At 41.5% G+C, this 57781-nt stretch overlaps 4 protein-coding genes and 1 pseudogene across 11 annotated transcripts; 3 read left to right on the forward strand and 2 right to left on the reverse strand.

The window, feature by feature from the left end:
* The first annotated feature begins 229 nt into the window (after positions 1-229).
* Positions 230-24017, forward strand: snx13 (sorting nexin 13). Of its 4 annotated transcripts, none has more exons than XM_086280197.1 (25): positions 230-388; positions 8821-8933; positions 9055-9157; positions 9290-9379; positions 12847-12968; positions 13109-13227; positions 13334-13438; positions 13531-13619; positions 13841-13924; positions 14038-14176; positions 14324-14412; positions 14553-14652; positions 16783-16976; positions 17174-17278; positions 17373-17543; positions 17633-17702; positions 18174-18352; positions 18679-18786; positions 18882-18992; positions 19215-19376; positions 19477-19548; positions 19825-19970; positions 20084-20152; positions 20235-20347; positions 21444-24017. In XM_086280197.1, exons 1-25 carry the CDS (start codon positions 377-379, stop codon positions 21677-21679), a joined length of 2901 nt encoding a protein of 966 aa, XP_086136323.1. In that variant the 5' UTR covers positions 230-376; the 3' UTR covers positions 21680-24017. The 4 variants fall into 4 exon arrangements, with proteins under 4 accessions (XP_086136323.1, XP_086136324.1, XP_086136321.1 ...); XM_086280198.1 differs by having other exon boundaries at positions 18210-18352; XM_086280195.1 differs by lacking the exon at positions 230-388 and adding an exon at positions 594-730.
* A 2526-nt stretch (positions 24018-26543) lies between these two features.
* LOC147304160 (distal membrane-arm assembly complex protein 1-like) lies at positions 26544-27313 on the reverse strand. Its single transcript, XM_086280028.1, has 2 exons — positions 26882-27313; positions 26544-26807 (listed from the first exon to the last, which is right to left on the reverse strand). The coding sequence occupies exons 1-2, from the start codon at positions 27090-27092 to the stop codon at positions 26743-26745; spliced, it is 276 nt and encodes a 91-aa protein (XP_086136154.1). The 5' UTR covers positions 27093-27313; the 3' UTR covers positions 26544-26742.
* A 1055-nt stretch (positions 27314-28368) lies between these two features.
* LOC147304161 (biotinidase-like) lies at positions 28369-34441 on the forward strand (annotated as a pseudogene). Its single transcript, XR_015126815.1, has 6 exons — positions 28369-30158; positions 30868-31017; positions 31124-31275; positions 32783-32960; positions 33056-33640; positions 33733-34441. The product of XR_015126815.1 is annotated as a biotinidase-like (transcript).
* A 1416-nt stretch (positions 34442-35857) lies between these two features.
* Positions 35858-41138, forward strand: LOC147304162 (biotinidase-like). Of its 4 annotated transcripts, none has more exons than XM_086281294.1 (7): positions 35858-36241; positions 37238-37416; positions 37847-37996; positions 38765-38916; positions 39201-39378; positions 39477-40025; positions 40113-41138. In XM_086281294.1, the coding sequence occupies exons 2-7, from the start codon at positions 37363-37365 to the stop codon at positions 40383-40385; spliced, it is 1356 nt and encodes a 451-aa protein (XP_086137420.1). In that variant the 5' UTR covers positions 35858-36241; positions 37238-37362; the 3' UTR covers positions 40386-41138. The 4 variants fall into 4 exon arrangements, with proteins under 4 accessions (XP_086137420.1, XP_086137423.1, XP_086137419.1 ...); XM_086281297.1 differs by having other exon boundaries at positions 37271-37416; XM_086281295.1 differs by lacking the exon at positions 35858-36241 and adding an exon at positions 37054-37156.
* Positions 40044-53732, reverse strand: LOC147304163 (serine/threonine-protein phosphatase 6 regulatory ankyrin repeat subunit A-like). Its single transcript, XM_086281287.1, has 29 exons — positions 52882-53732; positions 51114-51197; positions 50327-50405; positions 48861-48931; positions 48166-48366; positions 47996-48083; positions 47745-47887; positions 47529-47636; positions 47342-47446; positions 46769-46847; positions 46484-46598; positions 46222-46304; positions 46077-46140; positions 45810-45878; positions 45513-45653; positions 45272-45383; positions 45146-45172; positions 44625-44699; positions 44132-44333; positions 43960-44047; positions 43711-43828; positions 43379-43598; positions 43182-43269; positions 43011-43094; positions 42746-42894; positions 42561-42643; positions 42009-42091; positions 41825-41916; positions 40044-41736 (listed from the first exon to the last, which is right to left on the reverse strand). The coding sequence occupies exons 1-29, from the start codon at positions 53035-53037 to the stop codon at positions 41438-41440; spliced, it is 3306 nt and encodes a 1101-aa protein (XP_086137413.1). The 5' UTR covers positions 53038-53732; the 3' UTR covers positions 40044-41437.
* Between the last annotated feature and the right edge of the window lie 4049 nt (positions 53733-57781).

A 57781-nucleotide genomic window follows, 5' to 3' on the forward strand; every position in this document is an offset into this window, starting at 1 on the left:
ACCGCATTTCATAATAAGAACATAAAACAGTCAACAGTCAATCATAGGGCTGGTAGTGTGATGGTCTGCTGATGGCTTGGCTGAAAAGGACTTACAGTTTGGGTACAGTCTGTCAGAAATTTGTGAACTAATAATTTATTTAGGTCAGCCAATCGTGATTATCGCTGCATGTGGCGTCATCGCCTCCCAGCCAATGGCGTGACCACGTCCAGAAACGGGGCACCCACGACGTAAACCTTGCAAACATGGCGACGCTCCGAAGACAGTACGGAGATTGGAAATACGACCGATTTTAACCAAGAAAATCACCTCCTCTTCGCATGTTACAATGTGGTGGGGTTAGCCAGAGCCGCCGCAACTTACAGCCTTTTAGACGATGTTTGCAGAGGTAAGTTATCTCCCGTGAAAAAGTCTCGCGCGTGTTGGTACAGTAGTTTGTGGCTGACATAGCTAGTTAGCTTGGAGCAGCTAGCGCCTAGCCCCGCAGGTAAACACGGGAGCCGGGAGAGAGGACTGTTCGCTGCCGCTGTGTTTTCACAAAGCATGTCAGCTATAAGTGGCAGTCAGCGCGGGATTACACCGTTAACGCTAAGTTAATACGACGGGCTTAGGATATCCGCACTGTCAACACTGCGCTGGAATTAGCTCGACACAGGCAATGTCGGTAGTCTGCGTTTATATTATGAATGAAGATACTCACAAACGAATTTCTACATTACAACGAATACAGGTGAGCTGGGCGTTAGATTGGCTGACGGCTAGAGAGACTAACTAAGGAAAGTTACATTTTTGTATCGGCGCAGCTGCGGTCCACTGTTGATCAATCTGCATTGGATGCAAACATTTATGTCGATAATAAACGTGTTGCGCTGTTACACCTAGATGCAGACAGTGTGAATGGTGTGGGAAATCAATTTTCAGGCATTAATGACTGATGTCAAGTTGAGATGTAGTGGATAAGCTTGTCAGTCATACCGGCTTCTTCCCTCCTTTCATACACATCTAAACGGCCTAACGCAGGCTTGTCTTGAAATATTAATAAAGGCCATTGTTGTTGATCAGTGGTTGCAGAGATTTTTTTTTTTACATCTCACGGGATGCCCCCCAGTTTAGCGACCTGAAAGGACAGCTAAAAGAGCAGACTGCCCACCTCATCTGAGCTGCAGGTGAGGTGGGCAGTCACGTGTTACACTTAGTTGGCTTAGTTGCTATTTGGAAATGTTAGTCTCTGGTAACCTTAGTAAGAAATCAATGAAAGATATCCCTTTGTTTTATGTAGTCCTTTGTAGTTCAGTTGCTTCTGTGAGTGAGTGGCCTGTCTACACAACTTGATCAATTCACCTTTGTATATTGAGTTTGATGGGAGTGCACGTGTGCTCGTCCACAGCCACACAGCGTTATCTCTGTGCTTTTTAGCACTTGCTAAACCTCGTTAAGCTCCCTTAATCAAAGCTTGGTAGATATTAAGTCCAGCATGCTGTCACATCAGGCCTGCTAGTGTATCTCCTCTTCCTTCTACGTGCTGTTCAAGTTGTTTCCCTGCCAAAGAGGCTCACAGCTCTCATGAATTAAGCTCTGTTCAGACCTGTCTTTTCATCCAGATATATGTACAGTGTGTCTAGGTCATGCCGAGACACGACGCAGCTCACATGATTCATCAGATTTGGAGTTGTTAACAGTCATGATTACTGCAGCGCCTCGATAAGGCTTAAGTTCAGTTCCCACCGCATGCTCATTGGTTGTGTGTTACAGTTTCAGTTCTAGTTGGGTTACTGCCAACCTGATGATCGCTACTAGCTGAATACATAATGAGTATAAATAACCAGTTATTGCCTTCCTGGAGCTGCTTCTCACTGGAAGGTGAAAAGTAGCAGCTGGGGACACTGTTTGTGACAGAGGAGGGGTGTGGCTTACTTTACCCTCCCCAGGGTAATAACAGTATCAAACCACAACTCAGGGGAACTAGACAAAACAAGCTGGACCATTTGCTCATTCAGTTTTCAGGGTCATTAGTATGCTGTTATTAATTTGTAATAAAGTTCAAATCCTGGAGAGAAGTGAACTACAACATTTCTTGTCCTCTCTGGAAATTAACATCATTACTACTTCTGCCTTTTTGATCCTAAGGTTAATATAGCAGCTCTTTGCATTTCAGTGGTCCTGGTGGATTAGGCCAGCACGATCAGTCAGACCCATTTACTTTCTCTCTCTCTCAGGCATGATCTCCCACAGGAGAGCTTTAACGGGCCTAGTTAACCTTTCACCTAATGACTACACTACCCAGGGTTTGCAGCTAAGCACTTGAGGACTTACATTGATCACAAAAATAGAAATATCCACCCTTGAGTAGTTCTTCATGCGTGTGTGTGCACGTCCATGGTGGAAAGTTAGGGAAAAAATATTCTCAGACACACTGATAAGAGGCTACGTGTGAATATCTGAATGTGCCTGGAGTCAAGGGCATCCAGAGCGTTCTTCAAAACACACTGCCTCTGTGTGTTTTACTCCTTTTAAATTCTAGATTGTCTTCTACTTCTTTGTAAGTAAATTTGTAAGAAATATTAAAACACAAATATATAGATTCATTTCAAAATATTAAATTGGTTATATTAAAGTTTAGAAAATAAAAATATGTCTTTGTTTGAAGCCTAGTAAAGTCCACAATTATATTTTTGTATTTGATCCTTGGCCAGCATATTCACACAGGTAATGATTTTTATCCCTGAGCATCCTTTCAGGATGATGAAGCAGGTTTTGACAGATGTTTTTAAACATGTCTTCTGAAATTCTCTTTGAAGCCATGCTGTAACATCCAGCCACTAACAATTTGAAATGCATGAGAGCGGTACTTCAGTGCCCATCTGCATCTGTGATCTCGCCCAGTGCCTTTAATACTGTCACTTTTGTGTTAATGAGTGTCTGTTTAGTGTGTATTGCATAAGGAATTGCCTAGATATTCAGATGTGAGGATCCCTGATGGGCTTGGGTGTTAATCACTGGAACAGATGGTTCATGTTTTAAGCCCTGTGTAAGCTGTAATGACTCACAGTTATCATCTCTTCTACAGAGCCAAGCCTCCACAGTCTCATCACACAGTCCTACTGATAGCGTGCACATTCACTGCTGCTTACTAGCACCACTGACGTCAAACATATACTTGCATTTCCCTTTTGAACTACATTCAGTCTCTTTCTCAGGAGTCACAGAATTTTAAAGGGTGTAATTGATCAGACTGTATATGCTTCAGTACGTCTAAAAACACTCTTTCTCATAAGTGTACACATTACTTACCTTTTGTGTTATTTATTAAAAAACATGTTTAAGATGATTAATAAGATGATTTGCCTAACTAACTGCTGGATGCTGCAGTAAGCACAGCATAGCTTGTGGTTTGCTCTGGTGAGTATTATGTCCCTGTTTTGGTCCTATTTTAGTATAGACAAAGCACAACACTTTACACTCTGCACCAGCTGGAAGGAAAACACAAATAAATATTATATGTATCTAGGAGCTGAAATGCAAATGAAATGCTTCTAGCTAGCTTCAGTTACGTCTTATGTTGGCTCCGTGTTGACAAGCTGCTGTAGTTTAGTGAAGCCACTTGATAGGGAGGCACCTTCACCAAATACAAAGTCAGTGGAAAGTTGGTTGCCCCTCCACCGTGGGCTAAATTTAGTTGCACTCTGCCTTTATTCAGATGTTAGTCACAAGCATTAGCTTTGCTAACTTTGGACCCGGATCTTGTTTAGCAAAAATCTTTAACAAAATCCATAAGTTACTACTACACCATCACACTGTTAGCGTGTGTGATGGTGATGTATTATAATTGTTCTTTACTACCATCAGGCTGAGGATGTAGATTATGGTAGTAAATATGACTTTGTTGGTTTGGCAAAAAGTTTTCAAACTCTCCTGAAAATGTACCTGCTTGGTTCCCTGTGATGTAAGTGTGGGAGGAAATTGAACAACAGTTCAGACTGTTTCTTTGTTTGCACGGCGGTTTAATTTGGATATCCTTTAAATGATAAAAGGATTCTGGCTGACATGTTATAGTTCTCTTGGTTGTGTTAGATATCAGGACACGTGGATCTGTTTTTGATGGTCACATTTTGTGGCAACCTTTCTGAAAAGCATTCCTCTGTGTTGCTACACTCCTAGTTAAATTGTAATAATGGTTCTCTCTGCTGGCCAGCCCTATTTCTCCTCCCAACCCTGCAATCAGTGACTTTGTTCTCGCCCTTTATGACTTAAGGAAGAGGGTTAGTCTAGCCAGTTTGAACACATTCTGCAGCCTGGACTTCAGTTTATTCATATAAGTTTGAGACATTTTATTATAGTCAATGTTCGCAGTAGTTGATTTCTTTACATCCATATAGATCAAAATTGTGCTTTTTATAATAGAGGCAAGAAATTGAGGAAAAGGTTGGAAATTGTCCTTCCTGTGTTTGTGTAGTCAGTTAAGGTGTTTCAACAATAAGAAAAACTGCAATGTCTTATGCAACCGAGATAGTGAAATTATGTCACCCTTGGTACAAGACAGGGTGAAATATAGGGTGGAGAACTGCATGTACCCAACAGGGTTATTACACTGCATATAAATGTCCTCTAATACTTCCTGCCTCTCCCATAACCACATTTGTAAACAAAGTGACAGGCAGGTATGCAGCATTTATTCCAAGGCACTCTCAAAGATCCTGCTGTTCTGTTAATGTGACCCATATGTCTTGGCCTGCACACTGTCAGTGCCTGTCTAGTTGACTCTGATGAGTAAGCAACATCAGGGTCAGAAGGTCCTCAGTGACAGCCATCAGCCTCAGGTTTTAATTTATCCTATTTACTGTGAAACTAGCCTCAGCTGATGTGGTGAGGAGGGACGTCACAAGTTCACCTCAAGTCAGATTTACTTATGTAACACTATTCGTGCGCATATGCGGTCCAAAGTGCTTCAGAGTAAGACTTTAAAAATGCTTTGCTTTAAGATCTGAACCAGTACTAGTGAAGTTATTGTTTCAAATTGCCCGTTATCAGCTTTTTCAAACCTGATCCAACTGAGAGGCTGTGTTTGTTCTAGTTTTATCTGCTCCAGTTCTGGACCAGGACAAACAATTATGGCCAGTTTTAATAAAGACGTTCATGCTGACAAGGTCAAGTCAGCAAGCAAACCCATCTGAACAATAGCAACCAGTATTAGACTGCTTAAATTCATAATCTATAAATTCAGAGATATTGTATGAAGCAAGTGGGCATTGCATTCTAAAATGTACATATTTCACATTTTTTTAACATGAAAAACATTCATAAACATATTGGGCTCTGTAGTAGACAAAAAAGAGAGTTGTACATTGTACTCCTCACTGAGCATTCCTGCGTCTAGGAACTTTGCTTTGAATGAAAAGAAGCTTCATAGTTGTCTTTAAACCTATCATGACTCAGATGTTAGGATACCTGTCCCTTTCTTCTTCTTCTTCAGGCCTGTCCCTGTGGGGACACCACAGCAGATAATCTGCTTCCATCTCACCCTATCCTCAGCATCCTTTTTAGTCACACCAAACCTTTGCATGTCCTCCTTTACTGCATGCAGGAATCTTCTTCTTTTCCTCCCGCTTGGCAGCTCTGTATAAAATTTTAGCATGTTCAACTCTGCCACCTGCAGTTCGGTCTCCTGTCTTTTTTTTCAGTGCAGCCATCTCCAAGTCGTACATCATAGCAGGTTTTTATGACATCGCTGATGTCATAAAATTCACTGGCTCTTTCCTTTTTCTTTTTAATTTATTAATTTAATTTATTAACTTATTTTTAATTAGAGTTCTGCCATACAAACAAAAATGTCAGGCTGAAGTTTAAAATATCCTCCTGTTTCCTCTAATTACCTCGTAAGTACACCTTGCAATAATGTGTGTACACTTACCTGTGTGCTCTGGGGCTGCATGTGCGACATCAAACTATAGCGAGACAGATTAAATTTATTATGAATGATATTGAGTAATGCATCAGTGGGGAAAAAATACCTCTCTATTGCCTATAGCTCTGACCATTGTTGGTCCTTAACGTCATAATCTGTCAATGCATCACAGCAGCTCCTCCACAGTAGCTTGAAGCTTGATTTATAGTCTTGAACTCCTCCATCGAGCCAATATTGCAGTGGGCAATGTGCTGGTGTTTGTGTATTCTTCTGCTATTACAATTGTCACAAACGTAATGAATATTGTGCGGTTTGTTTTGTTGTCGTTGTTTTAAAACTGAAATGCATAAAACCGGTGACACCAGTGCTAATTAAGTTAATAAACAGATTGGTGCCTCACGGTCTTCATGGGCGGTGGCTGTAGCTCAGGTGGTAGAGCAGGTCTTCTGCTAATCGGAAGGTTGGTGTTCATGCAGCCTGCATTTGTTTGCATGGCACAATATGCTTGGGCAAGATACTAACCCCAAGTTGCTCTCCAATGTGTCTGTCAGAGAATGAATGTGCGTGAATGAAAGCACTTACATAGAAAGAGCATAGAAAAAAGTGATTGTGTGAATTGGTAAATGAGTCAATTAGTAAAGTGCTATGATGAGTAGAATAGTGTAATATAAGAACCAGTCCATTTACCGTAGATATAGCATATTTTTACTCCTAAATTATAATGGTAACAAAATGTGTAACTGGATATTATTGAAAGACCTAACATAGCTTTCATATGTGTACTTTTCACATCAGGCTACAGTGTAGAGTGTACATTTAAGCCAGTACTGTAAATTGAGGTTCATTAATTCAAACATGTTCACTCCTCTTTTATCATCATTTATCTAGATCACCGATTCTGTTCATAGTTGTTATGGCGTAGTCAAGTGGCGGAGGATTTCCACTTGGGTGGTCTCAGAATCTCGTCTCTGCTTTTCGCAAATGATGTGATTCTGTTGGCTTTATCAAGTGGTGGCCTCCAGCTCGCACTGGAGCAATTTACAGCTGAGTGTGAAGCACCGGGAATGAGAATCGGCACCTCCAAGTCTGAGGCCCTGGGGCAGACCTAGAACACGCTGGAGAGATTATGTCTCTCGGGTGGCCCCCGAGCACTTTGGTGTTCCCCCAGATAAACTGAAGGTCTAGGCTTCTGTGCTTGGACTGCTGCCCCCAGAACCAGGCCTTGGATGAACTGAAGAAGATGGATGTTTGGATAGCTAAGTTATCTTTTAGCGTTAAGCAAGAAAACTGTGCATTTGCATGTCTGTGGAGCCACAGATTACTCTTCATTATTCTTTTCATTTGTCCATATGCCTTAATAGTATTTGGCACTAATTAGTAGGGCTGTGTGATATGACCAAAACTCATATCCCGATATAAGACATCTGTCGTCCGATAACAATATAAATCACAAAGTTTTAACATTTTTTGTAAATTCTGTGAATCTCGGGCAGCTCGTCTTGCGTGAAGTGTTTCCAGCTGGGCGTCGTGTACCTGGAGTCGAGTGTTTTAACCGATGCATTAAAGGATGCATTTTTAGACATAAGTTGTTTGTGAGTATTTATTACACAGCGTAAAAGCCTGTTCTAACGTTTGAATCTAAGGTTTATTTTTCAGCACCTGACGGCTCTTTTTTGCTTCTCATCTGTAAATACTCTGCCTACTCTTTCACGTGATTCAGTTTATTTTGAAAAGTCTCATCAAGATCTTGAGCTTTATTGTGAAAGGTTTATGTGGAACATAAACAAGCAGACACGCGATGGTTTTACCGTCGTTGTTGCTAACGACAACACATAAAAACAGGCGCGTGTCTGTCCGTAGTGTGGTTATATGAAATATGAGCGAAAGAGAGAACTTTAAGAAATTAATATAGCCACTACAGTGACAATCAAAACAATGAAAAACATTGCGGTAAACAGTTTATTTTGCGACACCACGAAACAAACGATAGCATAAAATGAAACGATAGATGTTTTTATATCGTCATCCGATATATATCGTTATATCGAACAGCCCTACTAATTAGTCTAGCTCTGTATCTACACAGTAAACTGACTGGCCTCTGTTTATGGATGTGACACTGTTGGCAGCTAGTCTAATGTGTGTCATCCGACTGGTGGCAGTCGACTGTAACAGTGAGAACAATGTCTCAGTGTCCAAAGGAAGCTCTGTGTGCTCCTCTCTGGCTCCGTCACAGGATTTGTTTATCTAAGGAACTCTAACATGAACGTAAGGCAGCCGAAGATCATCACCACTGATCGTGATGCCTGTCAGTGACTCTATCTGATGGCTTCACAGTGAGAACATTTTTGAAGGCTTTTTTTTCCTTGAACATTTAAGGATCCTTGTATAAGCAGCTGTAACTCATAACAACACATTCACAGCTATTTTCTAAGGTGCCGCGGCCTGGTTTAATATGTGCAGCAGACCCCTCCTGAGGTTTCATACCTGCTATCATGACCTTAAGCATACACTTAGGGGACATAACTTATCAGTATAGCTTGTGTTTTCATTTGTTTTGTTTTTTAAAAAGCTTCTTCTGTACCTGTTAATATGATAAGGCTAAAAAAGGAGATACTCAAGTAACTATGGGCTAAAGTTGGAGCTGGAAAAGGGTTGAAACGAGCTCTGTTTCCTGTACTGACAACAACAGGAACACCATAGGATGTGATTGTACAGGATTATACACACACACAGTTTCTGTCTGACACTCTTTTATGTAATGTCTTCCTGCGCAGACATCTCCCTCCCCTCTGCTCTGTGGAGGACCATTAATGGTCATTATATGTGTTTATAGAATATTATCATCAGTCTAGCTGAGTATGGGGTGAATTGAATTGTGTATTGAGTATGTGTTTTTTTTGTCTTGTGTGTTTCAGGCCAGTCTGTCCATCTGGGGATGGGGGGGTCTTGGAGTTGTGCTGTTCCTCGTCACTTTTGGACCCTTTGCCATATTCTACCTGGCCTTTTATATCTTCTGCTTCATTGGAGGGTGAGCAGTGAGACGTTTGAAGCCAATCTAACCTCTTTAAGCTTCACAGTTAACCACAACACATCAGGAGCTTGGCTCATAAGTTTTTTGCTGATTTCTAAATTACATTTCTGTTTTGCAGGGGCTTTGCGGTCACTTTGCTTTATGGAAAGATTAACTCGGAGAAACACCTGGAAAAGTGCGAGCACTCGTACTTACCACCCACACAAATTGGTATACTGAAGGTAAAATACACGCACTTCGACCTCGCCTGTGCAAACAGATGACCCGGCCTGCCAGATGTCACGGAGGTCACTAAAGTTTTCTCTGATTACTTTACTCCTGTCTCACTGTGGGTTATGTTTTGTCTCTTTCAGACGTTGGATGAGATGAAGCTGGAGATGAAGCCTATAAAAATTGACAGAAGACTCACAGGCTCGAGTTTCATAGATGAACCACTACAGCAGGTGTGTGTTTATGTGCCTGTCTTTGTGATAGGTCTTGTGATTCCCTGTACATGTGTTTCATAGGTAGGGAAGCATAGATGACCAGTTTTATCGTATGGCATACAACACATGGCCAAAGCTCTGTGTCAGTACTAATTGTATTCATTTCTTTATAAGCACACCTTGCCCCTTTCATCATGTCACTACCACAGCAAGTGCATGTTTACATTTTATAAGATGATTAGCTAATAATTTGCAAGAAATTGGTTGAGTTTTGATAAGTATTATTTTCTAAATTCAAAATTTTATATTACTTGTAATGCCTTGATAGCACTGCCTTTAAAGGAGCTGGGTCTAACTTCAGAAAATGACACTCATGATCATTAAAGCTTCTTTTCCACTAGCATCTACTCAACACTGCTGGACTTTGCTCTACTCAGTTTTGGTTATTTTCTATTAAATTTGAGTACCACCTCAATGTAGGTAGAGTTGTTACAGCAAGGTGGCCCAAACATCCTGCGATGTCATTTGATAATTACACAAAAACGGAATACATGAAGATGTTATACGTGCTGCTCGGTGTATGGCTTTTTGTCAGACTTCCTAAAATTAGAGAGCCAAGGAGGTGGCATGCATGTCCATATTCCTCAGTGCCAGGTTTGATTCTTGTGAAGGAGTCATGATTCATGCAGTGACGCCACTCCATTCAGTCTGTTGATGTCACATTTTTGGCTCAGCTCATTACATTAATGTCTCCAGCCCACTAAAAAAAGGGCCTATTATTACCTGAGTGAGACTAAGTGTCAAAAATCATTATAAGGAATTACATACAAATTAGCCCAAAGGCAGTTACAGGAAACTGAAAGAATTATGGTAGAACACTTTTTTTTACTTGTTTAACATTCAGACATTTACAATAAAAAGTTTTAGCTAATGTGGGTTTAAGAGAGGTTTAATCAGTGCCCACCCAGCTAAGAGTGGGCAGTGCACTTGTGATAATGGGACAGCAGCTACAGGGAGAAGCTTAGAGAAGGTCCCTGCCTGACAAATGCTAATACTCCAGACTTTAAATCTCTGTCTGACCCATCAGCTCAGCTGGCCCAGGTCAGTGACTTAATGGCATCAGAGAGAAGTACTGGCTGTCAAACACTGCATGACCCAGTAACGTCTGCATTTCAGGTGTTTTCTTCTGTGAGCTCTGTGTCTTTCTTGTGATGTATTGTTTTGTCAGAGCAAAATTCATTTTTCCAACATGCCAAAAGCAGGAAAATGTGACATGATTCAATTATAAAATGACTTAATTAAATTATTTTGTGTACCAGTGTCGTGCTTTGTAATAGAAACCATGTTGGTGGTACATGTTTCCAGCGGCATTCTTCACATTAAGCAGAATGAAGCTCCTCCGGTGTTGTTAAACGTTTATTTTCTGGCACAGCTTGCAATGTTTTGTCTTTATTTCCCCAGTTTTTATATAAAAATCCTTACATCTGTCACACAGTGACTTTTTCACAGTGAGATTCTTTTTATTGTTTTATTAGACAACTAGTCTGACATCATTGGAAACTCTGTACGATTACACCAAAGCTCTTTGTGTAATTTGTCCTTTGTAAACTGTGGACATTGCAGACTGTGACATGTGAGACATGTGATGCAACAGTGTATGTACTGCTTTTTTTTTTTTTTTAAACTCATCTTGACACATTTGCAAGTTGATCGTCTAACTGATGGTTCCTATGCAAGCATTGCAGAATGGAAAGAACGACTTTGTGGCTTGTGTTTATTAGTCAGTTTCTCTTTCCATGCCGCTCTGTGATTACCACACTTGCAGCAGAAAACTTTTTAGCACGTCCTCAGCAAAGCGGTGTGGCCGGCAGAGTTAAGTGCAGACACAGCAGTTAGTGCCGGTCAGATGACGCTAACGGCTCTAGCATGGCATCTCCTCTCCCCTTGCCCGTTTCTAGGAATTCTCATTTATCTTTCCAGTTCCATGTGAACCTTGAGATCTTGCACAGAGAAATGTAAAGTCGCACAATGCTGAATCTTGCGCCCTGAAATAAATGTGTGGTCACTATTTTCTGACACATTGTCTGGGCATTTTTTTCCCTCTTGTATGTGCTCACATAAGCACTTTTTTCATTAGTCACAGCTCCCTCTCATCCTGTATTGCACTGATTCATATTATAGCTTCAGCTGATGGGACTTCCACACCCTTTCGTTTTAAAACCTGTAACTTTTTACGTGGTTTATACTTGGCATCCACGGCTCCAGTCAGAAACATTGCTGGTGTAGTTTTAGTTAGAAAAGTCCTGGTTTGTGTTTTATTGCAGAATTGGTGTCCTTTTTTTTTTTTTTTTTTTTGGTAAATGATTTCGCAGACAATCGTGTCATCAAGGAATTTTAGTGTTTGATCTTATCGGTCAGGTTGAGGTTTGGACTTTCTCTGACTTTCTGTCCTGTTGCATGACCCAGTTTGATCCAGGCTTAAGTGGCTTAGTTGTTGGACAGATGACACCTTTAACCAGAATACTTGGGCATGCAGAGGAGTTCACGGTCGACTTAGTGGCTGCAAAACAAGCCAATATCATCACCCCTCCACCACTGTGCTGACACATGGTATGAAGTGTTTGTGCTGATTTGCTGTATTTGGTTTTCGGGGCCAAATGTCTCCACTTTGGTCTGGGCTGTTCAAAGCACATTGTTCCAGAAGTCTTGTGGTTTGTTCAGATCCAACTTTGCAAGCCTAAGCCTTGTTGCCTCACATGGCACTTGATTAGCAGCACCTGGGTGTTACTGACCCTCAATAGCTATGAAAGCAGTAAAGTTGTACTTAGTTTTTGGCAGCTGTGAAAATTACCTTTTGCACATGACTGCTTGTTCCCTTTACTGTAGCAATATATACAGTTATTCACATTGCAGTCTCTCCCAATCTCTTTTATACCACCAAAGCCCTGTTTTCTACCAACTGAGGGGGTAATGTGGTCTGTTTGAGTTCAAGTGGCATAGATATTGTCATCAAAGGGTGAATAAAACTGTATCTGTATCCATGTACTCCCATCTGTGCATCCTTAAGAGAGTATAATCCCGAGCCCTATACTTACAGTAACACTTTCATCTCATTTTTTAATTAAACAAAGAAGTCTTCAGTCTTCCATTAATGTTGTGTCTCTGTAATGTTTTGCACAAACAGCCAGCCCTCTGCTTCCTGTTTACTCAGCTCCTGTGTAATTGAGCTGTCGTGAGATTTCTGCTTACCGGCAGTTTATCAGTGGAGATTATTTCAGAAAATGTGATTAAAATGGTCACCTTGGCATTTTGACTTTTAATCACTGTTCTTATCTACTTCCATGTTTGTTCGATGAATCAGAGGGTTATCCAGGTTTGTGTTGACAATTCAGTCAGATCCCTCTCTCTAGTTCTCACTTCACTCAGTCTGAATTGTCTTTACAGAATTTTGCCTAACTCCTCACTTTTTCCTTATGTCTCTTTAGGTGATCCAGTTTGCACTGAGAGACTACATCCAATACTGGTACTACACCCTGAGTGAAGATGAGTCCTTCTTACTAGAGATCAGACAGACGCTGCAAAATGCCCTTGTCCAGTTCTCCACACGGTAACACACACACACACACACACACACACACACACACACACACACACACACACACACACACACACTCAAACGCATTATATGTCTAATATATTTAGCAAAAAATCAAGCAATCTATATTTTGTGTATATTTGTATGCAAAGGTCCAAAGAGGTGGACTGGCAGCCTTACTTCACCACTCGCCTGGTGGACGACTTTGCCACACATTTACGTGTTTTCAGAAAAGCCCAGGATCGCCTCGGTGACAGAGAAGACAAACTAAGTACGTGCATACATCACACTCCCTGCACTTATTAACGTGTTTGCCATGTCTTGAGAGCTGTTTTAAGAATAGTGACGACTGTAACTAAATAGTGATTTCTGAACAGGGGACATAACAGATGATCTGATGGAGTCTTTCTTTGAGGCTGAGGTGGAGATGGAAAGGAAGATTTGTCGAGATGTTGTGTGCACCTCACACAAAGATGAAGAAGGTAAACACGCCTCTGTTTCTGGCCTTACATTTCACAGTTATGAGGAACTTTTTTGTTCTAGCTTGTAACCCTGTTCTGCATGTGTGTGTCAGGGTTTCTTCGGGACTTGTGTGAATTGCTTCTGTACCTGTTACTACCTCCTGGAGACTTCCACAATAAGAATATGAGATACTTCCTAAGGGTGAGTGCATGAAAAAAAACTAGTGTGAGGTGCAAATAAGAGATAAAAAATGCATATGTATGCCATTAACCAGTGTTTGTGTGTTCATCACAAAAAAGCCACATGCCAAATGCTGCCATGTTGGTTGCCACGGCATCCCCCTGAATGTGCTGTACAGTGACATGTTTGTAGTGTAAATTACAGCGAGCATGCCTGGAAATACACTGTGGTGTGTTTTTTAGGAGGTGCTAGCGCGTGGTGTGCTGCTTCCTTTGATCAACCAGCTGAGTGACCCAGACTACATCAACCAGTTTGTCATATGGATGGTGAGGTTTAACACCACCCCAAACTGTCCAAGAAACAGTTTAATTTAAGGGTTGGGAGACCAAATGAGATTTGGTGCTGGTGTTTGTAGCTGTATGTCCTGTTTTATGTGTAGATCCGGGATAACAGCTGTAACTATGAAGCCTTCATGAACATCCTGAAGTTAACAGATAAGCCTGCTGAGCTGGAGGCCGTTAGAGACAAGGTGCTGGAGGAGCTGCAGTTTCTCCGCTCCCTGGACACTGCTGGAGACGGTGGGCGCTCGCTTTTTTCTTTCCATTTGCATCAGACACACACACTCAAAACTGATTGTTTTCATTCAGTAACTACAGAATGTTAATTGAAACAGCACACTGCTTTCCTCTTCTGCCCTGATGGCTTTTTGTTTCTCTGTCCTTCAGACATTAACGTGATCAAGAACCAGATCAACAGTCTTCTGTTTGTGAAGAAGGTGTGTGAGACCAGGATCCAGAGACTGCAGTCTGGCAAGGTGAGAAACTGCAGGGGAGTAAACATGCATCGCACAGCCTTGTCTGCACAGGTGTCAGCTGGTTTTGCTCAAAGTCCGCGTTGGTTATGTTAATGCTTTGCTCTCTTCTTCTTTACTTATTCGGTTCCTGTGTTGTGTAGGAGGTTGATGCCTTTAAGCTGGCAGCCAACTTTGGAAAGCTGTGTGTCATCCCGCTGGATCACATCCTCGTCCACAACATAGCCCTGCAGTTCTTCATGGGTAAGTGCATCAACACCTCACGTATCACATAGACGCCAAAGGTCACTGTAGTTATAACTCTGAACTTTTCTGTTAATCATATGTTTTTTAAAGCCCTAACACATGAATGTTAGGGCTTTAGTGTAGGACTCCAGCCTCTGTTTTTTTTTTAGACATGCTCTTTTGCTGTCGCTTATGTCGGTGTGAGAATCTTTAAAGGTTGGAGAATTCCCATTAGCCTAAACATAATGACAAAAACAATACAATACAATACAACTTTATTTATAGAGCACATTTAAAAACCAACGATATACCAAAGTGCTTCACATAAAAGAAAATAAAACATAAATACTATAAGACCATAACAAAGTACCAAATGTGCTAACAGGTCAATGTCACTAACACACAAGAATAGCATAAAATGCATATCAAGTAAAAACATGTTAAAAGCACAAAGCCATAAAAGATATGTATAAAAGGGAAAATAGAGTAAGTGTAGGAATCAGATACAGGCATTAACGAGCAGGAAAGGCAAGGTTAAATAAAAAGGTTTTTAACCATGATTTCAATGATTGGATAGAATCGGATGCGCGGATGGCAATAGGAAGGTTATTCCACAAATCGGGTGCAGCCAAGGCAAATGCACGGTCACCTCGGTTCTGACATAAACGGTAGTAACCAGACCGAAAAGCAGCGCACATTTCAGTGCTTTATTTCGGTGCTTTTTTTTTTCCTGAGATGTCATACACTTTGGATTCTAGCCAATCATTTTACCTTTCCGAGGATAGTAGGCGGGCCCAGGTACGTACGTTCTCTTAGAGCAGAGCTACAGATTAAAAATGCCCAAGGCGAAGCGGTCAAAAGTCTGGCTGTACTTCACAGCAAAAGATGCAAACTCAGCAGCCTGCAACAAGTGCTTTAAGATGTTACCTCCTTTGCACAGTATCACCTGGAATCTGATGAAACACCTGGCGACGCATAGCGTTTTTTTAAAAGCCGAGAAATGCACCGTATTTGACAGCTTGCTGCAAGACCTCACACCGAGTGCGGGTGTGGTGCCTGTTATCGGACCCGGAGTTAGCAACATCCCCCAAAAACCCGAAGAGGAGAGTCCTGGCCCCTAGCCCTGTCAGTGTAGCAGAAATGATGACGGATGATGATGGCAGCAGCAGCCGTTCTTCTCTGCGTGAGTAGCTTAATGTTGTTCGTGTGTAATTTACGTTGAGTAGGCTAACCACGTTATTAAATTAATGCACGTAAGGTGAACTAGCAAACACCGTCGTAGTTACATGCGGCTGTCTTCCTGTTTGATGGCAGATGCTCCCTTCACCCTGGCAAAAAAGGCTAAAATGACCAAAGGAAAAGTGGAAAACAGTTAAACATGAGAGGTTTTTGGACAAAGTTTGTGTTCTCCATTCTTTAAGCACCGGTTCGAGCACCGGTTTACGCACCGGCACCGTTTCAAAAGTAGCGGTTTGGCACCGGTATCGGATAAAACCTAAATGATACCCATCCCTACTCTAGACTTCAGCTGAGATCTTGGCTGCACCAAGAAACAAAAACAAAAGCATGCTAACGTTTATGCTGCCTAAAATGTTTTAATTTGTGACACAGCATAGGAAAAGTCAGAATGAAAATCCCACCTGTGCACAAAAACAGCCAAGCAATGCTGCAATTCTAAACAGTTGGACTCTCCAATATCTCCAATATCATAACTTCACCGTCTCCAAATGTCTCTTAGAACTGTCTGACAATTGATCAGTGTCCGATCCATAAACTGTCAATAAATCACTCGCCTTTTTTGCCCCAAATGCTCAATCAGCAAACACTCAGCTATGAGTAATCTAGAAATTTTGAGGGAAAGACATTTTGTGCTATAGCTTGGTTTTCAAATGCCGTGTAACATTTTTGTACATAGATCAAAGCAAAACTCAAAACTAAACAAGTAGAAGTTTGATATCATAACTTGATCTTTAGAAACGAGGCTGCCAGAAACCAGAGGCTGCCAAAAATACTGAGTATAAAACTTACTGGCCGTGATTGCCGTGTATGTATGTGTAGCCAGAGTCTTAATCATAAGCAGACACCTGTGAGTATATCATATGCATCATATGATTTAGGAGACTAAATGCTGTCTGTCTGTTGACCCAGACTTCATGCAGGCAGCGGGGGCCCAGGCCGAGCTGTTCTTCTGGCTCACAGTGGAGGGATACAGGGTGACGGCGCAGCAGCAGCTGGAGGCCATGCAGAGCTGGCAGAAGGACGGCAAGAAGCAGCCTAGTGACACTAAAGGGCTGCTGAAGGCAGCTGCACTGGGTGTCTATGAACAATACCTCTCTGACAAGGTAGCTGAAAATGTCATGCATCCACAGCCTCCTCCGATATTTTAAGCCAGACTCATTTCAGCTATATTTTACACAGTGTCTGAACTTCTCTTTTAGAAACAGGGACGTTTATTTATAGATAAATTTAAAGAGCTGTCTTTCATTTCTGTAGTTATAAATGTGAAAAGTTAACCTCTTTGCTCTGTCTGCTCTAACAGGCGTCCCCCAGGGTGCAGGTGGACGAGGCATCACTAACAAGGCTTGGGGAGAAGCTACGGAAAGACGACCCCACGCCAGAGATATTTGATGAAATCCAGAGAAAGGTTCCCCCCTCCCTTTGTTTTTGTTTTTTTTTCCTGCTTGCGCTGCATTTTCCCTCCCAGTCTAACAAATACTACTGCTTGTACTTTACAACAGGTGTATGACATGATGCTACGCGATGAGCGGTATTACCCGTCCTTCAAGCAGAGCCCTCTCTATGTCCGCATGCTTGCAGAGCTGGACATGTTGAAAGAGCCAAGCTACCGAGGGTCTGACGATGGTGATGGAGAGTCCTTTAATGGTTCTCCAACAGGAAGCATAAACCTAGTGAGTCCTTTTCATTTAATATTTATGGGTTATCTGTCTGTGCTGTTTATTATTATTAGTTTATGATGATTTGTTTCCTGTGATTTCAGTCTTTGGATGACTTGCCCAATTCCTGCCATGATGAATCTATGCACCTTCATGCCTTCATCTCTGACACAGGTACGCCAACCGAGTGGTTTAGTTTTATATTCTTCTAACATGTTGAATTGTGTGTGTGTGATTTTTCTTTTGGATATTGGGTATCTGTTACTTCCTTTTAGTCCTTCCCTGCATGTTTTCTATCAGCATTTCACCTCTAAGCTCGTTTCATCTGCATGTGCCTGCTGTTTCGTGCCACATTGTTCCAGTATTCTTTATTTCTATCACTCCATTACCTTCACTACTTTTCTGTTTTTCCTTTTTCCCCTCCTCCCTCCCTCCCTCCCTCCCTCACCTTTCCTGCCATTCTGTTACACTTTTCCTCCCTTTTATCCCATTCATACACACTTTTCCCCTCTGCTTGCTCTTTTACTGCCCTATATTACACCTGCAACACTTCCCTTTTGCCCACTTCCTGTCTTTCCGCTGCTCTTTTCAACCCATCCCCCATTTTCCAATTCCCTATGTTGGATGTATTACCGGATCGGGTAGCTGATGCTTGTCTCCCCGGCTTCTGGGGTGCTGCAGGGGTGTGCAATGACCACGGTAAGACCTACGCACTGTACACCATCACTGTGGTTAGACGCAACCAAGATGGCAGTGAGGATGCCTGGAAGACCTACCGCCGCTACTCAGACTTCCATGACTTCCATATGAGAATCACTGAACAGGTGTGTGTGGGACTTAACTCTATTACACCACTTTTACACGGTTTAAAGTAAAAAACAAAGGCCGGTGGTGCCTGGTGGCTGACGTGACCGTATCGCCATATTGACGGCACAAGAGAAAAAAAATGTTGGAGGCAAGTTTGTGAGCCTAAACGTCAGACTCACTGGAATTACTTATAGACACACTGACCTCATTATTTCTATCATAGAAACTTTGGCCTGGCATCCAACATTGTTACGATAAATGTAAACGTGACAGAAAATAAGGGAAAGTCATCAGCTGCATTTTCTTCTTCTGAGTCTCAGTTTGTAATCTTGCTCTGCTTTAGTTTGAGAACCTGGCATCAATCCTCAAGCTGCCAGGAAAGAAGACCTTCAATAACATGGACAGAGACTTCTTGGAGAAGAGAAAAAAAGACCTCAATGCTTACCTACAGGTAATGTTGTTATGTGATAGTTTATATATGTTATTCTTTTTTATTGTCATGCATTTTTCCTTCCATTAATAGTTCTTGGTGCGCATTTGTTGCAGTTGCTGCTGAACCCAGAGATGGTGAAGGCCTGCCCAACTCTGATCCCTTACGTGTATGACTTCCTAGAGAACAAGGCCTATAGCAAGGGCAAAGGAGAGTTTGCACGGAAGGTATTTCCTTTTCTCAAATGCAAATACCTGTTTAACTGTTGTGCAGTTTTTTTTGTTTTTTATTTTAATTACTACATATATTATAGTAGATGTGTAGATATTGTGTTATAACGTTTTAGTATGTTGGAGAATCATTCATTACTGATCAGCTGTTTATTCACCATGTGACTGGCATTTTGTCTATAAAGTACATTTTCTGCTTTTGTTTTATTCCCCCATCAGATAGACACATTTGTGAACCCTCTGCGGAGCTCCATGAGAAACGTGTCCAATGCAGTAAAAGCCTTCCCAGACAGTTTAGCAGAGGGAGTGACCAAAGTCTCCGATAACATGGGCCGCATGTCAGAAAAACTGGGTCAGGATATCAAACAATCCATACTGAAGGTAGAACCGTTTAATACTGCAAGTGTTTTGAGTTAACGTTGTGAAGCACGGGCTTCGCTTGATCCTCTGTAGTCGTTAATCTAACCTCTGATTTTCCCAGGTGCCTCCAATCCTCCCCAAGTCTGAAATCGACCCTGAGCACTGTCGAGTCTCTGCTCAGCTCGATGACAATGTGAGCAAAGTCCTTCCAAAGTTTTCTTGAAATGCCTCAGAGTACAAACATCGGCTCATCAGTTAAATGTGATGAGAAACTGCTTAAAAAGTTCCCACTAAAATGAGGATTTGAAAAGCTTTTATCCTTCTGCCATTATCTTTGCTGTTAGGAATAACCCTGTAGATTTTAATTCAGCATTCTTTGCGTTGACATGTCTCTGCAAAAGTCTCTGATGTGAGTCAGTGTGCTGCTGTTTCATTCCTTTAACCGTGCTTTAAATTAAACTGCTTCCAGGTGGATGATAATATCCCACTCCGGGTAATGCTGCTGCTGATGGACGAGGTGTTTGATCTCAAAGAGAAGAACCAGTGGCTGCGCAGGAATATTAAGAACCTTCTGCAGCAACTCATCAGGGCCACATATGGGGACACAATCAACAGGTGAGTGTCACATTAAACCTGCAAAAAAGACTGACATACAGTTAAAGGTGGGAAAATGTTATCACTTATACAAATAGTAGTTTGAAATATTTAAAGTTTGCTTCTTTCTGTAGGAAAATCGTAGATCATGTGGACTACCTGACGTCACCAGAGCAGGTGGCAGATTACGTCAAGAAGTTCAGGTAACTCATCGCCTTTTGTTTTAAAGACCTCTGATTAGTCAGAGGAGTACTGTATAACTTTTAGTGCTCCGCCTCCGAACAGGGATTCCTACTGGCCCAATGGTATTCTAGCTGAGACCCCGCCCCGCCGGGACAAGAACATCCGCATGAGGACACGAGTAGCTGCCAAAACCAGCCTTCTGGGAATCATGCCAGGTGAAAACACACACACACTCACACTTTATAAAGCTAGCACCTAGCCATAAATAGAGACAACCACATCTACTTACTCATTATCTTTGAAGCATTCATACTTAAAATGAAAAGCAGTTCTCAGTCCCTGCTTGTCCCACTGAATATGGAAGTAAAAGCTGTGAGGAGGGAGGAATCTGTGACATCTTTCTGGGTGTCACCAACAGCTTTTTAATAAAGGGGTTTAATCCACTGCTCTTCTGTGTACTACCACTCCAAACTATGACAAACAATTTCGATGTAAGACGATATCTGGTATGTGTGAAGAAACGATTGAAGTACAGCACAATAGTATTCTAGTTTAGGAGTGAATCTGGAGTAAGTTAGTGAGAACCACCCAGAGACTGACCTCTGTATGATTTGTCCAAGTCTGCTTTTAAGAAATGACTGAAATGAACTCACTGCCCCCCTCTTGTGTCCAGGCGGTATAAATGCTGTTTAACCATCATTTGTTCAATAAGCTAATTATGAGTCAGCGCACTAGAATGAGGCAGAGAAAGCATATTGGAAAACTGAAAGGGTGACATCAAACTAGACCATTTTTGCCAGTTACACACTTTCCTTGATGGTTTGCACCTCTGATAAAGCACAGAGCTAGAAATATATTTGTACACAGAAAATACAAGAATTGAGAGGCTGTATTATCAGGTGTCTATGTGAAGGTAGCCAAGCCCTAATGCGGTGCAGTGAGGACATCTGTATGACTCATGCTCACTTTTCTTTAGTGCCATATCTTTACTTTGTTTCTGCTGTCAGACTAAAAATTCCAGTAATATTAATGCGAACCAAAGGAAAGGTGGAATTCTTTGCAGTGCTGTAAACTCATACAAAAAATCAATTTCATTCAGTTTTAATTATTAAGCGCCAAATACCTGTCGCCTTAAAAGTAAAGATGCTGAAGCGTTAGAGAGAACAATAAAAAACAACAGAAAACTCCCCCTGAGCAAGCATTTGGTGACAGTGGGAAGGAAAGACACAGTTTTAACAGGAAGTAACCTCTGACAGAACCAAACTTGTTCACGCTGCTGATAGCTACGTCTCCCTCCCCCTTCTTCCTCAGATGAGCTGAAGCACATCATCGGAGCCGATACCACGAGGAAGGGCATCCTCCGCGTCTTTGACATGTTTCAGTACCAACCCATGAACCGTCGCCTAGTCTACGTTTTCCTGGAGGGCTTCCTGGAGACCATGTTCCCTCAGTACAAATTCCCCGAGCTCTTTGTCAAGCTGCACTCCCGTTCGCCACGCATCCATAGATACAACCAGAAACTGAAATCCACCTCCCTCAAGAGGTGACAGGAGAGGACAGAGGCAGCAGGACAAGGGCCGATAAGATACACAGACTTGAGAGCTGAGGATGTGAGTGGCAGTGGTGGGGATTGATATGACTGTTGTTGAGGGGTGTGTGTGTGTGTGTGTGAGAGAGAGAGAGAGAGAGAGAGAATTCTGCCCTTCCTCTTCCCTCACACATTGCTGAAGGTGAAATCACTCTATTTTATCTGGCTGATTATTTCTGTCAAGACAGAAACGAAGGATGTGTAACACTTGGACACACGCGCAAACACAAATCTCATAATTTGCACCAAGACTGAACTTGGCTGTGTTTTCTTTTTAGTTCCCCTGCTCCATTTGAGACTTTTTTTGTTGTTGTTGTGTTGAGCGTCATTCTGGGCCAGCTGATGCTGCTTTATCATGGTCCAGAGAGCCCAACCACAGGTATCGTTGTTTTTAAACTGCAGGACTCAATAGCATTAGACCCACACCTTGCCTTACCTTCCTGCTTCTATCTGTTGGCCAGTGCGGTCCTCCTCCACGTCAGCGAAGTGGCCGCACAGCTGTAATCAAACCCACCCTCATGCTGTAGACATCTAAGCTGCAAAAATCACTTGCAAACTGTGTTTTCGCAACCAAAAAACGTCGATTGCACTGGGTTTAAGAGCCGCTGTTTTTAAAATGTGACAAATATCCTTTTTTTTTTCTCTCCTCAGCCTCAGTGCTTGTCTTGACTTTCTTCCACCCTTTCTCTCTCTCTCTCTCTCAAGTCTTAGATCACCTGTACTTCCCTCGATCATCCAATCAAAGAACCCTTTTTAATGCTACTCTCATATCCTGCAGCAACCAAAGCTCATGCTGTTCGTATGTGTGTGTACTGTTCTGACATTGGGGAAACATTACTGTGTTTCATATCACGCAAAGAAAAAGAATGCAACGTTGACCTTTAATGACCCTTAAGGTGAGGCTGTGACGACACACTGAGGTGTGTTATTGTCAGGAACTATTCAAGAATGTACTCTCTGGTCTGTTCTGTATCTGGCTTGAGCAGAAGTCTGTGTGTGTGTGTGTGTGTGCGTGCGTGCGTGTGTGGTTAGCACAAAGATGCAACCCTCTTCTGTCAGAAACTGTGCCAGTGTGAGCTAGGGGAACCAGCCTTAAGTCTATATACAGTGTACACTGATCAAGAGATGCACGCTAGAGGTAGCTCTCCTTCACATGACTGAACATAACAAGGAAATCAGGACAGAGATATGGAGATGTGTCCCTAACCACCTTTGGTCAGAGGAAAAACGACTTGGATTTGGTGCAATATTTTTTTCTTTTCTTTAAGGCATGTGCATTTTTGAATCATTGTATTACTGAAAATTATTTTAATAGTAGAAAAAGCGAGAGCTCTTTTCCCAGAGATGTCCTCTTACCCCCGACAACTTAACATTCCGTTGTTATAAAAGTACAATGTTTAATTTTACAGACTTGTTTTATAAGTCTGATTTTTCTTTTTTAGATTTGTTTCTTTTTTTTCTTTTCGGTGTGCAGGGGGTTATTTTCCCATTTATCCCCAGCTGACTCTTGCAGAAATAATCAGAGATGATTATTAGACTGTGGCGGGGGGACAGCTACTTCAGAGGTGGCCTTGAACAACTGCTCTTTCTTTCATGCATTGAAGCCTGTGAAGTGTGAAAAGAGGTTTGTTATTATGAACTGACCGCTGAAAAGACCCCCCCCCCCCCACCCAAAAATTGGGTGAGACAGGTTCACAGAAGAGCTGTGTCTTGTGACCACTAGAATCACTACTAATAAGCACTTACTGTAGCAAGTGTGGGAGTCCCACTCCCCCATTGACTAAACGGCGCCCCATTCTGCTGCAGTCATTGGACGGAAACTTCCTCGTCTGCTGTGATTTGCTTGCACCGAGCTGCCCCGATGGACTCTGATTGGCTGAGCAGGACAACATGGCTTGGACTGGACTGGAGCCTCGCTTACTGGGAGGTGAATAATGTGTCCCTTATGATGGCGAAGGCGGTATCACCTTTAACTTTCTGCACACCTCTCCATACAGGAAGGCTCATGTTTTTTTTAACCCCAGCATATATGAATATGATAATGAAAATTGTGCATATCTGTGTACAGTATGTGTTAATAGTGTGCCTAAATGTACTGTCAACTCTATTTTCATATTTTTCTTTAACCTAAAAAAAAAAGAAAACATCAGGATGTCATGATCATTTTAAGCAACTGAAAAATGACTTTAGGGTGTTTTGGTTTATTTTGGCATCATGCTTATCAAAATTTTCCTTGTGAGCATTGTGCTCAGAACAGTACAACACTAATAAAAAGGTAACTCCGACTAACTGAACAACAGTGTGTAAGTATTTGCTTGCAGCATTTCTTTTTTTGTAAAGACTCCATTCAATTGGAAACGGTATGTAACTGCTATTTTTTTTTTTTTCACACTGCTGAAGGGTTTCCTAACAGCTTCTGGAAGATCAGTCACATGAGGCGGACTTATTGGTGCTCTGGAAATTGGAAAGTCCTGCAACAGGTGTGAAGAGCTTCTGTGTGAGCTGCTATAGTGTGATAAGTAGAGATGGACCGATCCGATATTACGTATCGGTATCGGTCCGATACTGACCTAAATTACTGGATCGGATATCGGAGAAAAATAAAAAATGTAATCCGATCCATTAAATATCACGAAAGCACCTCACAAAACTTGCAACACGCAGTAACTCACCTCAGAACGTTAGCACGTCGGAGCAGTATGCATCACGTGATAGAGCGGCTGTGGCATGCGGGACCTGTCGGTGGTCTGGATAGCATGTGGAGCTTCGCTAGCAACCCGGCATTTCATCTCCGACAAAGTTATCCCCGAGAGAAGTAAAGCAAGTGTGTAAGTCCATCTCTGAATGTAAAGCATTCCTGCGTTAAGCTTAACAAGCGACTGCCTCTCCTGCTGCTACTTCAATCATGAAACTGCTTAATGATCAGCTGATCGGCTTTTGTCCGTGTCTCTTGTTTGTTTTTGTCCCACTTTGCACCAGAAAGAGGAAACCAGCGGCTGAACAACAGCAGCACGTTTAAGCTTGATAAGCTGTTGTTAGAAGTTATTTAATATTACTTTCTACTCGAGGATCTTTTTCTACGTAGCTGACGCTGGTAACTGTGCAGGGGCGGATCTAGCAAAGTTTAGCCAGGGGGGCCGATAGGGCATTAACAGGGAAAAGGGGGCACAAAGACATACTTTTCTTTCTTACTCTCATTTAAAACGTCTAGCTTTTAATAAATAATTATCTGACACCCAAAGTTTTAATTTGATGTAAAATGAATAGAAGTCAATTAATGTATATAGTGACTATTAAGTCTAATATATATACCCTAGTAAGCTATAGTACTTTTTCCTTTGGGAAGGTACCATCTGTGCAGTCTGCAATTTTGATGAAGAAAGATGTTGAATCTATTTAATATTTCTTGAAAAATAATTGATTTCTGTGCATTTTTTTTTCACACTGCATCAAATTAGGGTTGATTACGTCGATTAAGCATCATGAGGTGGAGCGTGAGGGGTGGTTCCCTATTTTTTATTTATTTATTTTTGTTGTTGCTGGGAGTTGGAACCCTATTAGTTAGGTTGCTTAATATTTACGCTAAGTACTCTTTAAAATACCAGAATAGGGAGGATGGTGTAGGTTTAAGTTTATTAGATTGATCAGTATTGCTGAACTATGAAATTTTTTTTTTTGCATACAGGTATAACAGAATAGCTTTAGTGTAGTTGTTGTTTTAAACTTGAGTATGAACTTATACAAAATGCAGCAAGATATTTAAAAAAAAAACAGTTTTGTTGATTAAAACACACTATATCGGATTCATATCGGTATCAGCAGATATCCAAATTTATGATATCGGTATCGGACATAAAAAAGTGGTATCGTGCCATCTCTAGTGATAAGTGCAGTCCTGACACTTTTGGGCACTGTTTCTTTATCAGTAACACAGATGGCTGCCACATGCAGCAAAAAACACAAATGCAAAGTATGGAAAAACAAACACAGGAGCAGCAACTGACAAGAAAGCTACAGAAGTTAAAGTTAAATCAGGGTCATGTGCTTTATTAAACAGAGTTAATTCAGTAATCTTTTTGATAATCACCATGTCGACTCAAGACTTGAACTGTTTTTAATACTTGGGAGGTTGTCCTGAGACATCAAGGCAGTTTGACCTAATTCACTGTTTTTATAGTAACTATTTAGTCACAAACTGTGTACTACCTGCAGAGGTTTTGAACTGTAATCTCCAGGTAGTGTTCCAGTGATATACTAGTGAACCAAGATGCAAAATGGCACGGTTTCATGCACCCACTGTCAGTTTAACCGTGCTTTTTCTGTTTTGACATTTTAAAAAGAGTGAAAAAGGTCAGTCAGTGACAACATAATGATGAGAGCTGAGTATACATACGAGTAGTGTGCATCACCATTGGTTTCACATTTTTGTACTACAATAAATAGTCTTTAATGCAGGTAATAAAACGAGTCAACATTATTTACCACCAGAGATGGGCAGACTGTAATCTGATTACTTTTTTTAAGTAACAAGTAAGGGATTACTATCGCAAAAACTGTAATTAGAGACAGAGAATGGTGCATATAATTTAATTTTACTTGATGCATGAAGTTAAGATTAAAACTGATAACAGTTTTTAATTGTAATTTTTAAAAAAAAAATAAAAATAAAGTAATTAATTACTTTTGAAAATAAGTAATCAGTAAAGTAACGGGATTACTTTTGGGGGAAGTAATTAGTTACTGATTACTTTTTTCTAGTAACTTTAACAACACGGTTTACCAAACACGTCTGATGCTGACAAAGAGACTTAAACTCACACATATAGACAAATAGTTGTTTTAATTTAAGAAGTCAGCAGCTTCCAGCAGTAGAGTACATAGCCCAGCCATACAACGTCAGCACACATCCACTGTCATTACAGGTCTCTGCAGGCTGTCCAGAGCAGTGTCTTTGCCTCGGTGTCCGGTGAATGACCCCACGCAGTCCTGAGCTCATTTACACGCACGCTTTCTAAAGAGTCCTCAAGTCTTCCTCTGCGCTTTTCCTACAGGATCCGTGATGACTACTATCCCCCAGGCAGCCAAACCTTGAACACAAGTGCGCATTTGTTCATTAAAAGACTCCTAATGCAGCAAACAGTCAGAAAACTGATTGACTTACTTGCAGCGAAAGTGATCTGTGCCACTGTCCCCATTGAGGTGGGTCCTCCCTGCCGCATCACCTTCCGCGCTGCGTGAAACACATAAGCTCCGGACAGAATCAGCCCACCTCCGGAGATAAGCCTGCAGCTCCAGCAGCTCTTAAACATCTGGCTGGGTTTGGACACGGGGGCATCTGCTCCTCCTGTTGGCGGCTCTAGCCCTGTTGACATTGTACCACAGGGTGCTGCTAATGCTAATGCTAATGCCCTTGGTTATAAACTCCTAGAAACGTCAAACATGAAAAATAAACCGGAAACTGTTCCGGTTTTGTTTGAATGACTCGCCCAAATGAAGAACAAAGTTAGAGACTTAACACAAATGCTATTTTCACTGGCTGAAGAAAGGTCGGATTTAGCAAAGTGGGTCCAGGTCATGGCCCTAATGTTTCCTATCTGGTATTTTCAAAATAAAAGTTGTACTTTACCATTCGGAACAAACGCTGGTCTTTGGGGGGAGGGACAAAGATCGACAGAAAACATAAAAACATTGTGATAAATATTTAACAATTTTCCATTAATAAAAACATATTGTCTTATTTCATCTATTTCTATGAGGAAATTTCTTTCCAAAAGAAGTTGCAATTTCATTTTAAATGTAAACTTACCGATCTAAATAATAATAATAATAATAATAATAATAATGGATTGGATTTATATAGCGCTTTTCAAGGCACCCAAAGGTATATTGAATTCATATTCCGTATTCAGTTTGGTGAAGTGCCAGATCTCATTATACAGGTGCATATGGTAATAAAAGGAAAAGCCTGACTCACAAAAAAATAACTGCCAGACTTATTGAACCTTCTGATAATTGAATCAGGTGCTGCTTACTTAAGAGACCTGCAGACTTATGTCCATAGAGCTAGAGCTAATGTCCATAGTTTAAGGAATAGTTTGAAAACAACATTTTTTTTCAAACAGCATCGTGTGGTGTAGGTGGTCATCAAAATAGAGAACAGAACTGAACAATTTCCAATAACAAACCTTAGCATGCACTAACATTACACATCTCTAAACAGCAATATATATTTCAAAGTTTTTTTATCAATGTATTGACTGTTGCAGTGAACAGGCATGCTGCTTTGAAAATCACGTGCAATGTGTGACCACGATTGGCACACTGTTCACTGAGACCATGAATGCCACTTCTTTGAAGCATTCTTCTTCTTCTTCCATCAAAATGGAAGCAAAAGCAACACGAGATGCTTTGATCTACCGAAAGGAAAAAGCAGAATATCTGAACTCAAACCAGCCAGGTGGAGTCATTAAGATAGAAACAATAATTCAGTGCAGTGTCTCAGGTAGCTCTGTGCGTTATATATAGGCTCAGTACAATGAACAGTCAGTTTCAGGGAACTCCAGTGTCGGTACTAGCGGCTTTTATGATTTTATGTTTGTAGTCATTTAACTTCCATCCATTCATTGAACTTAAGAGGAAGAAATGTCAGGCTGGTTCGGTGCATTTGGTCCCATGCTGTCTTTAACTAAACAACTTAGTTCACTTTGTGGCTGAGCTGTATGTGAGGTTATGTCATGGCAGCTTTGGCTGGAATACCTGTCTCCTCCTAGGCTTAGCAAGTTTCTCCGTGAGTAGAGCTTCTAGCTCTTCTAGCTTCTAGCACATCTGTGGCCGTGCAGGCGGCCTCATTGGAACCTTTAAATAAAATCCCATAAACCTGATATCTAGTGTCAAATTATATCAAAGCTGCTTACTGTCAGAATTGTTTAAAACTGTGACTGCAAATACATTCAAACAAGTGAGCTTTTCTCAGAGAGAACTGAAAAAGAGAACAAAGCAATCCAGAAGGCAAAGAAGGAAAGGGAAATAGCAAAGAAGACAACTGAAAAAGCAATACTGAAAATGACTGAAGTCCAGAGAGCACTGAAGCAGAAGATAAAAGAAATACAAAAAGTAAAGAAGGAAAGTGAAACAGTGAAGAAGGCAACGGACAAGGAAACGATGGAAATGAAGGAAGTTCACAGAGCCCTAGAAAAAAAACAAAAAGGAAATAAAGAAGGCAATGACAGCAACTGAAGTAGCATAGCGGCAAGAACAGGTGGCAGAACTCAAGCCCAAGAGTCAAAGATTGAAATGCAAGAAGTACAAATAGAACTGAAAGAGGGGAGAAAGGAAATGGAAAGATAAACATGGACCATCAAACTAATGAAACTAATGGAACTAATGAAACTCCAGAGAGAGCAGAAATAAGTAAAAAATGAATTAGAAGAGGCAAACATGGAAAATCAAAAAGTAAACAATAACACAGACATTGTAAAACAGAAAACTGAAACAGCAAAGAAGAAGTTCCTGGAAATCCAAGAGCCCTTGAAGAAATTTAAAAAGGAATAGAAGAGGAAAAGAGAGAAAATGAAATAACAAAAAAGAAAATGCAACGATTGAAAGAGAAATTGCAAAGATGGCAGCCACAAATGCAAAGAGGGAATAGGCCCAAGTATCCTCTCCATCATCAACAATTCTTTGTCTACTAGTGTTATGCCATCTGTCTTCAAGCAGGCAGGTGGTTGTTCAGCCTCTGCTAAAAATGATCAACAATATCTCTAAACTTCAATTCCTTTCATACGTTTTGGAAAAAGTCATTCTTCATTAACTTTGTCCTCACTTACAACAAAACCTTTTTAGAAAGTTCCAGTCAGGTTTCATGGTCAATCACAGTACAGAGCCCGGCCTACTAAAGTTTCTAATCATCTGACCTTGAGTGCTGTTATTTATTTTTGCATGTACTTAAAGTCTTGATGGTACAAAATAATCTTCTGTTGTATGGTAATGTCCTAAATAAAGTTGTTTTGCTCTGGTTTTTTTTTTCAATTTTCCAGCTAATGTAACAAATCCTTGGGTCTGTTTTTGGAAAATCACTCTGCTTGGCACGAGGAGTTTCTTATAACATCTTAACTAGAAAATTGAGCTGAGTCATCGTGCCTCGTGGACGACTTTTGCCCTCTTCTTATAGTGTGTGTTAGCGCACAGCCGGCATGCCTCGTGTGAAGCAAACTGGAAGAAATATGTTGTTCGTCATAGCTGTTGTCAGTGTTTATTTGGCATTGGTCATCAGTCCAACGGACTCCACTGCAGACTCATCATATGTTGCCGCTGTGTACGAGCACAAAGTAATCCTGAACCCAGGCCCCCGCACACCCGTGTCCCGCCACGAAGCTCTGCAGCACATGCAGAAAAACCTGGATATCTACGAGGAGCAGGCAGCCCGGGCAGCCCAGCAAGTATGCACACATTTAAATGTTGTGTTTCATGTTTTTAGTCACATGATAGCATTACTCAATGAATTGTAGCAACTTCTGTTGAGATGTTCTTCAAATGAATGAACTTGTAATGGACAAGAATTAATATAGTTAAGGCTACTGCAGAAGAAAATCAAGACAAACATGATTCAAAGCCTTACAGTAAGGCTTCCTTTATCTCTGACTTTTTACTGAACTGGTAATTGATGTTCATATGCCCTAATATGACAACTGTCCACCCTTTAGTATCACTTTATAGCTGTTGGTCGACAGTTATTAATGCTTCACCCTGTATGAAGTTTACTGTCACTACCAGAGGTGTAGTCCTGCCATAACGCATAGGAGCAGACTATATCGTAAACTATATGTATATATGTCTGTATACACACAACTATATATATATATGTGTGTGTGTGTGTGTGTGTGTGTGTGTGTGTGTACATACATGCATGTAAAATGTTTGAATGTAAATGTGTTTATAAAACTCTGACTTTAACTTTAAGTTCACGAGAGAATACCTGAGTGAGAGAGATGGAATCAAACGTGGAGAGAGACAGGCAACTAAAAAGACATCACACAGATCACTTTATGTTGTTAAATTCAGTGTGACATTTGAGCAAGTAGAAATAAGTAACTCAAAAGTTACTGCAACAGATCTCATATCTCTCTGTCATCTTCGTTTCACTCTCAGGGTGCCCAGATCCTGGTGTTTCCAGAAGATGGTATTCATGGGTTTAACTTCACTCGGTCATCCATCATTGGCTACCTGGAAACCATTCCCAACCCTCAGGAGGAGAGCTGGAATCCGTGCACAGAGCCGGAAAGACACAACAACACTGAGGTTCACAATCATATATTTAGATTTTGTGATGGCAAGAAAACTCTACTCTCACAACATCTCACTGTGTCTGAATCTCATCATATTTGATTATGTTTGTGACTCAAAGGTTCTCCAGAGATTGAGCTGTATGGCTCGTCGTAACAACCTCTACCTGGTGGCCAACATGCCCGACCTGCAACCCTGTCCCCTGAAGACCAGCCCCTCCTCCACCTGTCCTCCTGATGGGCGCTGGCAGTTCAACACAAATGTGGCTTTCAGGTACATGTTAACTCTTAATATGGATTTCTAGAGAACGGACAAATAAAAGGTTTATTTTTCTATGACTTATTGTCCACAGATCCAGTGCTTGTGCCTAAATAAAAGAGCAGTTCTCCACATTTCCATCAAAAAATGTTGGCACGACTGCCAAAAATACCACAGAGTCAAAGTTGAAACTTCTCTTGTCAGTAGCTACTGGAGAAGCTACTGTAAGAAATACCAGCTACACTGAATACAACAACTACAGTGGTGGAAATAATTATTTGATCCCCTGCCGAATGTGTAATTTTGGTCACATCCAATCAAATGAATGGAAAGAGACAAACTATCAACCAAAAATCCAGAAAAAATATTTAGTAATAAATTGATTTTGATGGCATTAAGTTAAATAAATATTTTATCCCCAAGCAAAACTTTATGATTGGCAAAGAAACCCTTTTTGGCAAGCAGTGGTACAACATTTGTTGTAGTTGGTTACCAAGTTTGCAGATTTCAGGCGGGGGCTTTGGCCCACTCTTCTATACAGAAACCTTTGAAATCCTTTAGGTTTCTTGGCTCCTGCTTGGCAATCTGCAGTTTCAGCTCCCTCCTCAGATTTTCTATAAGACTGAGGTCTGGAGCCTGGCTACGCCACTCCCTGACATTAATGTGCTTCTTCTTCAGCCACTCCTTTGTTGCATTGGTTGTGTGTTTTGGGTCATTGTCATGTCAGGACGACCCATCTTCAATGTTCTAGCTGAAGGAAGGAGGTTATCGTCCAAGGTTTTACAGTACATGACCCTGTTCATTGCCCCCTCAGTACAGTGAAGTTGTCCTGTACCCAGACAAACAGCCCCAAAGCAAGATGTTTCCACCTCTGTGCTTGACTGTAGCGATTGTGTTCTTTGGTTTAGAGTTAACATTTCTCTTTCTCCAAGCAAAGCGGGTTGATTTTGGTTTTACATGACCATAGTCATAATCCAGTGACAGTTGTCAGTATTTCCACTGCTGCACAGCAACGATAACGACTGATAATTAATTTGGCAAACTTTACTTTTCAAATTGTAAACAAATATGGCTTAAAACGACATTTCTGTCGTTGCCACAGTGTAACTCGGTTTAACGCAGCAGCCTGAAGTGTCCATCAAACTGAATAATCTCATTAGGAACCCATCCTCCTTTGGGCTCCGCCTTCAAACAAAGTTAAAAGTGAGTTGATTCGCACGAACAGGATTTCTCTCCGAGCGCAGAGAGCTGCCTGCCACAGATTGAAACAGCAGCAGCGCACGCAGAGCAGACATTCGTGTGTGTGATGGCTTCTTTGTGTGTGCAGCTGCAGAGTTCCACGCGCACAGTTGTCGAATTTACGCGCGAGGAATTTCATTGTGCCCGAAATGATTTGCTCGGATTATGTTTTTGCTCGCACTTTTGTTATGACATAAATATAATTCAGTAATATATCCTGAACTGACTGCATCAGTGAAAAAGAGCTGTTAGTGACCTGCGTAAAATATCCTCTTTCATACAGGTCAGACGGCCTTCTAATTGCACGCTACCACAAGCAAAACCTTTTCTTTGAGCAATCCTTTGACACACCTCCAGAAGTTGAAGTCATAACATTTGATACACCTTTTGCTGGGAAGTTTGGCCTCTTCATCTGCTTTGACATCCTCTTTCATGATCCTGCAGTGGTGCTGGTGGAGATGGTATAAAATATAATCACATACGCACTCAGAATATATATCCAACATTGTTGGGATTGACTTTGATATCCATCGTTTCTTCTTTGTGGCTTTTTAAGGGTGTGCGTCAGTTGATCTTTCCAACAGCGTGGATGAATGCGCTCCCCCTGCTGGATTCAGTTCAGTTTCACAGTGCATTCAGTCTGGGTGCCAACGTCACTCTACTATCTGCCAACATTCGCAATGATCAACGCATCATGAAAGGAAGCGGTATCTACACCCCCTTTTCTGCCACCTACCACCATGCCTGGAAGGGAGACCCAGAGGAGGGCAGGCTGCTGGTGGCCAGAGTGCCAGTTTTGGAGCCACTGGAGGTAAAACAAAGTGCAGCCAAAGAGGTGGAGGCTGGTGGTGTTGAGTCTGCATCATCAGTGGCTACAGACTCTGGACGCTGTCATCAAGACAGCTGTGATGATCACTCTCCTGATTCGGTCCATCCCTCTCACTCCACCTTCATCTCATTCATGTTCCACGACCCGTTTACGTTTGTCCTCTTAAACGAGACACAAGGTGACGTTAAAGTGTGCAACGGCACTTTCTGCTGCCGCCTGCAGTACAGGTGGTTACTGCAAGACCATAAAGAGCTCTATGCTCTCGGTGCATTTGCAGGACTGCACACCGTTGATGGACGTTATGCACTGCAGGTAGGAATGAAAGAATTTTTAATATTTATAAACTTTTAGAAACTGACCAGGACCCTGCTGACTTTTATTTGTTACATGTCAAATATCTACAGGTTTGTGCAGTAGTCCGTTGTGCAGGGTTGGATCAGAACTCCTGTTGGCGGGGAACTTTGACACCAAATACGTGTACCCATCTATTCTGACAAGCCGAATGTTCCTGGAGCAGCCCGAGAGTCTGCAGAAAGCTCCAGACGGGAAAGTGACCATGAAACATTCAAACATGAAGGGTGGCCTGGTCACCACCTGCCTGTATGGACGAATGTACCACCTGGACAATGAATAAAGTTTGGAGGGATCAGGAAAATAAAGTTCAGTGTTATGGATAAGAGCTGTTCTGTGTTCTCCATCTGTATCCATTCCCTTCTACTTATGCTTATCAGGGTAGGCTGGAGTCTGTCCCAGCTAAAGGAAAACAAATGTCTTTAGTCATCTGTTACTTGATCTTTTCTGGGTGTTCCTTTCTCAAGGCACAAATTATAAGGAAGAGAATATTCAAATGAATCATTCAAATTGATTAAACAATGTTTGTCTCATGCAACTTAATGCTAATTGTGCATTTTTATTTAATTTCCCCCCCAAAATCTTTTTTTTTTTTGCACTTTATTTTAAAATGACCTGTGTTAATAACAAAAGCCTATATATGAATTACCCATAAAACTAACCATACCTATGAGCACCATTTCAGGATTGCTCTCACTCTCTATTACACTCCATTTAGTAAATGAGACCCACACCTTACAATACCCGACATCTAAAATTTATAGGCTGAACATCTTTTAAAGTTACATTATTAGACGCAACTACAGTAATGTGGTCACAAAGAAGACTGCTTCGTGTTAAGAGACAGATGGTTAATAGAATTGGTTTTATGGATACTATTTGATTCCGTGCATTAAAATAGATTTTGTTGTTTTGTCCTTATTAGTGGAAACATATTAGTAGTCCTGCACATATTTGTGTAGTTTTTAGTCAAAAGATGACTCGTGTATTTCCATGGACCTGTGAGTTATGAAGGAAAATGTTAAAAGTGTTAAAACTGCCCCTGGTCTGAAACTAACTCATTCACTTCACTGTCTGCAGAGACAGCAGGTGCTCTTGCTTGCTGTAGGAGGTGTGGTCAGGCCCTCGGAGGGGCAAAGTATCATGAAGCTTTGTGCTTGTTGGAGATATGGTGGTGAGTGATGTACTAAGAGCCAGCCCATTCCAGTTACCACTGTTCATGCCAAGTATTACTAATGTGGTCCTTCTCTGCAGTTTGAAATACAGTATATAAAGCAATTCTGCAGGGTTTGAAAGCCACTAATTAGCATGACCACCTTTATTCTTCAATGCGCCTGATATTCTTGTACAAGTTTTCTTGTCATTTCTTTCAGGAATAGTTCTCTCGTTAGCACCATCAAGCAAATGCAAAAAACTTCCAAATCAGACAGTCAGTCCCTGAAACTCCATGGCTCAGATGTAAACATGGCAAATAAATAGTCTCATAACACAACAGTAAGAAATATAATGAAGCTTTTTTTAAATTAATGTCACATAATATATCATGAAATTCTGTCATGGGACCATTCTGTTACCACGATCCCTCACACTCAAGCGATCTTGCTACACAAAGAGGTGATGTTTTTTAGTGTGGACACTGAGACTGGACCCTAGTCTTGTTTTATAGCTGCTGATTGGCCTTTGTCACAGCAGCTGTTTGAATGTGTCCTTGCAGTGTAAACACAAAGTCAATTATTAACGTTTATCAATGCTCTGCTCCACTGAGATAAACTGGTTCACTGGTATGTCCGATACACTTATCAACAATTTATCGTACCTGTGTTTAAAATGCCTTTTGCTAAAAGAAAAATATATTATCATGAGAGCCGTGCATTTTATTAAATGTTCCTGTTTGTGTAGACAATGATTATTTACCAAATTAGTTGACCAAATGAACCCTTATTGTCTACATTTACATGTATTTTGACAGTTACATAACTGTCTCATTATTATAGCCACACTACACATTTACAACAGGAAATTCTTTTATAGATGTTGTCAATTTATTTTACATTTAAACACATCTGTCTAGGCATATTTATTTTAAAAAATCCCAGATTATTATTATTATTATTATTATTATTATTATTATCTCTAGTAAATGCTAATCAAAATCTCTAAAAATACTCAAAACAGAAGGAGCTTAATTTAAAAATGAAAACATTACTTTACCCTGTGATTTATTTGCTTGTTGTTGTTTTTTTTTCTTCTAAAAACGGGATAGTAATTTTGTCACTGGTACATTATACCTGTGCTTACCCCTCTGGGATAAGAGTAAATGGCTGTTGTGAAATGGCCTTTTTAATATAACCAGTCATTTAAGAAGTTACAAATTACAGTGTTGTAGTTGAGGTGTCGAACGGATGGATGGTAAAAGCTGTTTTTGAGTCTTGTAGTCCGAGCATACAGACTCCTGTAACATCTGCCAGATGGTAACAAGGAGAACAGCTGACGTGCTGGGTGGCTGTGGTCCTTGATGATGCTGTGTGCTTTCCGGAGGCACCGTTGAAGATGTCCTGAATGGTAGGAAGCCTCATGCCAGTTATGTGCTCTGCTGCTTTCACGACCCTCTGTAGTGATTTACGGCTGCTGGCAGAGCATTCCGTACCAAACTGTAATTATTGTGCTACAATAAATTACCTGATAATAAATGAGTCTGATAATAAAATGAGTAATAAGATGTTCTGATTTAAGAACTGGGTTTAGCTGAATTATCATAACTTGGTCTAAACTTTAACATAACTCCTCCTTTCACTGGCTGAATTTATCGGTTATGTGCAGACGTTTCCGATGGGATATTTTCAAAATAAAAGCTGGGTGTTTATGTATTTTTTCCACTGAAGTCATGTTTCAGTAAAAAAAAAAAAAAAAAAACAGTCCTAACGAATTCAGTTAAAATGTAAATGTTTATTATTATTATTTTAGCCACACTTTAAATTTATAAAAGGAACCCCATCCCCGCAAAAGAAAAAGAAAGTTAAAATTTTTACACATAAACAAACATCTAAGCATACATTTCAAACATTTCTATATTCTAAAAGTAAACGATAAATATATGTAATATTTAGTATTATTGGATGGTTACTTGGTTATTTAAACCACTATAGTTATATATTTCATAGATGAACTTTTCTTTTTCGGTACTAACATTTTTGTTATTTATTATCATTGAGATTTTAACTGCACTTTAGTCTTAAAGTTACATGTTACATAAATGTTTAATATTTCTTTAACGTTTTTCTGTCCGGTTACATGCCAATAAAGTTATTTGGGGAAAAAATTGGGGGGAAGAGGTCACGAGATAAACCGCAGCGTAACAGGGGCTATTTGTGGGGATATAACACTGTTTGGCACGAGGAGCTTCTTATCACTTTTTAACTAGAAAATTATCGTCTGAGTCATCATGCCTCGTGGAAGACTTCTGACCGCTTATTTATGGTCTGTGTTAGCACATAGGTGTCGTGCCTGACGGTGGAGAAACGATGTTGTTCGTTATAGCTGTTGTCTATGTTTATTTAGCGTCTGTTGTCGGTGTAACTGACTCCACTCCAGACTCGTGGTATGTTGCCGCTGTGTACGAGCACAAAGTAATCCTGAACCCAGATCCGCGCGTGCCCGTGTCCCGCCACGATGCCCTGCAGCACATGCAGAAAAACCTGGATATCTACGAGGAGCAGGCAGCCCGGGCAGCCCAGCAGGTATGCACATATTTAAAACAGTATTACTCATTGACCTTTTACAGAATTCTGTTGGCATGTCCTTCAAATTAACGAATGAATTAAATTAAGTCGACTGCAGAAGAAAGTGAAGACGAACAGTGTTCAGAAGCCTTACAGGACCAACCTCTTTTAACCTTGTCACATTTTTCTGTTTTTTATGAAAACTGTCAAACTGTGATCTGTCATAGTCAATTTTTAACAGACTTTTTACTGAAGCAGTCATTGCTGCTTCAGAATAGGTATAAAAGCTGTCCACCCTTTAGTACTACTTAAAACAAGAAATTCTTTATATTGTATCAGCATTATGTTTCTAAGTAAACAACCACTGATTCTTCCCCTGTATAAAGGTGTTTACTTTCACTGCAACAGATTACTGAATCTTCCTCTCTCTCACTGTCGTCTCTCTCAGGGGGCCCAGATCCTGGTGTTTCCAGAAGATGGTATTCATGGATTTAACTTCACTCGATTATCCATCACTAGCTACCTGGAAACCATTCCTGACCCTCAGGAGGAGAGCTGGAATCCATGCATGGAGCCAGAAAGACACAACAACACTGAGGTTCACAGTCATATATTTCAATCTTGGTGATGGCAAGCACCACAGGCTTAACACTGCTGTGATGTTTTTTTTTCTTGATCAGCACCATGGACTACTGAGCCAATGTTTGTAGTGGTAAAAGCTAAAGAAAACATCCATCGATCCATTCTTTTCCACTTATCCTTTTCAGGGTCACAGGGGGGCTGGAGCCTATCCCAGCTGTCTTAGGGCAAGAGGCAGGCACAGGTCGCCAGTCTGTCACCGGGCTAACACATAGACACAGACAGCCATTCGCACTCACACCTATAGGCAATTTTGGGTTTCCAATTAACCCAACCCCACTAACTGCATGTCGTTGGACTGTGCGAGGAAACCGGTGTACCCAGAGAAAAGCCACGCAAACACGGGGAGAAAATGCAAACTCCACATAGAAAGACCCCGGCCTGATGGTGGAACTCAGGATTTTTTTTTTTTTTGAGGCAACAGTGCTAACCACCATGCCACCGTGCTGCCCTAAAGAAAACATATACAGGATAAATAAAGTTAGACTTACGTTCACAAGATAGAGTGCTGACTTAAACATATAGTGGAACTAATAATTTGTCCACTTTACTGTAATACTCTGAATATGAGAATCCAGTTTAAAGTACAGGAAGAGCACTTTTGATAGTCTTTGACTGGGCACTCTTATCTTCAGGGCCCCAGGGGAGCTGACCCATCTACTCTGTTGGATGTAACATCTCACTGTGTCTGAATCTCATCATATTTGATTATGTTTGTGACTCAAAGGTTCTCCAGAGATTGAGCTGTATGGCTCGTCGTAACAACCTCTACCTGGTGGCCAACATGCCCGACCTGCAACCCTGTCCCCTGAAGACCAGCCCCTCCTCCACCTGTCCTCCTGATGGGCGCTGGCAGTTCAACACAAATGTGGCTTTCAGGTACATGTTAACTCTTAAAATGAAAATGAAGGGAGCGGACAAATAAACACTTCTTTTCTATGGCCTCCTCTCCACAGATGGAGTGCATGTGTTTGTGCCTAAATAAAGACCAGTTCTCCACAATTCCCACAAAAATGATTGACCCTAGTGCCAAAAACACCAAACATTTCCTGGAGTCAAAGTTAACACTTCTTGTTTCAATAGCTATAACAGAAACTACTACAAGAACTACCAAGTATAGTAATTATTACAACTCTGAATCAAATATGTCTTCTTTCATACAGGTCAGATGGTCTTCTGGTGGCACGCTACCACAAACACAACCTATACTTTGAGGCCTCCTGTGACACACCTCCAGAACCTGAAATCATAACATTTGACACTCCTTTTGCTGGGAAGTTTGGCCTCTTCATCTGCTTCGACATCCTCTTTCACGATCCTACAGTGCTCCTAGTGCAGAGGGTATAAAATATAACCACATATGCACTCAGAGTATATATGTAACATTTTAAAATCTTCTCTGAAATTCAACACTTCTTGTTTATGCCTTTTTTTTTTAGGGTGTGCGTCAGTTGATCTTTCCAACAGCCTGGATGAACCAGCTCCCCCTGCTGGATTCAATCCAGTTTCAGCAGGCATTCAGCCTGGGTGCCAATGTCACCCTACTAGCTGTCAACATTCGTAATGACAGGCTCATCATGACAGGAAGTGGCATCTACACCCCTTTTTCTGCCACCTACCACCACGCCAGGAAAGGAGACCCAGAGGAGGGCAGGCTGCTGGTGGCCAGAGTGCCAGTTTTGGAGCCACCTGAGGTTGAGGCTGGTGGTGGTGAGTCAACAATATCAGTGGCTACAGACTCTGGATACTGCTACCAAGACAACTGTGATGACCCTCCTCCTCCCTCCTACCCCACCTTCATCTCCTCTATGATGTATGACACATTTACATTTGTCCTCTTAAATGAGACACAAGGTGACGTTAAAGTGTGCAACGGCACTTTCTGCTGCCGCCTGCAGTACAGGTGGTTACTGCAAGACCATAAAGAGCTCTATGCTCTCGGCGCATTTGCAGGAATACACACAGTCAACGGACGTTACGCACTGCAGGCAAGAATCACATGAATTTTAATATTTCTAAAAAGGTTAAAACTGACAACTCACTATTTTTATTTGCCACATGTTAAATATCTACAGGTTTGTGCAGTAGTCCGTTGTGGAGGGTTGGATCAGAGCTCTTGTGGACAGGAAGTGGAAGAAGCAGAGTCTAAAATGGACTTCCTGTTGGAGGGGAACTTTGACACCAAATACGCGTACCCATCTATTCTGACAAGCCGACTGGTCCTGGAGCAGCCCGAGAGTCTGGAGAAAGCTGCAGACATGAGAGTGACCATAAAACATTCAAACACGAAGGGTGGCCTGGTCACTGCCTGCCTGTATGGACGAATGTACCACCTGGATAATGAATGAAATTTGGAGGGATCAGGAAAATAAAGTTCAGTGTTATGGTTAAGAACTGCTCCAAACTTCAGCTGTTACACATTTGTTTTATGTCTTATAAAATAAACCAAAACAAATGTCTTTAATCATCTGTTACTTAATCTTTACAATACAAACATTTCACCATGTAGCATTCATCCTCTGTTTGAATGTTGCATATTCCTCAAAAGGCAATATTTGATAGTTTCTCTCTCACACACACTCACACACACACAGTGACAGCCACCTTCTCTTGTCTCTTGTACACAACACAAACATTAAGAAAGTACAGCATTGCAAGTTATCCATTCCTTGGGCTGCTCATTCAGTTCATCAGTTGTACAGTACATTGGTCTTACATCCACCTGCTGTCACAATCCGCTCTCAACGATTCAATCTCCACCTGGAATAAATACGTAGGTTTCAATATTGACTTTCTCTCCTAGGAATCAAGAAGTCGATCCTAATCTTGAATGCAGCATTATAAGTGTCCCAGAGTGACAGTCAGTGGCTGCTGTGAAAGCTCAAAGAACTCTGAATAAAATCTCAAGTACAGTAGGGAAAACGCTTCTTCAGCTGGTCCCATAAGATTGTCCCTCAGTTTCTGTCTTAACAAAGAAAAAAAAAAGCAGTCCTCTGAGCTTTTCTTCACCAGATGCTCCATTAGTAAATGTGAATGAAAAATCTTTAAAACCACTCCAGAAAGTATCCTCAAACAGAAAGAGTTCAACATAAAAATAAAAACACTGCTTTAAATTGAAAAGGACGCTGGGCATGTTACTGGTCGTACAGTGATGCCGTGGAGAAAAAAAGTGGCAAATTATTCTTTATTTTACCAAATTATTACATTAGTGCATCTTTTCCACTGTGTATGCACCTGAAGGAAGCAAGCATGTGGTTCAGACGAGGATTATTTTTAGATTTGAAGAGACTTACCTAAGAATACTCTGCTTGTATTTACTGCCCTGTCAAGCTTTTGTCAGTAATCTATTAAGGCTCCTGAGTGGCTGGCTAACCTGCCAGTATTGAGGTTCCACTAGTCCTCAGTACGTTTCTGAATCTGAGTCGTTCATTTCATCATCTCCAGAAACAGAGGACAGCGGACGTTCTGGCCTGCAGTAGGAGGCGTGGTCAGGCCTCAGTGGGGCTGGAGTATCAAAGGCCACACCTTTGGAAATGTGGTTTGAAATAGGGTGGTGGTTGATGACTGTTTGAGTAAGCGAGAGAGTGGGCAAAGCTGCTATGGTGACCATGGGCGAGGTGGGCATCATTGAGTTAAGGATGAGGGCCAAGCAGTCAGCTACATCCCGATTGGGAGCACAAGCCAAAGCTGGAGTGTAACCTGGGAATAAAAGGAGAAAAGGGGTTCATAGTACACATTAGAATTACACCTGAAGAGTACGTGTGAGTGCAGTGAGATGAAAGCTGACCATTCTCATCCACAGCTAACACACTGGCTCCTTTCACCAGCAGCTCCTGGACCACCACTGTCAATCCCTTCCTGGCTGCTACATGCAAGGGCCTGCAGGTAGAAGAGTGCTACAGTAAGTTCACACTGGGTTTTGGCGGTTATCCTGCTGCTTACAGTAGGTGCAACCTTCAGGTTCTACATACGTCTGCAGAGCAGCGTTGGTGCAGTTAATGAGATTCCTGTCGCTGATTTTCTCCAGAATCAACAAGGCACTTGTCTCGTGACCCTGAGAAGAGCAGAGAGTACCAAAGTCATCTGCAGTGACCACGTGAGATGTGCAACAATCCTGCCTTTGTCAATATGTTAAAGAGATGACGTTCTGAGCTTCACATAAATGTTAATCTCGCGCAAAGCTTTAAAAAGCTCTTTGTGTGACAGTTACAGACCAGTGCTCGTGTGTGTGGCAAATATTATTGTTCACAATAATATGACATTCTCCAAATTGTGCCTTTTAGTGATGCAAGTGAAACATGTGATGATGTGGTTAAATGTGTCTGCCAGATGTGTCCAAAGTGATACATAAATGTTCCAAGAGCCAGGGCCAAAACATACACGTCCCACACATTGCAAAAATATAAAATCTGAATGGTAACTACTTTCAACTTAAAATCTGAGACACTGAGACCACAAGAAAATCGCAACATTTTTAATACTGAATGACTAAATAACATTTCCTGTCTCTGAAATGCCTTTACCTTGCTGCAAGCCAAATGCAATGCTGTGTTCCTGTCTGCATCTTGCAGTGCCAAGTCTGCCTTAGCAACGCTCGCCATCACCTCTGTAACACAACACAACAGTGGAGATTAATACAAGTGAAAGGTTAACAAATCAGGGACCATTATTTCCACAAGTTTATCCCTGTATCAGTTAGTGTACTGACCCACAGCATTGGTCTGTCCATTTAGAGCTGCCATCATCAGTGGTGTTCTGTGCATGTGGGTGTCAACAACATTTGCCTGAGCTCCATGGCTCAGAAGAAGGGAAACGCACTCCACATGGTCAGAAAAAGCTGCAGCATGAAGAGGAGTCCTGCATCAACATCAATACAGTTATTGTAAATACGTTCCTGCTCACTAAGAACAAATACAAAAAAAACAACAACAAAAAAATCCCTCCACGCATGATTTTAAGTCTGCATCTCTCACCTGCCCTTGGAGTCAGTTGCATTCACAATATTTGCACCCAGGGAGTCAATTAACATCTCTGCCACTCCCTCATTATCGTTTATCCTAAAACACACAACGCAGCCTGTCACACACCCTCAGAGCAAATCGATCCTCATAAACATTCGTGGATATAAACAGACAGAGCCTTACACAGCACAGTGCAGTGGGCTGAATGAGTTCCCTGTAATCTTCCTGAACACCTCCTGATCTAACAACATCTCCACACATGCGTCATACCCTGGAAAACAGAGAAAGACAGATGTAAAAACAGAAGAAAGTACAGTGCTGTGTCTTAAAAAAACCCAGATTGACATGGTTCTCAAACATTTCACGTTGTGTCCCAATACCGTTATAGCAGGCCCAGTGCAGTGGTGTGTAGCCCTTGCTGTCAGTGAGGTTTGTGTGACTGTGTGAAGTGTTGGTGGCCTGCAGCAGGGCACCCAGGGCACCCACACGGCCAGAAGCAGATGCCAGGTGCAGGGGGGAGCGGCCCCGGATGTCCTTTACACTCACGCTGGCTCCCCGCTGGAGAAGGGCCTCTACACATTCCTCCTGGCCTGTCACAGCCTATGTGAAACATACAGAAAACACTAGAGAGTATAAATACCAAAAGAAATTTTTAAAAAGCATATATTAAAATTTAATATGCGATCTCAGTAGACACGTGTGCCTATCTCACCCCTCGGTGTAGTGCTGTCCTGCCCCAGCGGTCCTGATTCTCCACACTGGCTCCTTGACTGAGCAGAGAGTACACACAGTCTGTATGTCCGCTCAGCACTGCCAACATCAGAGGAGTCCTGAACACAGTGTGGAGATCAGGCACAACTCAGTAAGAATATTTAAGTGATCAGTTGAATCGCACAAAACAGTAGCCTAAGATTTATATATTTTTTTATTTATGTATTTAAACACACATGCACACACTCACTGTCCGTTGCTGTCTTGTGCATCCACATCAATGTGTTGGTCATTGTTGTTCAACAGCAGGCGCAGGCACTCTGGGTGGCCATTCATAGCTACAGCAAAATGAAATTTTAACTTTAAAAGCCAGAAAATTCACCCTTTTCACGCGATGGGAAGGCGACTGCCTGCTTATATACCTGCAGTATGTATGGCTGTCTGTTTGTGAATGTAATCCCGAGTCATGGGTGACGCGCCGTGGTGCAGCAGCAGAGACACACACTCCTGATGACCTCTTGAGCAGGCCAGAATGAGGGGGGTGCATCCCTCTGGGCTCCGAACATCCACATCAAGCAGGGATGACAAGAGCACCTCTAAGGCTCCACAGTGTCCATGATAAGCCTGGACAAAGTGAAAAAGCACACACACACACATTATGTTAAATGGGGTGGCTGTGGCTTACTAATCTGAAGGTTGGTGGTTCAATACCCAGCTCCTCTATCTAACTGTCAAAAGGATGAGTGTGTGACATTAAAACTGCTTGAGCATAGGAGAAAGTGCTTGTATGAGTGGGTGAGTGTTCAGATAGAATAGAAAAGCCCTAAATAAGTACTAATCCTTCTTTAATGAATGCAGAGTCAAAGATAGATAGAAAAGAAAACATGCTTTAAAGAAAAAAATGTTAAAACTCACTGCCAGATGGAGTGGACTAATGGGAGCGTGGCTCTCTGAATCACTCAGCATGTCTGTTCCTGATGTCTCCATTAGCTGAAACAGCAATATTACTCATTTCAGATCCAGGTTTGCACAAATGCCAGTACGTGCAATACATATACTGATGGATGAAAATTGGTTGAAAACTGAAAGACTATAAAAGGTAGGAGGGCATAAGATTAGGTAAGGTAAAAGGTAAAACAACATAACATGAGAAAAAAGGGCTTTATTTACATAGAAATGTGTCATGATTTCAAAAAGTACATCAATATATATATATATATATATATATATATATATATATATATATATATATGAACAGATTTTAGTTTTGTACAAAATACAGATAAAAACAGCCTTTTTAATTTGATGCCATAATAAGCCAGAGGAGGGTTCACAGCTTTATCTGTTTAGCAGTTGTCGTAGCCACTACACTACAACAGAGGGAGCTCCTCGCAAAGCTCAATGGTGCTACAGTGAGAGACTGAAATTCCTCTTACCACATCAAGGGGCGTCTCAGTTGCCATCTAAAAGAAACAAAGAGACTTTTTGATATAGTGTCAGAAAACAGATTTATCAGCCTTTATGGCCAATTTTTCCCCATTCAGTGCAGCAGCTGTACACACCAGCTCCAGGCAGAGTGTGCGTCCGTAGGCCGAGGCATAGTGCACAGCACTATAACCCTGTTTGTCTCTCACACCTGGATCTGCGTCATTCCTCAGAAGGTATTCCACACATCTGGGAAAGACAATAGACAGGGTAAGTTTAAAGTGTTTCTTTTATCTCTTTTAAAGAAACACTTTAAACTTGGCATTAGGGATTCTCTGAAACATAATATTTACACTTTGAACACAGAGCAGAACTTACTTCCCATCAATATCAGCAGCAGCAGCGTAGTGCAAGGGGCTACAGCCTCTCTTGTCCAGCTCATTGATGCTTGCCCCAGAGCCCACCAAGGCAAACACACACTGGTAGTTACAGTTGGCTGATGCATAGTGTAGCGGAGCTCTGTGAAGATCAATAAATTAAGTTAGCCACTATTCGCAGATTTAATGTGGTCAAAACTTTACCATTGTCTCCATCTCTTATTTTACTCCATTTCTAGCATCCACCTTTGTGACACCAGCACTGTACTCTTAATCCAATTTTCACATTTTATCTTACCTGCCAAAGTTGTCTTTCCTGTTAAAGTCTGCTCCGATGTTTAACAGCAGATTCAGACACTCCAGGTTCCTGTGTGGAGAGGGGGACAGCTGTGTTAATGTACCACTCACTGGTACAACAGTCAACTGCATGACATTTACAAAGTACATACACAAACTTTCAGTTCAACCAAAACGTGTATCAGATTGTTGAAAAGAGAAAGAAAGAGTACAATGACAGGAGAATAAGTAAACTAATAATACTGAAGCAGTAAGCAAAAACAATCACCCTCCAGCTGCAGCAGCATGTAGACAGGTCCTTCCAAAGTCGTCGGGAGTGTCTATGACAAACCCTGCACAAATATGCAAGCTGCATTAATTTGGATGTCAACTGGGTGATTCCACAGGCCTGAATGGTGTCAGCATTAATGTACCTGAGGACAGCAGCTTCCTGCAGCAATCTGAGAAGCCGCTGAGAGCTGCCAGGTGTAGGGGGAACATCCCGTGAATGCCTCTCCTTAAAAGACAAGCCATTGCATGCAAGCATTTTTATGACAGAAAAAAAAGATTTTATTTATCCTGACTTAACCGTTTCCAGGCTTAGAGCTGCTCACTTGCATTTGATCCTTTAACACTACTGCACAGATAACATGAAGCAAGAAGACAGACAGATGGTGAATGTCAGTTGTTACTAACTTGGCTGTGTTGGCTCCGTGTTTGATGAGCGCTGTAATAATTAGCTCGTGGCCATAGCGGGCAGAAATGTGAAGGGCAGTGTTTCTGCTCTTGTCCTCACAATCAATTTCAGCTCCTACACCCACATAAATCAGATAGAATTATATTTTCCATTAAAAAAGCCGGAGCAATCTCAAGAAAAAAAAAGAGCATATTGTGCAACATATGCGGCATACAGCACACTCTGAGATCCAAACTAATTTGAATCCATGCATGAGACAGACGGCACTGGGCGAGGGCTCTCACCATTTTGAATAAGAGCCTGAGAGCAGGAGAACCTTCCATGTGTAGCTGCCATGTGCAGGGGAGTCTTCCCATCTTTACTCTGAAGAGAGAGAAGGCAGAGAAAGAGACATTTATTATTGCAAAATGTACATATTACAAATATGAAATCATTAAAACATCAGCTATTCAACTATGAGTCTAACTCAGAAGTGTTAGAAAGATAAAATGAACAGAAGCTATCACAGACGCCACTGTGGACCACCCACACACACAAAATGCTTGAGCAGCTTGCTGCCTTAGGGAGTCTCCCTCCCCCTCCATCATCCATATGGCCTTGCACCTTGTTGCTGTAGGGACCCAATATCAGTTTCCATCACTGCTACCAAAGTGCTAAAAACACAGTCCCTCTAGCTTTCAACTAAATTCTGAGCAGGATGCATACTAGTAAACACTGAGGACATACAAGATAAAATTTATCCTTTTTTAATACATAGACATAGGAGCATTATGCACATACTTCCTTCTTTGGAAAGCAAATACTCTCCCTTGGATGAATTTCTAGTTTCAGCTTTTTTAACTGCATGTTAACATTACCTGCAAGTTGATGTGAGCCCCATGGGCCAACAGCAGCTCCTGGCACAGCGCCCCCTGGCGTGAGGAGGAAGCAAAGTGGAGGGCAGAGAAGCCCCTCTCGTTCACCTGAAGCCAGGGGACCAAGTAACAGGATTAAACACACAATTACTATGCACATGCAACGTGGCAGAGAGTGATGCGCACACACCTGGTTAACACTGGCTCCTGCCTTGATCAGCTCACCGACAACCACATCCTGTCCATTGTAACAAGCCAAATGGAGTGGTGTGTTGCCATAGGCATTAGCCTCATTTACCTATGCACAGAGGAACAACATTTTCAATTTAACCATTACTAACTACAGTAAGAAATTTTGGTGACACAGACGGCATTTTAAGGACACTGTCAGTATGTCTGTACTGACGTTAACCCCGAGGCTCAGCAGGTAGTGCACTGTGCTGCTCATGCCACTGGAGGCAGCTGCATGCAGTGGGGTATAAGCCTTCTTGTCCTTACAGTCCATCTCAGCTCCACTGGCAACCAAGAACTTCACTACCTCCAGGTGACCTAATACAGAGAAGTGAGAAGGAGATGAGTCAAATTCACTTCTGTCAAGAACTACATGCCAGCATCTCCCATTCACATCAACACTATGACCACTATGAACACTCTTACCCATGTAGGCTGCCCAGTGGATGGCTCTCCTGTCCTTCTTATCAAACGCATTAATGTTGGCTCCTCTTGACAGCAGCAACTTCACCATCTGACACACAGAATCAGATTGACAAGGAGCTGATGTGTAGTCACCTCTGTATCTGTGTGTGTGGGAGTGAAGAAAGACTGACCTCTACATGTCCACTGAAGGCAGCGTGGTGCAGGGCAGTGCGTCCCGCCCGATCAGATACGTTGACATTGCTTAGCAACGGGACCAAAGCCTCAGCACAGCGTACCGCCTTATTGCTAGCTGCTACATGGAGCGGCGTCTGCCAGTTCTTGTCACGAGCATTCACATCCGCACTGTGCTTTAGTAACACTGCCACAGCATCCTGAATAAAGAGTGAGCAAACATAAGGTCTACTGGAAAACAGTCTCAGTGCTCTAAGAATGTAAGCACCAAGGTTTACAGGTGGCTGTGTGGGTGTTTAGAAAGTTCATATTCTATTCATAGAGGGCTTTCATCCTGAAATCAAAATGCTGGAAAGTAGAAACTACACAAGGGACTATGTTAGTTTGGGCATGTCGCCCAGGACTAAGAAGAATAGGCAGACATTTTGACGTTTATCAAACACAAAGCAATAACACAGTGGTTATTTCCATTTGCCCCTTTAAGGCCAGATTCTGGGAAAGATTCTCTTAACTTTATCACGACAGACCTTTCTCGAAACCTTGTCAGTAAAGCAGCTAAAAGATATTCTAAGCAGAAAGTGTTTGCGAAATCTCCCTTAAAAAAGGATTTGTTTACCATTACTTGTGACAGGGTCAAAGTTGTAGCGGATTCCCCAGAGGTCACATTTGCATGTGTGTTTGTGTAATGTGTTACCTCACTACAAGAAGCCACAGCTCGGTGAAGAGGAGTTAACCACTTGTTATCTTTGGCATTAACTCGGGCTCCTTGAGTGAGAAGAAGAGAGTGAGACAGGGTAAGAAAAAGGAGATGTCAGAGCAGTCACATAGTGCCATACGCAGAATCGCAGAATGTACAAAAAGGAGGGGAAGAGCTAAATATCTTAAAAAATATCTTGTAAAATAAATAAATAAAAAAGGATTTTATGAGAAGGAGGATGAGCCAACAGTGGCTGGAAGATATAAAATGCCCATGATCCCCTTTTGGCACGACCCGTGTGTTAAAATAGCCCTGCAGCTGCACCTGTTACTTGCTCTTCATTGAGAAACACTGAATGCACACACAGTCTCACATTTATTCGCGCACTACAGCACCCTACTCACTCGTGTTACACGTATGCTTACACTCAGGCGTTTAAGTGTAAGCTCCTCCCACTGATGTGCTCAGCTTACTTCACAGAAAATGAAGCCAAAAAAACACTCGTATCAGATTGTTGACAGATCACAAGAGCGGTCACTAGTCACCATGAGACGGTAACTGAGCAGTGAGCACAGCATGGAAATTACTGAGAAACTGCATGTTATGATAAAAGAGATGACAAACAGTCAGGCTTTTATTCCAGTTTAAAATGCACTGAGCTGTATGGAAGTAGGGAACTACAGGGGGGAAAAGAGTAACATGGCATTAATGAAATACAAAAAAAAAAGTTGTCTGTGAAGGTTCTCAGTCATCCAGGTCATCATAGTCTAAGAAGCTTGGAAAGTAAAGCGTCCCTCTTGGGAGGACACTCCCACGAGGCTCTTACAAATTGCACATTTTAATAAGGAGAGAACAGCTAATTATTCAGTATTGCTTTGAGTATCTTACCGAGCAATCAGCATGATGTAAATAACGCTTTTAAGACTCGTGCCTAAAAAATACTACAGTTTGAGTGAAGGGATATAAACATACAGAAGAGGTAATGAGGATACAGACATAACTGTATTTCTCCATCCACCCAGGCATTATAACTAGAGGTCCATAATTAGGTAGAAATGAAATCAAATGATTGGCTTAACAGCAGCACGGTGGCACGGTGGTTAGCACTGTTGCCGCACAGCAAGAAGGTCCTGAGTTCAATTCCACCATCAGGCCGGTCTTTCTGTGTGGAGTTTGCATGTTCTCCCCGTGTTTGCGTGGGTTCCCTCCGGGTACTCCGGCTTCCTCTCACCGCCCAAAGACATGCAGCTTCTGGGGATAGGTTAATTGGTGTGAATGTGAGTGCGAATGGTTGTCTGTCCCTGTGTGTTGGCCCTGCGACAGACTGGCGACCTGTCCAGGGTGTACCCCGCCTCTCGCCCTATGACAGCTGGGATAGGCTCCAGCGCCCCCCGCGACCCTGAAAAGGATAAGCGAATGGATGGATGATTAGCTTAACAGGTGAGCTGGGGTGTAATGTTTACCTGAGAGGATGAGAAGTTCAATGATCTCAGCATCTCCCAGGTAAGCTGCAGCATGCAGCGGGGTCCGCTTCTCGTTGTCCTGGGAGGACGTTACGAAACAAAAACAATCAGTAAAAAATAGGTTTCACTTCTCGTTCAGGACACACATCCTGAGCTGTGACATCATTTGCTGCATGCCAGAACAGAATCAATAGACCTTACAGTGTTGCAGACCACAGGAAGTGCCATTCAGTAAAAATATCTATCATCGTTTCCCTTTTATTCTTCACTTCACTTCATCACTTCAACACACATCTCGTCCTTTCAGTACAACTGAGACCAATCAGTGAGGTGGGGCTATAAACAAATCTCATGTGACTGGAATAGGCCTGGGCTAGTGTAGCTGGCTCCAGGGAGAGCTGGTGTTATGACCCCACCATTATAGAACCACAGAAATCACACTGGAAAAACACGCTCAGGAAGACTGGGACACAGACTGAATGAAATTGGGGAAAAAGGAGAGAGCCAGTGAAGGTCGTGTCCTTTCTCATCTGAAAGGTTAGAGTGTTACAAACAGTTCATATGTCCTGTCTGGCTGGCAGCTACATAGGATGCAGAATACAGAAAGCTGCCAAAAAAGCACTCCGCCAGCCAATCGATAAACCCAGATCAGCTGTGGGCTGCCGGCTGCCTGCTGCTCCCCTCGCTGTTGTTTATGTGCCCTGTGGCAGTGAAAGGCAATGCTAATGTGTTTGTGTAAATTATTCTAAAACTAAACGACCTGAAGCAACAAAAGTGTGTGATTTACCTGAATGTTGACATCCTCTTTCTTGAATATGAGGGCGCGAACTTCATCTGGGTCCACATTGAAGATGGCTCTCAACAGAGATGGCTATAGAGATTAAAAAAAGAAAGAATGATGAGAAATGCCAGCGTATAGCACTATTGGAAAGGCAGTAATTTTCTATGCTGACAAGTGTGTTATCAGAGAGAGTTATGAGTGTTTCAGACGGAAGAGTCTTGCACACACACAGAGTATAATCCCAGGCTGGGACAGAGCCATAGGTCACTTATGGCTGTATATCACCTATTTGTTTATGAGTGGCTGTTTTGGCACAAAACTGTTCAAATCTGGGTTAATCCTGAGCATTCTTGCCACGTTGTGCTGCAACAGAAAGTAAATAAAATGTAAATATAGAATAAAATAAAAATGAATAAAATACATTTATGAATAAAGAAGAATTTTGAGTACATTTCCTAAATTTAAACAAGTTATACAAGGTCCTCCTCAAGAAAGAAACTGTGAATGAATGACAGGCACATGGTTTATCTTTAGCCTCCGTTTAATCTATGCTCACGGTCATAAATGTAAACAGCTGCCATGAGGTTGACAGCATACTGAGCAGGATTTGTAGCCAGCGATGCCCTGCAGTCATGATAAAAGTAAGATTAAGACAAAAACAGCATCCTCCTTTTCCTTGCATCAGCCTTTATTTTAAAACTGCTTTCGGCTTTCAGAAGTGATGAATTCATAATAAAAGGGTAATTTGTCATCTCTGAGATTTAACTGTTTCTGTGTTTGATAGAGAAAAATAACAAAACTCATGCAGCACAGCAGACATTTGGTATTATAATAAATCGCCTTAAAGACTCCCCTAGTGAGCCTCATCTTTGTTACCAAGATTTGAGCAATGTAGAAATTTTAAATTAATGCTACTGTTCTCTAATTGCAGCTTCCTTCTTTCAAAACCTATAAATAAAAAAGTGTTTTTCATTTGCTGCAACAGTAGTGAAACGCTAATATGATGGTGCTGATTTTGGCGAGGCTCTAATCTTCAAATGCTGCCGTTCGCTCTTTTGCAACCTATCAAGTATGTCTACTGAGGCTCCATGTCTCTTACTGACAAACCTTTTTTGCTAGAGTGGCTCGTCATGGTCAAACACTGCTGTTCAGTCTATACTTAGTACGATCTAGTGTTAATAAGCACTACAACAAACACTTCAGCCTTCTTCTGTTTTCCCCAACCTGCTCTCATTACCTCCAAACTAAAAATAAGTAGGGCTGTCTAGCATGCCGGCATCCATCTCTTGCCTATTACAATGATGACCACTAAGCTAATGTAAGTGACTGAAGGAGGTCCCCATGCATAAACCCTGTCATCACAGCCGGCACATCTTCTTTGGCTTCACCCTCTTCAGTGCATGCTTCAAAGAGCAGTCATCATAAGTTGAAAAGACTTATTAGCATGTTCCAGCAGAAAGCTTGCCCTTTATACATCCAACAGCGGAGACTACAAAGACCAGGGCTTGCTTTTAATCTATACAAACCAGAGCAGTTCTCATGTGGCAGGACAATACTAGCGCTATATTTAGTGGCACAAACCATGTGCTGAAAGTGCACTGTATTTTTATAGAATGGCACATGAAACAGTACAGGTATAAACATCAGACCAGAACTAAAAAGTGCAGTGGTCTACCTTAAATCCTAGTTAATGCTGTCATTTACACACAAAACTGTAGATGGTACCCTCATTAAAACCAGCAATTTAGAGATTCAGCAAACAGTCCCATCTCACCTTGTCATCCTCAGCGACTACCTTTCGAGAGGCATGATGGGATCTGCGGTCTGGGGATGATTTGGGCCGTGGAGGTGGGGATGAAGAGCAGGACTCATCCTCCTCTACCTCCTCCAGTACCACAATACACACACGGCTAGCCCGCTCAGACCGCATCGGGAACAAACATTCACACGCCACACAATCACTCACTCACTCACACACACGCTCTGTCACTCACGCACATGAATACAGAGTGTTCCTTCTCACATATGTGCACAATTCAGCGGCACAAAGGTCAGCAGTAAATCCCGCACACATAGTGTTTTCCTCGTAAACAAGCGCTGCACATCTTCGCAGAAAAAAAACCACTCTGAAATCCGGCTCTGTCCTCTATCTGTCAGTGTTGCTTTGCGGCATGTCTTTTTATCCTCCTCCTCCTCCTCTCTCGTCTCCACACTCACACTCTGTGAGCGGCAGTAGCGGAGACGGCAGGGAATTCCTTTGCGTAATGGTGGCAGTAAGAGGCATGCGGCAGAATGAGCTGCGCACAGGAAGCTACATATCCTTGCTGCTGTGCTGCAGCCAGGAGCACATACGCAACTGATGCAAACACACACGCGTGCGCACACACACAGATTAGCATAAACGTGGGAGGGGGCAGCAGCACCTAATGTATGTGTGGGTATGCATCGCTCATTTCAGGCAGACTGCTGAAGCCAGCTCTTTCAAAAGAAGAGAGGGATAGGAGAGGGAAAGGAGGGGGAGGGGAGAGGAGAGAGAAAAAGAGAGCCAGGGAAGAGAAAGAGAAGGGAGGGAAAGGGGAGTAGAGATAAAAGGGGTGAGAGACAGAGAGAAATAAAAAGAAAAGGAGTGGGAATGGGAGGGGATGATTGTAGGCAGGTACCTGGAGCACTACAGAACAGCTGTGTAAGTTGACAGTGGAAAAAAAGAAGAGCAGATAAAAGAGAATCAAGTTATAAAAAGAGTGACGAGAGAAGTAAGATTTACTGGGACAAAGGACAGCTATTTGATGCGTCACTGTAACCAGGTCACTTCCTGGTCAGGGCTTATCCTGACTGTCCAGCTAACGAGTATGACAATACTTCCACTGTTTTAACTGTAAGAACAAAAGCGAAAGTCTAATAATGCTTTTAGAGTAAAAGCTTCCCTCTCAAGGAACAGAAACCATGCTGTTTGTTGGACGTTTGAGCTCGGTCCAGATCCCTGCTTGTTTACAACTCTACCTAACTCAGTCTACCCTTTGCCTTATCATTAAGTACCGATGTAATAAAACTCCTGTGTCTGTTATTGCACATTAAAGTAATAATGTCAAAGGCTGCTCATATTTTGTTAACTGGCCAGGCATCTTCAGGCATCTTAAAAGCTATATTCAACATAGATTGTTAAAAGCAACAACAACAACAACAAATACACATACACACTTAAATGTAGTGCTGTTTTTAGCTAAATGGGGTGTAAATTATCTGCATTTTATAAAGCTGGTGCTACAATAGAAGTCCCCTTTCATTTTGTATGCTGAAGAATCAAAGAAAATGAATACCACATTGTTGTTGTTTTAGTTTGTGTGTGTGCCCCTGTCCTCTTTGGTGTACTGGTGGCATAGCTTTAGAAGTTCCCATCTCCTCATTATAAAACTGGAACCAAATGGCTTTGCCAGAGAATGTGAGGGTAGCTAACAAGACCAGTCTGTGCGTGCAATACTGTGTGTGTGTGTGTGTGTGTGTGTGTGTGTGTGTGTGTGTGTGTGTGTGTGTCTCCTTCATATTCAACGCAGATCCTAAAAAGAGCAATCTTGCCAAGCCACACATCCCTATTAACTCAGTGGGAGGGACGGCGCAAGGCAAATGAGAGAGAGCGATTCATTTAGAAAGAGCCTTTGTGCAGGCCTAAATTTTAAGTCTAATGGTTTTAGCATTTAGAAACATAATATGAAACACAACATACAATTTCTTTTTTCCTACAGTAATCACTCTGCCATTACAGATTTGCATCAAAAGCACAAACAAAGAATGATTTTCACGAAGCAAAGCATGTAAACAACCAGCGTTTTGTCTATCCCACTTGCTAGCACTGGGGAAACTCTAAGCAGAGCAGCCCGAAGATATTTACAAAGCAAATTTGTTGTAATCCGCTAAACAGAAGTGAGTATTTCTGTCTGTATCCACCCAAACTCAAAAGCAAAGCCAAAGCAGTGGATGTGGAACAGGCTGGAAAACTCCAGATACAGTAAAATGAATGATCAACATCATGTGAAAAAACAATCTAACAAATAAATAAACATTTTGTTAGGTTGGTCTTGTGTGGTATGAAAAGTCCAGTGTGACTGCAGCTACTTCATGAGAGACCTGGCGTGACAGTGTGCATGTGTAAGAGAAAGTATGCAGGCCTGCACTGACCTCTGCTCTGACCCAGCAATAGGATGCACGGTGTGTGTAACATAATCCCAGAAACACAAAGGGCAGTGCGTGAGTGTGTGTGTGCTGGCACAGACAGCAGTAATAAACCTGCTGATATCAGCTGATACCGTGAGATATATTAAAAGGTTTCAACGATCATCATGAGATCATCTGTAGTATAACTTTGCTGTTTTGATGTGTAGCCAGAGCCATCTAGAGCTATTATATCTCTAGAAAAACTACAAACAGAGCAGCAAAAACTACAAGTGGAAGATGGCGATTAGTGCAGCTGCTGCGATAGCTCTCCCCTGACTCATTATGTATGAAAGTACTGTGCGTTGCTATCCTAAAATACAGGTTACCATTTTGCTCAAGAAAGCTGATATTACCGTTATGAAATCATCTGTATGATAGGCTGAAATGTTTGTAATGGCTAATGTTGTAAATTGCTTAAGCTAAGATAATCTAACTAACTTTATACCTCATAGTATCGTTAACCACCTACTCTGCATCCATTCAACACTTTAATCTGTCTCCCATCAACAAATTATTTAAACATTTTAAATAAATGGTCTGCTACCATCACGTCAGTGTTTTAATACAACTTTTGAACTAGTACGCGGGATAGACTTTTTTAATTATCCGGTTGTTCAGTCTGACGTCACTAGCCGTGTCTGGGCCTAAACTCCGCTGCAGGTCCATATATCAAACGATCACTATGGCATTACTGAGAGTAGAAAAACTGCCTAAAGTCTTTCATCTTTAATAAAATGATCAGCGTTCTGCTCTACCAGGTGTAACAATTGAGTTTAACATCCAGGCATCCATGAAAACGGAATTTATGACATTTAACGAGTTAGAAGTTAGCAGGGAGTTAGCTCGCTAGCTTCTATCTAAATACAATATAGCATGTCCTGACTGCGGGGTTTTGGAAACAAATTACAGCTCTGTTATCACTTCCAGCATAAATGAAGACAGAAAACTAAACAGCAGTGACGTTTGTAGGGTTACTGAAGTTGGGCTAGCTGGTATATAATGATGTGCTACGTGACCGCTAGCGACACAGCTATGTTAGCATAATATAAACAAGCTAACTTTTTTTCCACTCGATAAAAGTTAACGTGAGTGTTCTCGGTGGTCAGGAACAAATGTAATCGCATGGCAGGATGCTGTAAAAGGACCAAACTTCAGCCAGGAGAACAACTGAGATAATCCATCCACAATACAAGGTTAGTCATTCATATACTGCTGCATGGGCTGGGCTGTAGTTACATTCTAAGGTTTTAAAAACTGAGTTTAAATAAATGATTAGCGGTAATAAAAGCCGAGGGAGGTCAACAGTGATCACTGACTGTTTTAGGAGCTTTTTGAGATTAAATAGAAGAAAATACATAACATTAAACATGTTAACAACACAAAAGCCATATTAAACGCAGACTACTACCGGAAGTAGGATTCGTCGTGTCATCACTGAACAACCGGATTATTATTACTGTGATATTGAACTGGCCTCAAGATATTGATAACGATTACTAATTTACTGGTAATGCGACACAACTGGTATGATGTGTACTAGGTATGTCACAATGACTGCGCTGACAATAACTGTGATATTTAAAAATGAAATATCAATATTGTATCAGTGACATTCATATGAATCTAAATAACTCTGATTTGGCTTTGGGCTTTTTTTAAATGTAAGGTCACAGATTCTCACCATCTCTTTGACTTTAATTCATTTTCCAAAAAATACTAAACAAAAATAAACAGAGTTAAAGAATTTGACTGATTCAATTATTGCTTTTTAAAATATTTTTGGCAGATTTTCTATAGCACTGGCAATTATATTGTTCTGATTAATTTAGTTTTAAATGGATAATTGGTTAATTGTTTAGTGAAAATCTGATGTGATGTGAAGTTCTACCTTTTTCTTTTAAAATCCTTTATTTGAACTGTAAGAAGAACTCTGCAGATTTATTTTAACACCATCTAACCTTGAGCCAAGATCATCTTTAATGTATTGTTAATGCGGGAGAAACAGGAACGCCGATAAAGAACAAGAACACAGAACAGTCAGTTTTAACCACTGGGTCAGCTTACGCTTTGATTATACTCAGACACAGACACGGACAGCTGGAGACCCAACAGACTAGGAGTTATTCCCGTTATAATTCTATGAACTATGCCTAAATTCCACTTCCTTGGGCGCACGTGTAGTTGATGTCACTCAGACACAAGCGGCCTCAAGCGGACCCCAGCTGACTCGCAGATCTGCAAATTCTGATCAAACTTACACTAACTATGACTAAATAAACTAAAACAAACTGTGACTCCTAATGGTTTTTCTTGTATAAGTCACTACTTTTAGCCAGATTAACCTAGAATAGACTACATACTCTCCAGGACTATAAAACTGAAAACTAAAGCAATAAAGCAATTAAGCTGTATAAATTCTGCACACACTGCACTTATCCAAACAACTTGGTGCATGATGGTCAGAA

This window comes from Aulonocara sp. 'chitande type north' Nkhata Bay, linkage group LG22 (assembly GCF_057382095.1).
Source record: "Aulonocara sp. 'chitande type north' Nkhata Bay isolate Kocher_YH1m ecotype deep benthic linkage group LG22, A_spYH_male_GT1.1, whole genome shotgun sequence".
NCBI lineage: Eukaryota > Metazoa > Chordata > Actinopteri > Cichliformes > Cichlidae > Aulonocara > Aulonocara sp. 'chitande type north' Nkhata Bay.

Excerpts from the sequence above, each read along its gene's own strand:
- LOC147304163 (XM_086281287.1), bottom strand. The coding sequence starts at position 53,037 with ATGCGGTCTGAGCGGGCTAGCCGTGTGTGTATTGTGGTACTGGAGGAG. Across the intron at positions 46,599-46,768 it reads TCAGGCTCTTATTCAAAATG|GAGCTGAAATTGATTGTGAG; the intron begins GTGAGAGCCCTC and ends ATGTGGGTGTAG. Across the intron at positions 45,654-45,809 it reads AGGAAAGACAACTTTGGCAG|AGCTCCGCTACACTATGCAT; the intron begins GTAAGATAAAAT and ends TGATCTTCACAG.
- snx13 (XM_086280195.1), top strand. The coding sequence starts at position 659 with ATGTCGGTAGTCTGCGTTTATATTATGAATGAAGATACTCACAAACGA. Across the intron at positions 18,353-18,678 it reads ATATGAGAATCACTGAACAG|TTTGAGAACCTGGCATCAAT; the intron begins GTGTGTGTGGGA and ends GCTCTGCTTTAG. Across the intron at positions 20,348-21,443 it reads CCTTCTGGGAATCATGCCAG|ATGAGCTGAAGCACATCATC; the intron begins GTGAAAACACAC and ends CTTCTTCCTCAG.
- LOC147304162 (XM_086281293.1), top strand. The coding sequence starts at position 37,201 with ATGTTGTTCGTTATAGCTGTTGTCTATGTTTATTTAGCGTCTGTTGTC. Across the intron at positions 37,997-38,764 it reads AAAGACACAACAACACTGAG|GTTCTCCAGAGATTGAGCTG; the intron begins GTTCACAGTCAT and ends TGTGACTCAAAG. Across the intron at positions 39,379-39,476 it reads CAGTGCTCCTAGTGCAGAGG|GGTGTGCGTCAGTTGATCTT; the intron begins GTATAAAATATA and ends TTTTTTTTTTAG.
- LOC147304160 (XM_086280028.1), bottom strand. The coding sequence starts at position 27,092 with ATGTCAACAGGGCTAGAGCCGCCAACAGGAGGAGCAGATGCCCCCGTG. Across the intron at positions 26,808-26,881 it reads ACAGATCACTTTCGCTGCAA|GTTTGGCTGCCTGGGGGATA; the intron begins GTAAGTCAATCA and ends CTTGTGTTCAAG.